The 70,374-nt window shown below is 44.6% G+C and overlaps 4 protein-coding genes across 13 annotated transcripts; all 4 read left to right on the top strand.

The window, feature by feature from the left end:
- Positions 1–481: 481 nt before the first annotated feature.
- On the top strand, positions 482–2,099 carry EBP (EBP cholestenol delta-isomerase; the record flags this gene model as incomplete). The annotated part of the gene is given in 5 exon segments (XM_049871487.1): positions 482–560; positions 563–778; positions 1,420–1,456; positions 1,586–1,716; positions 1,876–2,099. Coding segments are annotated over 5 exon segments (687 nt in total), but the record flags the coding sequence as incomplete, so codon positions are not given.
- An 8,135-nt stretch (positions 2,100–10,234) lies between these two features.
- Positions 10,235–25,278, top strand: TBC1D25 (TBC1 domain family member 25). Of its 2 annotated transcripts, XM_049872648.1 has the most exons (6): positions 10,235–10,704; positions 12,326–12,435; positions 15,467–15,621; positions 22,881–23,008; positions 23,168–23,356; positions 23,652–25,274. In XM_049872648.1, the coding sequence occupies exons 1-6, from the start codon at positions 10,585–10,587 to the stop codon at positions 25,011–25,013; spliced, it is 2,064 nt and encodes a 687-aa protein (XP_049728605.1). In that variant the 5' UTR covers positions 10,235–10,584; the 3' UTR covers positions 25,014–25,274. The 2 variants fall into 2 exon arrangements, with proteins under 2 accessions (XP_049728605.1, XP_049728606.1); XM_049872649.1 differs by lacking the exons at positions 10,235–10,704; positions 12,326–12,435 and adding an exon at positions 12,448–12,509 and having other exon boundaries at positions 23,652–25,278.
- A 9,426-nt stretch (positions 25,279–34,704) lies between these two features.
- On the top strand, positions 34,705–38,842 carry RBM3 (RNA binding motif protein 3). Of its 5 annotated transcripts, none has more exons than XM_049872723.1 (7): positions 34,705–34,815; positions 35,483–35,602; positions 35,870–35,976; positions 36,622–36,727; positions 36,818–36,905; positions 37,798–37,876; positions 38,240–38,842. In XM_049872723.1, the coding sequence occupies exons 2-6, from the start codon at positions 35,500–35,502 to the stop codon at positions 37,853–37,855; spliced, it is 462 nt and encodes a 153-aa protein (XP_049728680.1). In that variant the 5' UTR covers positions 34,705–34,815; positions 35,483–35,499; the 3' UTR covers positions 37,856–37,876; positions 38,240–38,842. The 5 variants fall into 5 exon arrangements, 4 of the variants coding, with proteins under 4 accessions (XP_049728680.1, XP_049728679.1, XP_049728677.1 ...); XM_049872722.1 differs by having other exon boundaries at positions 37,798–37,880; XM_049872720.1 differs by having other exon boundaries at positions 37,795–37,880.
- A 9,328-nt stretch (positions 38,843–48,170) lies between these two features.
- Positions 48,171–55,750, top strand: WDR13 (WD repeat domain 13). Of its 5 annotated transcripts, none has more exons than XM_049872465.1 (10): positions 48,171–48,375; positions 48,684–48,769; positions 49,513–49,753; positions 50,370–50,479; positions 50,599–50,729; positions 51,347–51,654; positions 52,542–52,722; positions 52,824–52,965; positions 54,954–55,072; positions 55,209–55,470. In XM_049872465.1, exons 2-10 carry the CDS (start codon positions 48,729–48,731, stop codon positions 55,232–55,234), a joined length of 1,299 nt encoding a protein of 432 aa, XP_049728422.1. In that variant the 5' UTR covers positions 48,171–48,375; positions 48,684–48,728; the 3' UTR covers positions 55,235–55,470. The 5 variants fall into 5 exon arrangements, with proteins under 5 accessions (XP_049728422.1, XP_049728421.1, XP_049728419.1 ...); XM_049872464.1 differs by having other exon boundaries at positions 55,206–55,470; XM_049872462.1 differs by lacking the exon at positions 55,209–55,470 and adding an exon at positions 55,477–55,750 and having other exon boundaries at positions 48,172–48,375.
- Positions 55,751–70,374: the final 14,624 nt, after the last annotated feature.

The raw sequence follows: 70,374 nt of genomic DNA, 5'->3' as shown, positions 1-70,374 counted from the left end.
TCTCCACCATTAGAATTTGACCCCTGAGGGTGGGGACAGCACCTGGCTCCTGTATCTGCCCATCAGACCATGACCCTGAGGGTGGGACCAGGCCTGGTTCCTGTGAGTCTTCCACCATTCACCCTTGAGTGCTGGGATGAGGCCTCCTTGCTGTGTCTCCTTCACTAGACTATCATCACCTAAGGGCAGGAACCAGGTTTGGTTCCTTTATCTGCCTCACCAATATATGGCTCCCTGAGGAAAGGAACCTTATATTTTAGTTATGTTCTTAAAGTAGCACATAAGCATATTATTTTTAATACAGTCTTATAGTCTGTCTTTTAACTGGTAAATTTAGTCCATTTACATTTATTGTGATTAATGAACTATTTGGATTTGATTTTCCTATCTCATTCTGGGTTTTATATTTGTCCAGGTTTTTCTGTTGCCTTTTTCTTCTCTGTACTTAACTGCACACAGCCATCAGCTGATAAAGACATGACCACCAACGTCAGCCCCCTTGCACCTGTACTGGCCTCAGCACCTAAGGCTGGACAACTTTGTGCCTAATGACTGCCCCACCAGCATCTCTTGGCTGGCCTATTCTCCATCTCTGAGATCTTAGTTGTGACTACATGGCTGTTGTCAGGTCGAGCTGTAGTCATCCCACTGGGGAATTGGAGATGACTCTTCCTGTGCTGGTTTGTAGTGTGTGGGTTCATTTACATGGTGATCAAGGGGTGGTTCACCCTCTACCATGAGGACCTCCTTGGAGACCAAGGCTTCTTATCCCAACTCTATTTGTCCTAAGTTCTTTCATTGGCTGGGCGGGGCGAGGTGGTGGAGTTTTCTGGACAGGGATCGGCTTGGACATTTACACACCCACCAACACTTTTTCCACTAATTTATTTTATTGGACCAATTGTTTGTACCAGGCATTCACAGCAACAATTACTGTCCTATGTAAGGCTTACTCACATTATCTTGTTTTACATATACAGGTAGTCCCTGACTTACAATGGGTTCTGTTCCTATGACCCTGTCGTAAATCAGTTCTGACATAAGTTAAGTAACTCATTTTTTTTAGTTTTCCTTATTGCCTTTTATTATCACTATCTTTATAAATTATAAAATTGAACTTCTGCAAGTGAACCTCTGCGAATGATAACATCAGCAACTTACGTGCTACAACATTGTATGTAAAAAATAATCAAGAAACAGACAATGTTAAATGTAGTTTGTCGTAACTCGAGTACGTCATAAGTCGGGGACAACCTGTATTAACTTGTAGAACCCAAACATCTACTCCATTTCACAGATGAGGAAATTGAGGCATGTAAAGGCTACGAAGCCTGCCTTCTTATAGGGGCTCCCAGCTCTCACAAATGTGAGCTCCTTTTCCTGCCTTTATTCTTAATGTGTCACTCTTGTTTTCTTCAGGGAAAGAATATGCCAAAGGGGACAGCTGATACATTCTGTAAAGTGTTTGGTTTTGTCAAGGGAGACCAGTATTGGCTTGGGGTGGCAGTGAGTCAGGGAGCTTTAATGGGCCACCCTGTGGGCAGAGTGCACTGATCATAGGCCTCCCAGATCCTTTCTCCTGCAGGGGTGACCACCTCACAATATGCCTGGAGACCATCACAGCTTCGATGTGGGGACCACTCAGCCTGTGGGTGGTGATTGCCTTTTTACGCCAGCAACCCTTCTGCTTTGTCCTACACCTTGTGGTGTCTGTGGGTGAGGAAAAGAGGTTGATGGGGCACCCACAAACATGAATTCAGGAATCCTGAAGTCTGACACATTGAATGATGACTTGGGAAAATATCTTGGAATAGGTAGCTTGGAATAGCTTCCTCTTCCTCACGGGGATTCTCCTTCCCCTCCTAATTCACACAGCCCAGATCTTCGGGGATGTACTCTGTTTCCTGACAGAACACCATGACGGGTTCAAGCACAGGTAGCTGGGTCACCCACTCTACTTCTGGTTTTACTTTGTCTTCATGAATGCCATGTCACTGGTGCTGTCCGGAGTCCTTGTGCTTGATTCTGTGAAGTATCTCATTTATGCCCAGAGCACATTGGATGTCAAGACCTCAAAAGTCAAGAGCAAGCAGAACTAGTGAGCGGTGGGCTCACTTTGAACGCTGGATGATGAGGAACTCATCACTTGACAGAATAGTCAAATCCTGCTCCTACAGTTTGGAGGGACAAAGTTAACTAATCTGTCAAACTCAGGTTGATGGGTGGACACAAAAAGAGCCAGAGAGAGGAGAGAAAAGGGGGGCTATGTGGAGCTACTGCCAGGAGTCGCTGGGACAAAGCCACAAGAAGACCTGGGAGGTTCATGACAGTGGAAATTTTCAAAACCAGGAAATAAAAGACCTTTTTTTTTTTCTAAATTGTGCTTTAGGTGAAAGTTTACAGAGCAAATTAGTTTCTCATTAATAACGGTTAATACACAAATTGTTTTGTGACATTTGTTGCCCACCCCATGATGTGTCCACACTCTCCCCTTTTCCACCCCAGGTTCCCTGTTTCCATTTGTCCAGTTTTCCTGTCCCTTTCTGGCTTCTCATCTTTGCTTCTGAGCTACTGTGCACATTAGTCTCATATACATAATTGAACTACGAAGCACATTTCTCATGTGTGTTATTCTTTGCCCTACAGACCTGTATAATCTTGGGCTAAAGGGTGAACCTCAAGAGTGACTTCATTACTGAGCTATAAGGGTGTCCAGGGGCTATACTCTCAGGGTTTCTCCAGCCTCTGTCAGACCAGCAAGCCTGGTCATTTTTTTGTGTGCGTGACTTTGAATTTTCTTCTACATTTTTTTCCTGCTCTTTCCAGGATCCTCTATTGTGATCCCTGCCAGAGCAGTCGGTGGTCATAACTATACATCATCCAGTTGTTCTGGACTCAGTCTGGTGGAAGTTGTGGTCTCTTAGTCCTTGGGACTAACCTTTTGTTTGTGTCTTTGGTTTTCTTCCTTTTTGCTCCAGCCGGGATGGGACCAGTAAATGTATCTTAGATGGCCACTCTAAGGTTTTTAAGATCCCAGACGCTACTCACCAAAGTAGGAAGTAGAACATTTTCTTTATAGACTAGGTTATGCCAATTGAGCTAGATGTCCCCTGAGACCATGGTCTCCAGCCCTCAGCCCAGTAGCTTGATCCTTCAGGGCATTTGGATGTGTCTGTGAAGCTTCTATCACTTTGTCCTGGTCAAGTTGTTCTGATTCCCCAGTATTGTGTACTGTCTTACCCTTCACCAGAGTTACCACTTATCTAGTATCTAGTTAGTATTTTTCCCTCCCTACCCCTCTCCTCCCTTGTAACCATCAAAGATTGTTTCTTTCTGTGTGGAAACATTTTCATAATAATGTTTTCATACAGTGTTTGCCCTTTTGTGATTAACTTATTTCACTCAGCATGATGCCCTCCAGATTCATCCATGTTTGTGAGGTGTTTCACAGATTCATCATTGTTTTTTATCCTTGTGTAGTATGTACTGTAGTTTATCCAGTCATCTGTTGATGGACACTTAGGTTGTTTCCATCTTTTTGCTATTGTAAATAATGCTGCAATGAACATAGGTGTGCACAGGTCTATTTGTGTGATGGCTCTTATTTCTCTGGGGTATATACCTAGGATTGAGATTGCTGGATCATATGGTATTTCTATTTCTAGCTTTTTAAGAAAGTACCATATCATTTTCCAAAAATGGTTGTACCATTTTGCATTCCCACCAGCAGTGCGTAAGAGTTCGAATCTCCCCACAATCTCTCCAACATTTGTTATTTTCTGTTTTTTGATTCGTGCCAGTAATGTCAGGGTGAGATGGTATCTCACTGTAGCTTTGATTTGCATTTCTCTAACGGCTGGTGATCACAAGCATTTCCTCATGTGTCTGTTAGCAGCCTGAATGTCTTTTCTCGTGAAGTGTGGAAATAAAAGATCTTGACTGTAACACTGAGAAATCTTTAATAACACACCCAGAGTTGCCCATGACCCCACAACCCCTCCATCACTTACTCCACAGTCCATCATTCTTTCAGCCCATTGTCATCCCATAGACTTCTCATCTGTGACCTCAACAAAACCCTTTCACTCACCATGTAAAACCCCTATCACAGATTCATATCACTGCACAGATCCACCATCACTCACCCACAAACCCCCATCACTCACCCCACAGACTTGCCATCATTCACCTCACAGACACCTGGCACTGACACTATAGACTTCTGATTACTCACCCCACTCACTTCCAAATAGTCACCTCACAGACCTTCCGGAGCTCACATTATAGATCCCAAATTACCCTCCACAGACACCCATTGCTACCCGAAATACCTACATCGTTCACCCCACAGATTCCCATCATTCACAGTACAGACTCCCCCATCAGTCACCCCACAGACCACTTATCACTCACTGCATAGACCCCCCCACTTACCTTATAGATCCCTATTCACTAAACTTAAGACTCCTCATAACACCCTGCAGACCCCAACACTCACTTCACTCACTCCATTACTCACTCCATAGACCTTCATAACTCACTTCCACAGACCCATTAACCTACATATGTTCCCATTACTTTTCAAAACCCCCATTATTTACCCCACAAACCCCTCCCATCACTTACCCCACAGACCCCATTACTCAATCCACAAACCCCTCATTAGTCCCTGACAGAACCCACATCAGTCACCCCACAAAACCCATCACTCACTCAACAGATACCATAATTCACCCCATAGACTCCCCATCACTCACCTCACAGACTGTATCACTTATTCTGTATAATTCCCATTTTGTTGTCGTTAGGTGCCTTTGAGTCAGTTTTGACTCATAGCGACCCTATGTACAACAGAATGGAACACCGCCAGGTCCTGCACCATCCTCACAATCATTATGCTTGAGCCCATTGTAGCCACTGTGTCAATCCATGTTGTCGAGGGTCTTCTTTTTCACTGACCCTCTACCAAGCATGTTGTCCTTCTCCAGGGACTAGACCCTCCTAATTACATGTCCAAAGTATGTGACACAAAGTCTCACCATCCTCGCTTCCAAGGAACACTCTGGCTGTATTTCCTACAAGACAGACTTGTTCATTCTTCTGGCGGTCCATGTTATATTTAATATTCTTTGCCAGCACCATAATTCAAAGGCATCAATTCTTCTTTGGTCTTCCTTATTCATTTTCCAGCTATCACATGCATATGGGGTGATTGAAAATATCATGGCTTGGATCAGGTGCACCTTAGTCCTCAAAGTGACATCTTTGCTTTCTAACACTTTAAAGAGGCCTTTTGCAGCAGATTTGTCCAATGCAATACGTCATTTGATTTCCTGACTGCTGCTTCCATGGGCACTGATTGTGGATCCAAGTAAAATGAAATCCTTGACAACGTCAGACTTTTCTCTGTTTATCATGATGTTGTTTATTGGTCCAGTTGTGAGGATTTTTGTTTTATGTTGAGGTGTAATCTTCAACAATAACTGCTTCAAGTCCTCTTGGCTTTCAGCAAGCAAGGTTGTATCATTTGCATATCGCAGGTTATTAATGAGTCTTCCATCAATCCTCATGCTGTGTTTTTCTTCATATAGCGCAGTTTTTTCGGAGAAGCTGGGCTATAACCCTCATATATACCCCCATAGATCCCATCCATCAACCTGATAGGCCATATCGCCCACCCCATAGATCCCCTCATCACTCACCCCACAGATTCCCATTGCTCATACCTCAAACCCCCCTTCATTCAGACTGCTATCACTCTCTATACATCCCCTCATAAATCATCTTGCAGAGCACTCAACTTGTACCCTACGATCCCAGTACTTACCCCACAGACACCTCATTATTCACCCACACACCCCTATCGCTCACCCTATAGACTTACTCATTACTTATCAAGCAGACCCTATTACTCAACCCACAGATCCCTGTCACTCACCCCACAGACACCCCCTCGTTAAGCAAACAGGCCTCAGATCTATGCAAAAACACCACATCACTCACCCTACAGACCCTCTGTCATTCACCCTAGGGAACCCCCATCACTGATCCCATAGCCCTCCGTAACACACCCCATCACTCACCTCATAAACCTCCATCACTTACCACAAAGACACCGTCACTTATCCGTCAATCCTGGTCACTTACCCATCAACCTTCTATCACTGACCTGACCGAACCCCCTATAAATCATGCCACAGACCCCTCATCATTCATCCCACATAGACCCCATCTCACCTCATAGACCCCTCATCACCCCACAGATCCATCACACATTCCACAGACTCCTTATCACTCCAGAGACTCCCTTCTCTCTCCTCATCAACTCCCTAAACTCTTACCTCACAGTCCTTCATCATTCACTCCATAGACCCCATTGTTCAACCCACTGACCCCCATCACATCCTACAACCCGATCACTTGCCCGCAGACTTTTCAACACTCACCCCACTGAAATGCCATCATTCACTCTATGTCACTAACCCCACAGACCACCATAACTCAACACAGAAACCCCTCAACACTCAACCCAGGAGCCCACATCATTCACCCTAGAGATCCCAACCACTTACCCTACACACCCTACATCATGCACCTCACAGACCCTCATCATTTACCCCACAGATGCCCCATCACTCAAACCACACAACCCCCATCACTCACTCCACACACCTCTTATTACTCACCCCACAGCCCACAGATTACTCACCCGACAGATTCCCCCTAACTTACCCCACACACCCGATCATTCACCACATAGACCCCATCACACAACATACAGACCCCCTATCATTCACTCCACAGACGCCAATCACTCAGCATATTGGTGCCAGACAGCTTATGCCAAGACACCCCATCACCAGTCCCACGGACAACTCTCATCGCTCACCCTAAAGACTGCCCATCACTCAACCCACAGGCCTCCCTTCATTCACCCTTCAGTTCCCCCATCACTTATCCTGCAACCCCCTAACACTCACCCATCTAAGCCCTGTCACTCATCTCGCAAACCCCATCACTTACCTCACAGACTTCTCTATCAGTATACTCACAGATCCTTATCATTCACCCCACAGATATCCCATCACTCACCCTATAGACCCCCCATCATTCACCCTACAGATCCCCATCGCGCCCCCCTTCAGACCACAGCACTTACCTCACAGACTGTCTAAAAAGGGCGTGGGGGCGGTGTCTGACCTCTAACTTCACAAGGGGGAAGGAGAATCAAGAATCAAGATCAGCAAGAGGCTGATTCCTATGAGGCGGAGGTCCTCCTCTCTCTGCCGTCCTTACCAATTCAGACACCAATTGTCCCTCCCATGGCACTCTCTACTTCTCTGCTGGATTTGATAATTCATTGCAATGGTCACACGAAACTCACAGACAATACTTAACAATTGTGGGGTTTATTTGGGCAATAACAAGTTCTGGAATGCTTAGAATAATACAGTTCTTCCATCAGGACAGCTTCTTCCCAGCTGTGTTCTCAGGCACACCTCTGTCTAGCCCTTCAGCCTCTGCCCTGCTTGGCCAAATGTTACAAAGCTGTTTTAGTATGCCAATTGGTGCCCAAAGGCACCCCATTCCACTAGTAAGCCTTGGCCCAGAGGCACTCAGCTCTAGCTCCGTGGGTCAGCAAACCTAACTCCGCCAAGTGCCCGGGAGGCACCCTACTCCTCCAGGAAGCCTCCTGCCCAAAGGCACTCAGCTTTCTCGCTCCCTGGGCCGGGAAGCCCACCACGAGGTCTCCTGCCAGTGTCTCCTGCCACAGCTTCCCATCGTCTTCAGTGTTACAGCTGTCCCTCTCGGTCTCCTGGTTCTAAGAGCCTCTCAGTGCAGGGATCCTAGGTCCAAAGGATGTGCTCCACTCTTGGCTGTTGTTCTTTGGTGGTGGTTAGATCCTCTCCTTCCCACCTCTGGGATGGCTCATTTCAAGCCCAGCAGGATCGCAAAAACTGACCAATCCCCTCAGTGGGCCACAATTACCCTATTTGCACAGTCCCATCCAGTCACTTGGGTGGGAGTTACAAGACCATGGCCAGAAAGGGCAAACAAAAGCGATCCATTGCACTGCAGGCCCCATCACTCACCCCATACTCTTATCGTTCACCTTTTGGACCCTCAGTCATAAAACAGTTGGGTACTTGAGGAACTTTGAGGAGCTGACAAAGAAGGAATAAGAAAACTGGAGATACCAGTAGACTGACTCCAGCTGACCTGTGTAGAGCATAGCTTCAGTTCAAATCCTGGCTCCCCTTCTCCCCTTGGGTTTACAGTGTAGCTTTTGAGAAGTGCTCACTGTGAGGCCAAGGCTCTGCATGATCTCACCCCAATTATTTTTTCACCCCATATCCCATCAATCACCCCATCATTTATTCTGCTTGAGGAGTGCTGGCCTCCTTGCTCTTCCTCAGATACACCAAGCACAGCCCCACCTTCCATCCACTGCATGAGCTACTCTCTGTGACACTAACTACCACTTTGATCTTGAGCATGTTCCGTAAACTCCCTGGCCTTCACTGCTCTCCTCTGTAAAATGCTAATAATAATAGTATTATATAAAAACTCTTAGGGTTTTAGTGCGGATTATATGTAGGTTGTCTGGCATGTTGTTGTTGTGTGTTGTTGAGTCGATTCCAACCCATAACGACCCTATAGGACAGAGTAGAACTGCCCCATAGGGTTTCCTAGGCTGAAATCTTCACAGGAGCAGATCACCAGATCTTTTCCCCCTCGGAGCAGCTGGTGGGTCCGAAGCCGGTGGGTTTGAACTGGGAAGCTTTTGTTAGCAGCAGATCACTTAACCATTGCATCCCCAGGGCTCCCTGTTTGTTGACTGGAAGAATGAATAAACAAATGAAAAAGAAAGTTCTCCCAGGACTATGGCAATGACCTCCTTTTTGATCTCCTTGCTTTCAGTACCTTTCCATCCAAGGCTCTCTCTGCAACCAAGACAGGGGTATCTTACCACATCACACCCTTGTCTAAAACCTGTGCCCCAATGCCTTTAAGTCAAATTTCAAGCTCCAGGATAATGGTTTGCTAATCCCACCCTATAATCTACATGAGAAGCAGACTCTCAAACTCCTTGTTTCCACCGGAAAATCAGCAGTGCCATAGGTGTTTTTTGCTCCATGCACATGGGAATAGAGAGAAGTGCCAATAACCCTCTTCTGGATTTCAAAGAAAGTTCCCCATTAGTTATACCTTCCAGAAAATAGAGATGTCTATCTAAATATTAATACCAAGGCAAAAAATTATTTTAAAAGATACCAAAATAGAATTTCTGACTTTTCTAAAAAGTTAACTTTAAGGGTAGCATCCACACAGCACTGCAACAGTAACTGAATTCCAGGCATCTTACAAGACTCCTTTGTTAGAAATAACATTTGTAAGGGTAGTGGATATTTTGTCCCAACCCAAAGCACGTGGATGTTGTGTAACGAAGTGACAAGAGGGCCTTTTTGCAACACATGAAGTTTCTCAAAGGAGACTAAGATATGTTCATCCATTCAACCGATATTTAGTGGAGGCACACCATTTAGTAACAGGCCGGCCTCAATATGTTGTGAGGATTAAATAACATGAAGGCAAACTTTAAAAAGCTGGGATCTTCAGATAACATAAACATGCCTGTTTTGGTAACTTATTTAATGAATATTCTGAACATGTGTACAGAAACTGCAAAACATCATAAATATGCAGGTCCATGAATTTTCACTATTGGAAAATAGTACACTATTTTAAAGAATTTTATTGAGGTAGAATATGTCTAACAAAAGTTTTGCCACTTTAACTCTTCTGAAGTGTACAATTCAATGACGTTAATTAAATTCACTGTGTTGTGCAACCATCACCATTATCCATTTTTAAAAGCTTTTTATCACCCCACACAGAAACTCAGTACCCCTTAAGCAATACCTTGCCGTTGCCCCCTCCCTCCAGCCCCTGGTAGCCACGAATAAACCTTTGTTTGTGAGCATTTGCCTATTCTAGTATTTCATACAGATGGAATTATACAGTATTTTTCCTTTTGGTACACTGTTTTTTTTAAACACTCTGGAAAAAGGATTTTTTTCAGTACATCGGACTCATTTGAAGCGAGGACCACGGTTATTTGAAATAGGTGACATCATGTGTCAGCAGAGGCGTGAGGCGACTTGGGGCGGGGTCTGGGGCTTTGAGGTCATAGCGCAGCAGCTTCCTTTGCGCGTCCGCTTCTCTCACTTGAAATACAGGTAGTCACTGTAACACATAACTAGGTGAACCGTAAGTAAACTGCCAAAACAACCAAACCGCAGGAGAAGGGGAGTCGAGCCCTCGCTAGGCGCTTTCACACTAGCTGACGGGAGGCAAAATGCCCGGCTTTGGGGGCGGGGCCTTGACAAGAGCACTCTAGGCGCATGCGCAGGCTTTCGCCCCTTGCCAGGTGGGAGGGGCGGTGCGGGCAGGGTCGTGTGGTGCGTTCTGCGCTTGCGCCTCGGCGGAAGGTGGGGTCGCGGGCTACAGCGCGCTGGGGTGCGCACAGTGAAAGGGCTAGGGGTCGACGGTCAACTGTCACCGTGAGCGGGTGACGGAGGGATGGCAACGGTCTCAGGGTCTCCGGACTTGGCCGGCCCCGGCGCGCCTCCGCCCGGCGGGGGAGCACAGGCGGTGGCGGCTGAGGAAGAGGAGCGGGAGGTTGTGCGGGTCCGAGTCAAGGTGAGGCCGGTGGCGGGTCTGCCTGCCCGCCCCCGTATCCCAGGGGAGGGGAAGGCGCTGGCTGTCTTAGAATGGAGGGCGGGGCCCGAGATTTGGGGCGTTACCAGAGGGGCGAGGTTTGAGGGCAGAGTGGTGGTGGGGGGAAGCTGAACCTGGGACTGTGGGGGCAGGGTCTGAGGGCAGAGTGGTGGTCGGGGGGGAAGCTGAACCTGGGACTGTGGGGGCAGGGTCTGAGGGCATCGGGCCTTAGGGACACATCCTGGGATGCAAGACTGAAAATGGAGGGATGGGGGCCTATGGAATGGATGGGTGAAGATAATGGGTAGAGGGAAGGGGTATTGAGTTGGAGGATGGGCTGTAGTAGTTGAGGGGTGGGGCCCTGAGGAATTGAGGGGGAGGCTCTGAAGTCAGTCAACAAATAACGTGTTGAGAGTCTCCACCCTTGGTGACCTGACATGGTTGTGGGGGAGACAGACAGCTAAATAAGTGAGAAGGTTCAGACACTGATGAATGCCATGAGGAAATCATGAAAAAGGTGATGAACCTGGGAGTTACTTTAGCCGAGGTTGTACAGGGAAAGCCCCAGAGGAGGTATTGAAGAAGCAGGGACTGGAATGAAAAGGAGTCATGCACGTGCGTATGGGGGGCGGGGGGAGGGAAGAGTGTTCTAGGCAGAGGGAACAGCAAGGGCAAAGACCGGGAGGTGGGGATGAGCTTGTCGTGTTCCCTAGGTTCCCATATTGCTGGAGCTGAGAGAGTGAAGAAGAGTGGTAGGAGGTCAGTTAGAGAGGTAAGGGGCAGGGGAAGATGGCAAAGGGTCTTTGGTGTATACCCATTGCCATGCAGTCAATTCCGACTCCTACCGACCCTATAGGGCAGAGTAGAACTGCCCCATAGGGTTTTTTTCCAAGGCTGTAAATCTTTATGGCAGCGGACTGCTGCTGAGCAGCTGGTGTGTTCCGACCGACCTTTTGGTTAGCAGCCGAGCCCTTAACCACTGCGCCACCAGGGCTTCTCTTTGGTGTGTAGTCTGAGTAAAAGGGCTGTTGCAGTAGACCGGGCAAGCAGTGATGCTGGCTTGGAACAGGGTGGTGTCGGTGGCGGTAACGAGAAAAGGGTAGATTCTGGAGAGAAGTACAGATCATTTCACTATAAATGAGGAAGTGCTATGGTAAAGGTTTGGGGGTTCAGAAAAGAGATGATACCTGAGCTGTGAGTAAGCCAGGTGAAGAAAGTGGGAAGGACATTCCAGGCAGGGGGATTTGCATAAGCAAAAGCCTGGAGCAGTGATGTGTTCAAGGTTGCTTCCAGAAGTTTAATAGGGCCAGACTGGACATGGTGATATCCCCACCTCCGCCCGCCAGACTGTTCTTCTCTGAGCAGCCAGAAGGATCTTGTTAAATCCTAAGTCAGGCCAAGTCCCTCCTCCGCTCAAAACCCTTCTGTGGGTCCCCCCTCACTCAGGGCAAAAACCAAAGTCCCCAGCATGACCCAAAACGCCCTCCTCCATCTGGCCCCTGCCACCTCTCTGACCTTGTCTTCTACCACTCTGTGCCTCACTCATTACACTTCAGCGTGATGATGTGGCCCCTGATGGCCTGCCCTGTCTTCTCTCCCCCAGAAGTGTGAGAGCTTCTTGCCGCCTGAGTTCCGTTCCTTCGCTGTCGACCCCCAGATCACGTCTCTGGATGTGTTACAGCACATCCTCATCCGAGCTTTTGACTTGAATGGGTGAGTGAGGGGATGCCGGGGACTGGGCAGTGGGCTACCCACTGCAACAGGGGTTATTTCACTATTTTCTTGTGGTTGAGTTTTTTTTTTAATTCCGTTTATTAGATAAGAATTCTAATTCTTCCATTTAAAAAATATAAGACATATAGAATGGCTAAAGCTTTTCTGAGCAGCATATTGTGCTGTTCCAACATTGAGTTGGTATCATTCAAGTAAAAAACAAACATAGCATTTAAAAATACATTGTTTTACTCTAAAAGCAATGTACATATTGACAGGAAAAACTCAAACATCGTTGGAGAGAGATGCTGATGAGGAGTGAGCTACTTGTATCAGGTGGACACTTGAGACTATGTTGGCATCTCCTGTCTATAGGGGAGATGGGAGGGTAGAGGGGGTTAGAAACTGACAAAATGCTCACAAAAGGAGAGACTGGAAGGAGGGAGCGGGTTGACTCATTAGGGGGAGAGTAAATGGGAGTATGTTTTTTTGGTAAGGTGTATATAAGTTTATATGTGAGAGACTGACTTGATTTGTAAACTTTCACTTAAAGCACAATAAAAATTATTAAAAAAAAACTGTATGTGTGTGTGTACACACACGTGTGCTTGTACACGTGCCGATAAGGAGCAGTTTTAGCCTGATAATGGGAGGAAGGATTATACTGATTATGGACACGAAACTTGAGTCTCTTAATATCGATTCGAAAGCTACTCTAAAAAAAAAAAAAAACTCAAAACATCGCATAAATGTAAGGCATAGTCCCTGTACTCTCATCCTCCAAAAACTGCCTCCTCTAATAGTTCAGGTTTTTTTTTTTTATTGTGGTAAACATTATAATAAAAAATTTCCATTTTAACCATTTTCAAGTATACAATCCACCAGTGACATTAATTGCATTCACCATGTTGGGCAACCATTACCATTATCCATTTCCAAAAATTTTTCATCATACCAGGAGAAACTTAGCACCCCTTTCAGCAATAACTCCCCATCCGCACCCCCCCAGCCCCTGGTAACCACTAGTAGACTTTCTATGTGTTTCCCTAGTCTCTATATTTCATGTAAGTGGGATCGTGTAATATTTGTCCTTTTGTGTCTGACTTATTTTACTCAGGAAACCCTGGTGGCGTAATGGTTAAGAGCTATGTCTGCTAACCAGAAGCTGGGCAGTTCAAATCCACCAGATGCTCCTTGGAAATCCTATGGAGCAGTTCTACTCTGTCCTGTAGGCTTGCTATGAGTTAGAATCGAGTCAACGGCAATGGGTTTTTTTATTTTACTCAACATAATGTTTTCAGGGTTCATCCATGTCGTAGCCTGTATCAGGACTTCATTTCTTCATATGGCTGAATGGTATTCTTTTGTTTGTATATACCACATTTTGTTTATTTATTCATCTGTTGATGGACATTTGGGTGGTTTCCACCTTTTGGCTATTTTAAATAATGCTGCAATGAGCGTTGGCGGCTGTTTGGTAGGGCTTTTGTTTGTTTTATTATTACAAATAATCCCAAGGTGAATAGCCATGTATGCATATCTTGGAGTATTTGTGGAATAGTCATAGCATGAAGGAGCCATGGTGGCACAACAGTTAAGCACTCGGCTGCTAACTGAAAGTTTGATGGTTTGAACCTGCCCAGCTGCTCTGTGGGAGAAAGACCTGGTAGTCTGCTTCTGCAAAGATTACAGCCAGGAAAGCCATATGGCTCAGTTCTGCTCTGTCACATGGGGTTGCTATGAGTCAGAATAGACTTGATAGCCCTCAGTATCAACAATCATAGGATAAATTCTTAGTGATATTGCTGGTTAGGGGTGTGTACTTTTAAAAATTTTGACAGATGTTTCCACAGTGCTCTCCAGACAAGTTTTACCAGTGTTTTCATCACTGTAGCTTTGTATTTTAATATCTTCCTCTTTTTTCCTTTAAATTTTTTTTATTTAAAATATGTGTAACAAAACTTTTGCCGTTTTAAGAATGTGTTCCTCTTTTTTAAATTTTATTGTGTGTTCTTGTGTACTTACTGTTCTTTTCATTTAATAGAATTAGCTTAAGTCACTAAAATCCTGATGGGAAATTGATTGGAGTTGCATTTTTTAAAGAACCTAATGTTTAATGTTTTAATTACTCAGTAAAATTGGTTTATAATCTCATTTTACAATCTCACCAGCAAACACTGGTTGTTATAAAACATTTTAACATTTGCCAGCCTGATAGATGAAAAGTCGTGTGTCTTGGGAACAGGTATGATGGTTATTTTGTTGTGGTGGTTCTTTTAGAGAAGTACAGGCACATGGTAACAAATTCAAAAAGTATAAAAGTGATAGGTATTTAGGATGTTTCCATGGTTTTAATGATTACTGCACAGCTTTTTTTTTTATCTTTGCAGGTTAAATGCATATATCAGAAGAATAAATTCTTAGCTTATTTCACTTTTTTGTATAAACATCTTTTGAACAAATGCTGCATTTATTTATTGTGGTAAAAATATACACAACAAAACATATGCCATCTCTACAATTTCTACATGTACAATTCAGTGACATTCATTACATTCTTCAAGCTGTGTAACCATTTTCACTATCCTTTCTCAAGTCACTCTACCACCATTAATTTAAATTCAGCGCCCCCTAAGGAATACTCCCACGTTCCCTCTCCCTCCCCATAAACATTTTTGTTGTGAAAACTAATAAACATACAAACTGCTTTATTTTTTAATATAGTAAGAAGGCGGCTTTCTTCCAATTTCTATCCCCCAACTACCCTGTTACCCTCCCCAGAGGGGACCAACATTTTGCCAGTTTCTGTGTACCCTCCCGGTGTAAGCAGGTGTGTGTCTGTTTCTGCGTTTGTGTAATAAAATGGGTATAAATGACCAGGTCTCAGGCTGCCCACAGTTCTTACCACAGTACCCAGCATATAGGAGGAAGCTGTTTTCAACACCTTCAACACCCCGTCCTCATTTTGGAAACTGTTCCAGAGGCCTCCAGGGTACTAGAGTCACTGAGACTTCTCCACGTCTCTGTCCAGGAAAAAGAACTTTGGCATCAGCTACCTGGGCCGAGATCGGCTAGGACAGGAAGCTTACCTCTCACTTCTATCTGACTGGGACCTCAGCACGGCCTTTGCCACCGCCTGCAAACCATACCTGCAGTTACGTGTAGACATCCGGCCCACCGAGGACAGTGAGTACCCAGCACCCTGGGGGCACTGCTCTGGGACCTTTTCCACATAGCATGGGGGTTATGACTCCATCCTTCCCAATACACTCCCTCTCTGTGATCTGGGCAGACTGGCCACTGGGCCTCAATTTCTTCACCTGTTAACATACAGATAATGATATCTTCGGGCTGTTGTGAGGATTAAACAGTGAATTTCATGTAAAATGCCTGAAAAGGTACATGGCCACATAGTGAATGCTCAAAACAATGTTAACTCTAATAATAATGATTATTTTATTATGTTGCATTATGGTATCATAGCATATAATCTAGTAACATAATTGTATATTGTAATAATATAGCTGTAGTATATGTTTTAGTTATAATAATATCTAAATATAATAATACTTATAATAATGACTGTTTATTAATTTCCTCATTCTGCAGTCATCATTTGTGCTCTTGCTCACTCGTTTGTTCCCTTTGTCTGTCAGCCACTTCTCTTTTCATATTTGTTTTTTCTCACTTTTGTCTGTGCCTGATCTCTGAGAGCACACAGATAAATTAAGACATGGTCCCAAGAACTTGATAATGGACTGTATGTTAGATAGTAATATTGTATCAGCTTTAAATTTCCTGGGTGTGGTAATGATATCATGATTATTGAAGGAAAATGTCTTTTTTCTTGGGAAAAACAGTGCATATTTCAGAGTAAAGTGTCATGATGTCTGCAGATGATTTGGCAAAAAACTAATAAGGATATATAGAGAGCGTGCGATGGAGCAAATGTGGCAAAAATGATGCCAGTTGAAGGAGCTAGATGAAGGAATGTGTGGTGTTCAATGTATTCTTGTAACTTTACTGTAGGTTTGCAATTTTCTTAAATAAAAAGTTGTGGAGTTGGAAATTATGGTTTCCAGCCTTGGGGAACTCACATGGCCATTTGGGATTAAAGGCATGATTTCTTTAATAAGAATCAGCACAAAGCTGTTTCCTATGAGGTGGAGGTTAAAGATGTCTCAAATGTCCAACTTCTTCAAGCTGCTGTACCACTCCATCTCTCACACTAACTACTCCCCCTCCCCTCAGTACTCTACCTCCCCTTCTTTGAGTTCGGTAATTCGCTGCAACATCTCACAGAACTCACAAAATCTAATTACAGTTAAGTGGTTTATTAGGGAAGTAACAGGCTACAACTCGGGATCAGGATCAACTTGGAAGTAACAGGAACAACTCAGGGGACAGGGGACAGTTCCTCAATCAGGACAGCTTCCAGCCAAGACCTCTCTCAACTCCTACTACCACTGGGCACTTTGCTCGGGCCTGCTTCCGCCTGGCTCTGCCATTGCTCTGCCACTTCTTGTAGCTGCAGTGTTACAAATCTGTCTCCTGGGTCTAGGAGATTCTCAGCACAGGGACCCTTGGTCCAAAGGACATGTTTTGCTCCTGGCCCTCCTTCTTGGTGGTAATGAGGTCCCCCTCAGCCCCTGTGGGATTGGTTCTTTTAAGCCTAGCAGGATGGCAAAACTGACCGATCCTCTGAGTAGGCCACAGCCACCTAGTGTGCATAGTAATTGACCAGTCCCTGCAGGGATTTCACATGCCTTATTTACATAGTAGACTAACCAATCCCCTAGCGTGATTGTGGCCTAGCAAATCATCTTAGCAGAACTACAAACCCAGGGCCAGAAAGGCCATATATAGAGAAACCCATTGTCCTGCATGGATGATTGAGGCATTTTCATTGAGGTCATAATAACATATAAATAGCCATCCTGCTCACATAATATTTATCCATTGAATTGTCAAAATAATTCTACAGGGTAGGGACAATTGTTGTCCCCGTGTTATAGATGAGGAAACCGAGGCTCAGAGGGAAAGGGGCTTGTTCAAGTCATGTAGGCAGTAAGTGGTGGAGTAGGATTTGAACCCAGGAGGTCTGGTTTCAGAGTCCTTTCCCTTTGGCTCTGTCAAAGTTGACAGTCTTGAGAGAGAGATGGAGAGATCAGCAGAAAGAGAGAAATAAGAGTCAGAAAGTGACGGAGAAGAAAGTTAGCTAACCGGAGACAGAGGAACCTCTGCCACTAAGTAGCTTAGGTCAGTCACATAACCAATTCCCCAAGCCTTGGTTTCCTTACCTGTAAAATAGACCCAGTAGCAGTATTCAAGTCAGTAAAGAAATCAAATTTGTGTGACTAGTAAACATGTGAAGAAAATCCCAGCTGCACAAGAACTGAGAGGGATGTAAATTAAAGCAAATAGTGACAGACAGAGGCAGACATCCATCAGTTTGGTAAAAAATAAGTTTAATAAAACTTTTTTTTTAATTGGAGAATGATCATTTCAATTATTGATAAACCAGTTCTTTTTCTACTGTTTTCAGAAGTCTTATTTTTACTAAACTCCTGCATATGTGTGGGTCTGTTTCTGAATTCCTGATTCTCTTACACTGATCTGTTTGTTAAGTTGTAAGCCAGTTCCATGTTGTTTTCATCCCTGTAACTTTATGTTTTAATGTCTTCCTCTTTTAAAAATTTTCTTGAGTATTCTTGTGCACTCACTGTTCTTTTCGTTTAATGGAATTAGCTTATTCCATTGAAATCCTGATGAGAATTTGATTGGAGTTACATTTTTTAAAAAACTAATTTTTAATTCTTCAGTAAATAATTCTCCTTATTAAAAATGAAAACATTTCAAGTAATGCTGAAGTCTCCTGGGACCACTACAGCTTTTCTTGATCCCTTAGTATTTTGCCCTGAGGAAACCACTTTGATTGGTTTCATGTGTAACCTTACTAAAACCCATTGCTGTCCTGTCGATTCGGACTCATAGCGACCCTATAGGACAGAACAGAACTGCTCCAGAGGGTTTCCAAGGAGCGGCTGGTGGATTCAAACTGCTGACTTTTTGGTTAGCAGCTAACCTTTTAGTTAGCAGCTGAGCTCTTAAGCACTGTGCCACCAGGGCTCTGTGTAACCTTACAGGTTCTTTATTTATTTACACATACCCACACACATATACTCAAAAATTTATCCACATATAGAGATATATGAGTATGTTAGTATTTGTGTGTATATATATATATATATGTATATATAAACCACCAAAATCAAACCCAGTGCCATCGAGTCGATTCCGACTCATAGCGACCCCATAGGACAGGGTAGAACGGCCCCATAGAGTTTCCAAGGAGCACCTGACGGATTTGAACTTCTGACCCTTGGGTTAGCAGCCGTAGCACTTAACCACTATGCCACCAGGGTTTCCATCTGTGTGTGTGTGTGTGTGTGTGTGTGTGTGTGTGTATATATAAATGGTATGGATTTAACATAAATGGTATCAATAGATGGAAGCTGTTATAAATATTATTAATGTCATTGTGATTGTTTTCATGTCTGAAAGCAACAGGTATATCATGGCCACTTGGATGGCCCATTCCTCTTTCTCTGAAGAAGATAGTTTCTGTCACCTCTACAGTGTGAACATCACCAAGTCTAGACCTTTGATTGATGTGTACATTTGTGATACAAAGTCTTTTTCTGTTATATACTTTACAAATATTTTTCCCAGTTATCTTGGTTTTTATTTGTTTTTTTTTTTTTTTGGTTTATGGTATCTTTTTTGTTTTGTCATATAAAAATTTAAAATTTGTATGCAGCCTTATACATGTGTCACTATTCTTTTATGATTTCTGATTTTCTCATCTTACCTTGGAACATCTTTTCCATTCATAAGCTTATACAAATATTTTCCTAAATTTTTTCCTATTATACTTATTTTTTTACATATAATACTCTGTCAACATTGCGATAAGTAGCTACACTGATTTGAAATGCCATTTTTGTCATATGTTGTGTTTCCATATATGCATGGATTTCTGGGCTTTCTATTGCGTTTAACTGATTGGATCTATTTGTCTATTGCTGTGCTAATACATTATTTTTAACACAGTGGTTTTGTAATAAAATTTAATAAATCAAGCCCTTGCAATCCTCCCACTATTCTTTTTTTCTTGGCTATTCTTGAACATGAATTTTTCCTTATGAACCTTATAATTATTTTATCCAGTTCTAGGAAAAACCCCATTAGACTTCTGATTGTCATTGCATTGGATTTATATATTAATTTTGGGTTTGGAAAGTTTGACAATTTTATGATAAGTAAATGTAGTGTGTTTGGCATATGTTATGTAATACCATGAGCTGGGGCAATACCCCATAATGAATCATTTGGATGTTTCTTCAGGGAAATACGTGCATATTCATACTAAGTGGGTTACGTAAGGACCCAGTATGTAGCCCCATGTCAGTTCAGATCAGGTTTTGCCATTAGATGAGTTTGTGCTTGTAGAAGTCCTTTGTCCTTTATTAACGGATTCTTTTTTTTTTTTTTCATCAGTACATATTGTCTCTCTTTTCCTGTTCAATGCTTTTGGCCTTGTGTGGTGCTTTTTCTGACATTCACAAATGCTCTTGCTTTCTGTTTGTGTGTGTGTCTGCCTTTTACTTTTAGTTTTCAACCTTTCTTTGTCACCTAGTTTTAGGTGTGTATCTCACAAAAACCCTATAGCAGAATTTATGCCTTTTTACACAATTGACAGTGAAACCTTTAGACTACTTTTTCTCTTCCAGCCTCTCTCACCCTTCCCTGGCCTCTGAAATGAAAGCTTTGAAATACTTCTAATTTTTATTCTTCCTCTGATCCCTGACCTTATTTAACCCTATTTAGACAGCTTTAATTTGTTTTCTTTTCAAATTCCAGGCTATCATTTTCCATTATATAGCAAGTCATTTATATTTCAGCAATTCTAACGTAACACTTTATATTGCAAACTCCAAGTCACAGTATCTTTTGTCGTTTGCCCTTTGTCCTTTTATATATTAAAAACTTGTGGTCCACTACCTTTTACCCTCCCTTTTGTAGTCATTTGCTCAAAGAACTGTTTTGAGTGTTTTCTTCCAATAGTGTGCGTGGGTTTTGGCTCTGAAACCCTGCATGGCCAAAAAGGTCTTTCTTTGGCTTTGATAGATACATACCGTCTTGGCTGAATGTGGGACTCTTGGATCTCAAGCCTTTTTCTTAGTGCTTCATAGGTGCTGTGAGCCACTTCTTGCTTTCAGAGTTGTGGAACAGAAGTCCATCATCAGTCAGACCTTCTTTCCATTTAAGTGGGCTGTTCTTTATCTCTGGGAGCTGGCAAGAGTTTTTCTTCCTTCTTAGAATTCCAGCATTTCACCAGCATATGAATGGGGTGGAGGAGGTTGTTATATGGGTTTGTTTTTTAATTAATCCTATCTAAGACTTGCAAACGGTTAACTCTGCTGCTAACTGAAAGGTTGGAAGTTCAAGTCCACCCAGAGGCTCCTTGGAAGAAAGACCTGGTAATCTGCTTTTAAAACATCAGCCGCTGAAACCTGTATGGAGCACAGTTCTACTCTAATATGGGTTGCCATGAGTCAGGGTTGACTCGACAGCAGTTGGTGGTGTGCTGGAAGACTTGGTGAGCCATTTCTTCATTTCAGGGAAATTTTCCTCTATTACTTGTTTAATTATATAACATACCCATCTGATCCCTTTTCTCCCACTGCATTTCCTAGTGTTTACAAATTAGGTCTCCTGAATTTATCTTCTAGCTCTCTCTCCTTTTCCATTCACATCATCAAGCTTTAGCTGTGTTCTTTGAAGTAGTTCTTCTATTTGGTCTTATACACCATTAGTTTGATTTTCAGTAGTATGACCTTCCTCATTTTACCTGTTAAATATTTTAATGATTTGATTAATGTTGTAGAAAGACCACCCTGGTAGCTGTTGGGAGAGATTGAGAGAGACAGAGAGGAAGCAGGGACTGGTTAGGAGGCAGTTTTTCAGGTAAGAGATGATGGTGGCTCAGACAGGGTGACAAGGTGGAGATGAGAGAAGTGAAATTGAAGTATTTTTTGCATGCAGAAGCCACAAGGTTTAGTGATGGTTTGGACCTGGGAGTTGAGGGAGTGGGGGGCATCAAGGATGTCTCTCAGTTTTCTGGCTTAAGCAGCTGAACAGATAGAGATGCTTTTCAGTCAGCTGAGTTGCAGAGAAAGGGGTCATGTCTGAGGGTGAATCTTAGGCCCCTCTTCTGGACACGTTAGGTTTTGCCGTGCCCTAGTGTGGCCTAGGGTTTGTTCCCCTCAGCTCTGTGGGAGAGAGTGCAGTGGACTTCTTGGGAATGCTAGTTAGGGATGACATTTGCCTATAAATGACAGTGTCTTAAACAAATAAAGGTTTTATATATATATATATATATATATAATGGAGTTTGAAAGTTGGCCACTGGGTATTGCCGGTGTTGGCTTTAGCAGTTCAGTGGCATCAAGGCCGACATTTCTTAAGATTTTCTTGAGCTTTCCTTCATGGTCACAAAGTAGCCACTGCTGCTTCAGCTGCCACATCACATTTGAGGCAGGAGGAAAGAATGTGAGGGGGAGTAAGATGAGAGAGAAGGAACAGACTTACACTGATGTTTCAAGGGCCAGACTGGATAAAGTCAAGAATAGCATTGTGTCCTTTGCATAATGTATATGTCATACCAGTTCCACAAATACTTTCTCTAGAGTAAGGTAAGCGAGGTTCAGATGCCAGCATTTCCTAGCTATAGGGCCTTTGGCTATTTAATAATTGTGCCAAACCTTTTTAGCATCATCTGTAAAATGGGAATGATAATGGTAGTGTATACCCTTTATGGAAGTGGTCTGTCATGAATATAAGATTAAGAGTTTGAGCTCTTAAGCCAGACAGCCCGGAGTTCAAATTTAGGTTATTTCACTCTGTATCTGTGAGGCCTTGGATAAGTACCTTAACCTAACTGTGCCTGCTTCCTCGTATAAAGAGTAGTGATAATAACAGTGCCTACTTCATAAGATTGATATGAATATTAAATGAGTTAATATTTGCAAAGGGCTCAGAATAGTTTCTGGCACTTAGTACTATGGAAGGGTTAGCGATTATTATTTCTTATGTTAAGGTTAAGCACTTAGCACAGTGCCTGACACATAGTAAATGCTCAATAAAGATTACTTTATATAATTACAATATTACATTTTCGAAGCTGCCCAGCCATTTTGTGAAATGGTTACCAGAAAAGAATCACTAATGGTTTTACTTTTTACATGTTTTGGGTGACATGGGAAGAGGGCATGGGAGTCATTCATTGCCCTGTAGGTGGCCTGGTTTTGGTAGAAGGAGAGGAACCTGGCTTTGAGGTCTGGGGTTCTCATCTCCCATATCACTTCATTTTGTATGCCCAGGCCCACTGCTGGAAGACTGGGACATAATCAGTCCCAAGGATGTCATTGGCTCCGACGTGCTGCTGGTTGAGAAACGGTCATCGCTGACAACAGCTGCCCTACCCTTCACACAGTCCATCCTCTCTCAGGTGGTTTCAGGGACCCCTGGGGCCCAGCTGTGGTTGGAGGGCAGGGCCTACGTGGCAGACCTCAGGAATCCCCAGTACCCTGGATTCTAGCATGCTGGTGGGCATTTGCTCCTAGCCTACCCAGCTCACCAGCGGCCTCCCGCCCTTCTTCCTTCACAGGTGGGCCGCACCTTATCTAAGGTCCAACAGGTGCTAAGCTGGTCTTATGGGGAAGATGTCAAGCCTTTCAAGCCACCCCTGAGCGATGCTGAGTTTCACATGTATCTGAACCATGAGGGTCAGCTCTCTCGCCCTGAGGAATTGCGCCTGCGGATCTATCATGGTGGTGTTGAGCCCTCCCTGCGAAAGGTGAGTCTCCTCAGTTGCTCATTGGATCCATCCCTCCCCCTCATTCACTCTCTACTTAGTTATTAAAAGCTCCTAAGACACACACACACAGTCTACCACATTGCTGGGGGGTGGGATGGGGGTGCTCCAGGGTAGGCAGCTCTCCTCCAGGAGAGGGTGGGGGGTCAGAGGTAGACAGGGAGACTTTTCAGGAGCACAGAGGCCCATGGTTGGTGGGTGGGTGGTGATGAATATCCACTGGAATATGGTGGCTCATCTGTAGAACCTTAGCCTCATCCCTTTCATCCCTGGCCAGGTGGTGTGGCGGTACCTCCTGAATGTATACCCAGATGGGCTGACAGGCCGCGAGCGGATGGACTACATGAAACGCAAGAGCCGCGAGTATGAGCAGCTCAAGAGCGAGTGGGCACAGCGGGCAAGCCCTGAGGATCTGGAATTCATCCGCAGCACAGTCCTCAAGGATGTGCTGCGTACCGACCGGGCCCATCCCTACTACGCGGGGCCTGAGGATGGCCCACACCTGCGGGCGCTGCACGACCTGCTTACCACCTATGCCGTCACCCACCCCCAGGTATCCTACTGCCAGGGCATGAGTGACCTTGCCTCACCCATTCTCGCCGTCATGGACCACGAGGGCCATGCTTTTGTTTGTTTTTGTGGCATCATGAAGCGCCTGGCTGCAAACTTCCATCCTGACGGCCGTGCCATGGCCACCAAGTTCACCCACCTCAAGCTGCTGCTGCGACATGCTGACCCTGAATTCTACCAGTACCTGCAAGAAGCTGGTGCTGATGACCTCTTCTTCTGTTACCGCTGGCTGCTGCTCGAGCTCAAGCGTGAGTTCGCCTTTGATGATGCCCTCCGCATGCTTGAGGTCACCTGGAGTTCACTGCCCCCAGATCCTCCTGAACATGAGGTTGAGCTCGTTGGACCCCCCAGTCAAGTGGCAGACGCTGGCTTTGGTGGCCACAGGGGGCGACCTGTGCGACAGAGGCACATGCTGAGGCCTGCTGGTGGAGGACGTGGTGCCTTTGAAGATGCTGTTGATCACTTGGCCACAACCAGCCAGGGGCCTGGTAGTGGAGGGCGTCTCCTGAGACAAGCCAGCCTGGATGACCTCCAGCAACTCAGGGGTAACACAGGCACTAGAAGGGACCCTCTGGTCCAGCTGCCACGCCCAGCTGCCCTCATCAGCTCAAAGTCCCTCTCTGAGCCCTCGCTGAACTCCCCAGACCCACTGCTCTCCTCTTCTTCCCGTCCTGACTCCCCATCCTCCTCATCTCCACCATCTACTCAGGAGGCCTCTCCTGCTGGTGATGTGACTGCGGGATCCCCCTTGATGCAAGAGGTGGGCTCTCCACAGGACCCTGGGAAGTCCCTGCCACCCCAGCCACCACTAGGCCTACCCCCACCCCAAGAATTTGGTCGGGGGAACCCATTTATGCTCTTCCTCTGCCTTGCTATCCTGTTGGAGCACCGTGACCACATCATGCGCAATGGGCTGGATTACAACGAGCTGGCCATGCACTTTGACCGCCTTGTGCGAAAACACCATCTGGGGCGTGTCCTACGCAGGGCTAAGGCTCTCTTTGCTGACTACCTGCAGTCAGAGGTGTGGGACTCGGAGGAAGGGGCTGAGGCCACAGCCCCATCTTGATCAGGCTCTGCCTGGCTGACCATCAGCCCCACCAGATCACCGTTCTCTGCCATGAGGGCCTCACGTGAGACCCCACCTCCCTGCCTGCCAGCCCTCCTAGACCTGTTGGAGCGTGGAGCCCTCTCCCTGGGTCTGAGTGTGTGGGGCTCTGCTTCAGCACTGCCCCATGGAGGCCACAGCCTCTTGTTTTGTTTTGTTTTGTCTTGTTTTTAACAACTGTACTTTGCACACATGAAAGTCACTGTGGTTTGTGTATTTCTCTGTCCCCTCCCTGGTTTTGCTGTAGATGGAGTGCCCATGGGGTATATACCTGATGGAGCTGAAATACTTCTACTTGGTGGAGGGTGGCTCCTGCTTTTCCAGTGGTAGGAGAGAGTGGATGCTGAGAATCGGTTCTAGAAGGTGAGCTCAGGTTGGGGACTGCTTGAGGAAGGCCTGAATGTTATTTTGGTAATACCTGTCTGCCTGTGAGGGCCTGTATTATGGCTGTGAATGTATATTTTCAGGATGGACCTCCTTAACTTAAATATTCTGAATATAGAGATGAACGAAAGAGTTCCTAGCTGAAAAAAAAAGCAAGATTCATTACAAAGACTGGGAGCTATGGACTACATAGAAATGTTGGATCAGCTACCCACCCCTGGCATTCCATATGTCACCATTTCTAGAATCTAGACCCTTCCCTGTGAGTCTTACACACTAATGCTGGCAACCCTGGGCAGGGGAATAAGGCTCCTATTTTGTCAGTGACTTTTGGGCCAACTTGAGGGACTATGGCCTTGCTCTACCTTGGGCTTTGACCATAGTCTAAACCCTAAGCTGAGTTTCCAGCTCCTGGGTACCTATCTTAACTGTTTCAGCAATAGAAACCATTTATTTGTCTTCTCCATCCCACTGATACAAACAAATCAAGCACTGATAAAACTCAGGCCCTGAAAGAAGTCACCTTACTTATTTGAGGAATAATGATGAAAAGATGGTCCTTTTTCCCCACCTTACCTTCTCAGAAAGCAGGATTCTCCTTCAGGCCAATTGTTGTCCTCCACAAAGGATGTGGCAGATGATGTGTGAGGTGAGGTAATTGGGGTCCTTCAGGTCATGGCCTAGCCATGCCAAGCTCTGGGCAATGCTAACAGAGATGAGGGGGTCATCAAAGGCAGCCATCCTCTAACCTCTTTTCCCCAAGAATGTCATTATAAAGCTGGGATGACCCTTAAAAAGCTCACATGACTCCCCAGTATTTGAGGGGAAGCTGATCATTCTTCAAATGAGGGCATAGTCACTCGAAGAGCAGGATAAGACCATTCTGTGTCTAGGGTACTCAAACACTGTGAGTCTTACAAGTGTATTCTGTGGATAAGGGCTCAGACCCCCTGGGGGACCATCCAACGTATGAGGGTGTCTGGCCCTCGTGAGGACCTAAAATGTTCCTTTTGTCAGTAATAGGCTGACATTCTCTAGAGTCAAACAAGTGCATTCTGTGATTAATGAGCTCAGATATTTGAAGAGCCAGACAGGTCAATTCTGTGTATGGGAGTTTGCTACCTTTGAGGGCCAGAAGAGTCCTTTCTGTGAATAGGAGGATCCCATACCCTGAAGGCCAGAAACCTTTTTTATTCCTCTAGGATATTTGGGGTTTCTGGTTCCTGCCAAGATGGTAAACCAGCAGAAACTGCTGTCTCCCTTGCCTGAAACCAATCTTGGGGAAACTACAGAGGGAAACATTGATTCCAGAAACTGAAGCACAACTGTGAGAGACCTGTGAGGAAATGGAAGGCTGTCTTTAACTGGTGTGTGTTTTGAGGGGTGGATGGCTAGAGGCAGCAAATAGAGGATTGGTTAGGGAAAAGAGATTTAAGTTCTGGATCTAACCTTGCCCCAGTATTGCCTTGGGAAGGTCCTTCTCTGCCCCCCTCACTTCAGAAATCATCCAAACCATCAGTACAGGTGTCTATAGGGCTAGTCTCACAGCATCCAGACCCTCTCCTAGGGGGAAGAAATGACCACCAGAGACAGTCACTCCTCCATCTCTCTCCCTCCAGACACTAGGGCTGGTAGGTTACACCTAGGGAGACTGCCTCCTCCTAAAGTTGCTTCCCTCTGAGGGTTTAAAGATGAAGCCTTTGTCAGAGGAATTGTCAGGCAGTGTGATAGCAGATGGGAGTAATAACCATGGTTTTGTTGTGCCTGGGACTATCCACCTTCTGGCTCATCTCCCTTCACATCCCTTCACCCCTTAAACTCCAGGTAATTGACCAGCTAGAGTCTGGCCTTCAGCTTTTCCTCAGTACATTTTACCAGCCAGAATAGCTGATAACTTCAGGGAAATACTAGCTCACAGCCAAAATAACTAGACACCTGGGCAGTATAACTGCCCCCAGAGAAAAATAAACTGGATGTATTAGTTATTACTGTATAACAAATTACCCCAAAACTTAACAGCTTAAGACGACAAATATTTATTTTCTCAGTTTCTGAAGGTCAGGAATCCAGGAATGGCTTAGCTAGGTGGTTTTGACTCAGGGTCTCTCATGAGGTTTTTGGTGAGATTGCTTGCCAGGACTGTAGTCAGATGAAGGCTTGGCTTGGCTAACAGACCCACTTCCAACGTGGCCCACTCATATGGCAGTTGGAAGGAGGCTTCAGTTCCTCACCACCTGAGCTTTTTCATAGGGCTGCTCTTAGTATGTGATGTGAGCAAGCAAGCGAGAGCCTGTGGCCAAGACAGAAGCCACAATGTCTATTCTGACTTAATCTCAGGAATGGTACACCACTTCTGCTGTATTCTAGTGGTCATATAGACCAACCCTGGTACAGCATGGGAGGGAACTATACAGGGTGTGAACACCAGGGGACAGGGATCACTGGGAGCCATATTGGTGACTGGCTACCACACTGGGTAACATGATATCTGAAGCAGAAGTATTGGGGCCGACAGATGAAGAATTTTAAACAAGTATGTTGTTGTTAGGTGCTGTTGAGTTGGCTATGACTCATACCGACCTTAGGTATAATAGAACAAAATGTTGCCATCCTCAACATTGCTATGTTTGAGCCCATTATTGTAGCCACTGTATCAATCCATCTAATTGAGGGTCTCCCTCTTTTCTACTGACCTCTACTTTACCAAGCATGATAAAATATAAGAATTTAAAATAAGACATAAATTAGAATATAAAACAGGCAGGAATGAAATTATAAAAAGGACCCAAAGGAAATATTAGGTATGAATATGATAGTGGAAACAAAAAGTATTCTGTAAATGGAGAATATGAAATGAGAAGTCAGAACTAAATCCTAATATAAGAGTAATTAACAAAACGTAAATGGATTAAACTATTTAAAACACAGAGACTTTCCGTGGATTAAAAACACAAATCCAAGAGTATACACACATACACATACAAAGATTCAGAAATGTTGAAAATGAACAGACGAAAAAAGATATAGCAGACTAATAAAAGCCCAAAGAAAGCTGGGATAGCCATCCTAATAGCTACCAAAATAGAATTTAAGACTAAGATCACAAAGGACAAAGGACATATATACTCAATGACAAAGAAGATATGTCTACCATAAACATACATATTCCTAAGAAGCCCTGAACAACAGTTAAACTTTTATATCTATATGTATATAAAAAAAAATACATATACATATGTATATCACATCTATCTGTATATATGTGTGATATGTAAAATCACACATCTCTCTCTGTAACCCTCCACTTAACAAATGGAGAAAACATCTTTTTGTGCCTGCACTTAACAATTAAGGAACCCTTTTTTTTTTTTTATGGTGCAGACAGTTAAGCGCTTGTCTGCTAACTGAAAGGCTGGCAGTTTGAACCTACTCAGTGGCTGGCTCCAGGGGAGAAAGACCTGGCAATCTGCTTCTGTAAAGATTACAGCTAAAAAAAACCCTATGGGGCAGTTCTGTCACGTGGGGTTGCTCTGGGTCGAAATCAACTCAACGGCACCTAGCAACAACAACTTAACAATTACAAAAGCAGACTATGTTAGGGCACAAAGAAGGCCTCAGTAAATTCGAAAGGATTAATAGTAAACATGTTCACTCACTATAATGCAATAAAATTAGAAATTAATAACAAAAAAGCTAAAAAAAACCCATTTTGGAAACTAACATTACTAAGTAACTCTTGGACAAAGGAAGAAATCATAAAGGAACTTTAAAAATATTTAGAACTAAAGAATTAAAACATTACCCATCAAAATTTATTGGACACAAAAATCAGAAGAAAATGCATAGCTTTAAATTTATCAGGAAAGAAGAAAGGTAGAAAAAAATGATCTAAGCATTCAACTCAAGAACTTTGGGAAAGAACAGGGAACAAGCCCAAAAGATTGAGGCATGGAGGAAGTAATAAATGTAAGGAAGGAAATAAATGAAAGAGAATAAAAAAGTAATTATAAAGATTAACAAAATCAAAATCTGGTTCTTTGAAAACATTAATAAGCTATACTGATTTTTAAAAGAGTGCAAACTATAGAGAACAACAAAAAAGAAAATTACAGACACAAAAAGAGGCTAAACTGTGAGCTAATACATTTGGAAACCTAGTTGATGTGCATGTTTCTGGTAAAATAAAAGTGTGCTCAGACTGATGCAAAAAGAAATAGAAAATCTGAACATACCAATAAGTTTTAAGAAAAATTGAAATGATAGTCAAAGATACCCCATATCCCTGTAACAAAAAGCTTCAGACCCAGACTCAGATGGTTTCGAAGATGTAGTTCTATCAAACTTTCAATAAACCGTTAATTTCTATCTATACAAATTTTTCCAGAAAATAGAGAAAAAAGCAAAAGCAGCCCAGCCCACTTTATGAGGCTAGTGTAATCTTGATTATAAAACCAGATGAGGAAAATAAAAGACAATAAAATTATAAACCCATTTCACTTATGAATATAGATGCAAAAATTCCAATAAAATATTAGCTACCTAAATCCAACAGTGTATTTTTAAGAATCACAAATATGGTTTATTCCAGTAATGCAAAGATGATCCAACATCAGAAAATTCATGAATGTAATTTACCATGTTAATAAGCTAAAGGAGGAAAACAATGATTTCAAAGTAGAAAAAATATTTGCTAAGTTTTATCTGTTTAAAAAAAAACAGCAAAAATATTACAGCAAATCTTAAAAGCATTTTACCTTTAAAATCAGGAAAGAGACAAGATTGCTTACTCTCAATAGTACTGTTTCATATAATAATGGAGGAACCAGCCAATGCTGGAAAGAAATGAGGTGTAAATTTGATAAAACTTGTTTAGAAGTGATATGATCCATTACCTTAAAGAACCAACAAAAAAAACTATTAGGAATAATAACATAGTTCAGCAAGGTTGCCAGATACAAGATCAATCTATAAAAATCAAAAGCATTTCTATACGCCAGCAATACCAACAAGAAGGTATATAAGGATGAATTTAGTCAACACAAAAGACCTCTATTAAGAAAAAATTTAAATTCTAATAGCATAAACAGAAGATGATCTGAATAAAAGAGACATTTCATGCTCTGCTGGGAAGATTTCGGTAATATATTATCTGTTGTGTGACAAATTACTCCAAAAATTACTGCCTTAAAACAACAAACACTATCTCACACAGTTTCTGAGGGTCAAGATATTGGGAGTGGCTTAGCTGGGTGGTTTTGCCTCAGTCTCTCATGAAGTTCCAAGTCAGGATGTGGATTGAGGCTGGAGGATCCCCTTCAAAGAAGGCCGACTCAGGAGGCTATTGGCAGGTGGCCTCAGTTCCTTACCACTGAGGCCCCTCCATAGCGCTGGTCATGACATGGCAGCTAACTTCCCAGAAAGTGAGCAATCTGTGTGAAAGAGAGAACAGGAAGCCAAAGTGCATTTTATGTTTTTATGTATGACCCAGTGGGAAGTGACGCACTATCAGTTCTGCCTGATTCTATTATGTTAGTAAGTCCAGCCCACACTCAAGGGGAAACTGATTAGGTTTCAACTCTTGAAGGGAACAGTATCCAAGAATCTGTGGACATACCTTCAAACAACCACAGGTAATACTATTAAGGTGTTATTTCTCCTCAAATCCATAAATTCAATGCAATCCCAATAAAACTTCCATTACCTTTTTAAGAATTGCAGTAAACCTTACATTATAATTTAGAATAATAAAGGATCATGGATAGCTATGACAACCTTCAAAAAGAAAAGCTGATGGGGACTTGCCCCACCAGAGACTAAGACATACTAAAATCCAAACCCACTGCCTTCGAGTCGATTTTGATTCATAGCGACCCTATATGACACAGTAGAATTGCCCCCATGGGGTTTCCAAGGCTGTAATCTTTATGGAAGCCGATTGCCACGTCTTTCTCCCACAGAGCAGCTGAGGGGTTTGAACTGCTGACCTTTTGGTTAGCAGGTGAGCACTTAACCACTGTGCCACCAGGGCTCCAAGACATACTAAAGACCCTAGTAATTAAAGGGGAAAAAAACTGATATTGGCCCAGGAGTTGACAGGTAGACCAATGAATAGGACCAAAAAAAAAGCTCAGATACAGAGCCACATATCGGCAGAACTTAGTATATGATAGAGGTGGTACCACAAAAAAAAAAAAAAAAAAGGATGGGACAGACTGCTTAGCAGATGGTTATGGGAAATCTAGCTCACGACACGGAGAAAAATAAAACCAGCTGCCTATCTTATACCATGGTGGCCCAGTGCTTAGGAGCTTGGCTGCTAACCAAAAGGTCAGATATCTGAATTCACCAGCCGCTTCCTGGAAACGCTTTGGGGCAGTTCTACCCTGTCTTATAGGGTCACTGTGAGTTGGAATCGACTCGATGGCAATCGGTTTGATCTCATACTACATACAAAGATGGACTCTACATGGATTAAAGATCTAAGTGTGAGAGCAAAAACTATAAAGATAATAGAACAAAATGTAGAACATCCATGTGACAAGGGAGAAGAGAATTTCCATAAAGGCACAGACCATAAGGGAAATTTTTTTTTTATTATATCAAAATTAAGGATCCTTATTCAACCAAGGACACTACTTATAAAATTAATAAATACCAGAGTGGAAGAAGCTATTTGCAATTTCTAACACCCAAGGAATTAATATTTAGACATCTGAGGAACCCCTGAAAAACAAGAGAGATATGAGAATTTGCCCAGTAGTTATATGGGCAAAAAAATATAAATAGGCAATTTACATAAGGAAACCCAAAGTCAAACAAGCACATGAAGAGGTGCTCAAAATCATTTTCAATCAGAGAAATGTAATTTTAAAATGAAATATGCTACATCTACTAAAAAAAAAAAACTGGGAAATTTCAGAAAGCTGGATAATGCTAAATGTTAGCAAGGATGGGAGAATGTAGGCACCTTCATACTTCGCTGGTAGGAATATAGACAGTACACCCATTCCAGATAACAATCTGGCACTGCTTACAAAAATTAAGTATGTTCATCCCCTATGATCCAGCAATTCTTCTCTGAGTATACATCCTAAAGAATTTTTCACATTGGCTTGTAAGGGAGCATTTACAAGGCATTATATATATATTTATTGTTGGGGAGCTCTGGTGGCACGGTGATTAAGAACTAGGCTGCTAACCAAAAGGTCGGCAGTTCCAATCCAGCAGCTGCTCCTTGGAAACCCTATGAGGTAGTTCTACTCTGTCCTATAGGGTCACTATGAGTCAGAATCAACTCAACGGCAATGGGGTGGGGGTATTTATTGTTGGAGGCAACCCAAGTCTACTTTTTTGGCAACTTGAAGGGGTAAAATGATGTAGTAGATAGGTGCACATCACAGAGCTTATTATAACCATTAGAAACAATGTACAAATCAGATGTACACGTGGCAACAGGGATCTTAAAAACGGTGGTTGAACAAAAGAATAAAACCATTTAAGCACATAGACACAAAAATGCAAAATTTATATGAAATCATGCAAAAAGACAAAATAAAATGGTTAATTATGGGAGGAAGGGAATGGAAGTTGGGCGTGGGAATAAAAATAAATGAGAGGGGCTTGTATGGAACAATGACGGTGGAGTATGGTCAGAGTTCAGACACTCTGAGAGGCAAACAAGTATATTTTTGTATGGGGGGGGTTCATATTCTCTGAAGGAGACCAATATGTATGTATGTTTGTATGTGTATATATATATATATATATATATATATATATATATATATATATATATATATATATATGTAAAATAAACCTGTTGCCATCGAGTTGATTCCAACTCATAGCAACCCTATAGGACAGAGTAGAACCACCCTGTAAGAGTTTCCAAGGAGCGCGTGGTGGAGTTGAACTGCCAACCTTTTGGTTAGCAGCCATAGCACTCAACCACTGCAGCACCAGGATTTCGCAGTATGAAATACATTCAAGTCCACTCTGGCGATAGGAGGCCTGAATATGGTGAAAGCCAGACAAATCGATTTTGTGGATGTACTCTGTGTGCTGTACTCTGAAGGTTAACACATCTAGTCTGTGTTTTGGGGGCTGATAAGTCCATTCTACGGATAAGGAATTTAGAGCCTCTGAGATCAAACGAGTCCATTGTTCCTTGATGGGGATCTCAAAAATGAAAAGTCTGTCAAATGGATTCATTGTAAAGGTAATTCAGGCACTGAAGTCTGGACAAGACCAAACTGCGGGCAGCGGGCTCATGCAACTTTGGCTTCCATAAATCCTTTGTGTATTGTTAAAGTTCTTTTTGTGGATCGAGGACTCATCTACCCAGAGTGACAGCAAAAACTGTTCAGTGGATTGGGATATACACCCTCTGAAGACTGAGCATCCTGTTTGGTAGAAGGTATCTCAGGGAGTACTGGAAATCATAGGCTGGCTTCAGGGGGCTGTCAGATGAACATGAGGGCTGAAGTCAAAGATGAGAAAGAATGACCCTAGGGAAAACGGTCCCATGACACGTGGTTAGATGTTGGACACAGAGTTGAAAACGTAGAGGGCAGTGGAAAGTCTGATGTCAGGGACTGAAGGGTAATGACTTCAGGGAACAAAATCCGTTGATGTCGATTCCGACTCCTAGCAACCCTATAGGACAGCGCAGAACTGCCCCATAGGGTTTCCAAGGCTGTAATCTTTACGAAAGCAGACTGCCCCATCTTTGGAACCACAGGTTTTTTGGTTAGCAGCCCAGCAGTTAAACACTGTGCAACCAGGGCTCCTTACTTCAGGGGACCAAAACAAAACAAACCCGTTGCCGTCGATTCTGACTCATGAATTCAGGGGACAGTGGGGGATAAAACGCCGGGTACTTGAGAAGAGGCTAGAGGACTAGAAGGCGAAGAGGAAAGACATCAGTGGACATCAAAGGACGTTAATTAAGCCGTCAGGGACCAAGCGGAAAACAACTGTGATGGTGAGGAGGATGTCAGAACAAACTGGGGGATGACATAAAGGACGCTGAGGATGTCAGGGACGGAAAGGGGTGTGAGATCAGAGCCGTGAGAGAGAAAAAGTTCGTGCGCGGGACGGACGACGACGTCGGGATTCACCAGTCACACACAAGCCGCCTCCATTCCCGGAAGTGCGCAGAGCGCATCGCTCCCTTTGCTCTGCCTTCCCGTCCTCTCTCCTCGCCTCCTCCCAACCTCGCTCGTCTCAGCCAATGAACGCACACGCCAGCGCGCGCGGGGGACGTTCCCTGACGTGTCCGCTACGTACGCTTTATCAAGCGTCTTCCCGCGCGGCAGCTTCCCCTTTTCTGTACTCCTCGGCGTTAGCTGTTCCGGCTGTTCTGTTTTTTATTTTCCAGGTAAGCAGTGTATACCCTGCAGAGCATCAGCTCCTTGCCTTATTCAGTCGCGCCTGGCAAGAGCAGGGGTGCGCGGGAGGAGAGTAGAGGCCTCTGACTTGGGTTTCTCTGGGCCGGTGGGTCCCATAATCTCAGGTGAAACATTTCGGTTGGTGGGAGGCTGGCGCACGGTATCCGATGGGAGGAATGCCAGGAGTGGCTGGCGGCATCGGTGGCGGCGGCAGCGACCACGCGACAGCCGAGAACAGCTCCTTCCCATTCACGTGACCGCCGCCATCTTGTTCCGCGCGCATAGAGGGACCGCAAGAGGTTTCTGGGCCTGCGTGGCCTCAAAATGACGGACGTGGTGGCTGGGGAAGTTACGGACATGCGCGATGGCGGCCCTCAAATGGCGACCTCGCTCTGTGAGCCTGCTGATTCCTGTCTTCTCGGCCCTCCGTCTCTCCTTAGCCACCCAGCCACTGCTTTCGAGTTGATTTCGACTCGTAGCGATCGTGTAGGACAGAGTAGAACTGCTCCATAGGATTTCCAAGGCTGTAATCTCTAAGGAAGCAGACTGCCACATCCTTCTCCAGGGGGAACGGCTGGTGGGTTCAAACCACCAGCCTCTTGGCTACCAGCTGAGTGCTTAATCACTGCACCACCAGGTCTCATGTTTATCCCACAGGACCCAAATTCACTGCCATGTCCTCTGAAGAAGGGAAGCTCTTCGTGGGAGGGCTCAATTTCAACACCGATGAGCAGGCGTTGGAAGACCACTTCAGCAGTTTCGGTCCTATCTCTGAGGGTGAGACAGTGATCAGGCCCACGATAAGGGGTGGGTGGGAGGAAGTCTGGGGCCCTTGAACGTCAAGAAACAGAAAGGTCGGCGCTCCGGACCCTTCACGTTATACGTGTGTTCCTAGGCTTAAGGAATAGGTTTTTTATGCTGAGGAGAACCCAGTTAATTTCTCTTCAGGATGGGTGGGAGGGGTTCCTGTTTCAGACCACCCCTTGCTCTCTCCTTTCTGGTGCTGACTGATCTACATTTTCCTGTCTCTCTTCCTTTCTCCAGTGGTTGTCGTCAAGGACCGGGAGACTCAGCGATCCCGGGGTTTTGGCTTTATCACCTTTACCAATCCAGAGCATGCCTCAGATGCCATGCGAGCCATGAATGGAGAGGTGAGGCCTCCTACCCACAGAGGGGCCCTGCCCCCATCTGCCACCTTCTCCATTCTTCTGTTTTTCCCTCTGTGTCTGCTAGGGGCAGCGCGGCCACCAGGCCCTGCAGTGCCCACTCACGGGAGCGTGACTACCTTCTGTTCTAGGGGGTGGAGGGCAGCGGCAGACAGAGCCAGGCTGCTTGGGAGGCGACGACTGGTCCTGCATGAGGCCGAGAAGCCACCTGTGGATGGTTGACCCGCCCTGGGCTTAGGTAGTAGAGTCTGCAGACCTGTGGGCCTGGCCCGGAGAGGACCTCGTGAGTCTTCTGGGATGGACTCTGAAGCCTCAAACCAAGAGGTGTCTTTCTAGCCCTAATAGTTGGGCAGCTTAGAGGAGTGGGGAGGAGAACTCAACCTGAGTTCAGTCAAGATGTAAGTAGTAGCAGGGGAAACACGGTGGATTCAGGTCATTTTGTGGGCTTTTGTAGCTCCTGATAAAGCCATTCTGGTCAAAGGAGCTTGTGCTGGAACGGGGCACCCAGAACTTGGTGCCCAACAGGAATTTCTGGGCTCCTTTGCCCATCTGCCCATGCCCACTCTTCCTGTACATACCATTACCCTGAATGACTGCCAACCCATCCTTATGTCTCCCTCCCATACCTAGTCCCTGGATGGCCGTCAGATCAGGGTGGATCACGCAGGCAAGTCAGCCCGGGGAACCAGAGGAGGTGCCTTTGGTGCCCATGGGCGTGGCCGCAGCTACTCCAGAGGTAAGTACATTGGTAAGTTTGATCATGGAGCAAGGGGGAAGTGACCTTTGTCTGGAGAACTGCCATATCAATGTTTCTTACTTGCTGCAGGTGGTGGGGACCAGGGCTATGGGAGCAGCAGATATGACAGTCGACCTGGAGGATATGGATATGGAAGGTCCAGAGACTATAGTGGCAGGTGGGTAGTCAAGGGGTTGGGGTACTCTAGTGCTACTTCCCCTCCTTAGGAGCTCAGGTATGTTTTAATCCAAGCAGTAGTCAGCTGTGCTACTTGGGCAAGTCCTTTGTCCCTCGAACGGGCGTAACAGTACCAGCCACATGGGGTTGTTGTGAATACTGAATTTTAATGCTGGTAAAGTGAATTGAACAGAGTCTGGCACATAGTACTTAATACTAAGAATGTTGTTAATAGTATACTTTTGAATTATAATAAGTTTGTAAGTATGACAGATCATATCATGCCTTGGTGTTATTGCTTTTTGTTAATGTATGTGATACTATAAACAAGTACGTAATTTAGTGTCTTTAGATTGTATATAACGTTAAAGTGATTTTGTTAATTACATGAGTCATGTATAATGTAGATAATACGTATTCACTTACTGTGTTAGATATAACTATTGGGTTGATACATAATCATGACAATATTACATATAAACTGCTGTATAATTACATATTTATATCCTTAAGACTTTTTTATGTATGTTACAGGTTATGTTATAGTATATATTACAAAGAAGTATATGATACGTAACCCAAAAAACCAAACCCACTGCTTTCAAGTCAATTCTGACTCAGTGTCCCTAGAGGACAGAGTAGAACTGCCCCATTGGTTTTCTAAGGCTGTAGTCTTTACGGAAGCAGACTGTCTGTCGTACCTTTCTCCCCTGGAGCAGCAGGTGGGGTTGAAGCGCTGACCTTTCAGTTAGCAGCCGAGCACTTTAACCACCGTGTCACTAGCTCTCCTTCTTATGGTACATAGAGATTATTAATACATGGTTGTTTTTAATGTTGTCAGGTGTATATAAATACGTTCCTACAGGGCAATTGTGTATATTTTTTCCTAGAAGCCAGGGTGGTTATGACCGCTACCCTGGAGGGAATTACAGAGACAATTACGACAACTGAGATGAGGCGTGCACATATAATGTAGGTGAGAGTTGTGTGTTCTTAGCATGAGCAGACAGACCTGTTCACCCCACCCTGTGGTGTTCTCTCATTTTTTTCCCTCCCCAGGCTGCTCAGCATTTCCACTGCCCTCACATATTTCACCCAGCCAGCCCACCTAACCACATTCCTAGGCCTCCAGCCTCCCTTGCTCTCTGAAGTGCATGTCAGTCTGGCGGGGATGGGGGCGGGTCTGAAAATGATGTAGTCTTCCTGGGCATGGAGGAGGTGAAGGGAGGTCCCTGCTATCCAGCCTTCAGCATCCTTATCAACCCTGGGAGGTAAGCCTGTTATCAACCTGCCCCTTCCTGACACTACAATTTTCTCCTTTCTCACTGTTCTCAGATACACAAGGAATAAAAATTCTTCTGATCCAGGATCGTCCTTCCAAATGGCTGTATTTATAAAAGATTTTTGGAGCTGCACTGAAACATCTTTGTTTTAGTACATCAACTTCTATTTTTGAATTGAGCTCCCAGAGTAGCCTGTTAAAGACCTTTTAGTAAATTCCATATGTTTTTTAAACTTTTTTTCTCCCATTTAAAGACAAATTCTGTGACATTTGTAGAGTCTCGGGGTATTTTCCAATTTACCAGTTTTTTAGTTTGGGTGCTAAGGATTACTCTGGCAAAAAAAACATTGGCCAGACAGTTCCCCCCCATTAATATCTAGGAACATTTAAAAATTTTGTACACAATGTTTCTTTATCATGGTTAGAAAACAATTTCTGAATGTACCTACAAGGAATCTGCATCAAGAATGTGATTATTTAGTCGTTTTTTATTCTACATTATGAGACCACCACCCTGATTATATAGAAGAGCTGAAAAATGTTTGTGAATGTCATTTCTCTTTTAATACTGGAAGAAAAAATATTCTGTTGTGTTTCTTGTAGTATTTAGGATGTCCTTCATGGAGCCAATTAAAAAGATGAAATCTGGAAATTGATATTGATAGTGTTGTTTCTTTAATCTAGTCTGCAAATTAAAAAGAGGAAGGTCAGGAGGAGGGAGAAAGGGGGTGGGCAGGGAATGCCTGAAGGGGGAGGGTCTTTGAGTTTCAAAGTTTGGCCAAGTTTAGGATCAGTTTGGGTGCACATTGAGTCCTGAGGGTATGGTGAACCTCTTGCCATCAAGTCCATTCTGATTCATAGCGACTGTCTAGGACAGTAGAGCTGTCCCACAGGGTTTCCAAGGAGTAGCTGGTGGATTTGAGCTGCCAGCCTTTTGGTTAGACAAGCTCTTAACCACTGGCCACTGGGGCTCTGAGGTATGGTGAGTACAGGTGAAATCCCCTTACGGCTGGGATTGCGTTTCTTAAAATGGTCCCATTTTCTTGTGTCTGCTTGGGAATCAGAATGTTTGGGTTTGAATATTCCTAGCTTCTCTTGAGTATCAGGTGAGTATCCTCAGGGTTGTTTTAATGATGGAATGTAAGCACTTAATCCCATGGTGTAAACTAATCCCTGCCGTACATGGAGAGGGGTTCCAGTTCTTTCTCCAGAAGTGACAAGAGTGGGAGAGGCTTATTAACTAATCTTTTATGAGAAACATGGGAAAAACCTGGTTCGAAAATGGTTTTAAGAGTCTAGACTCTGAGTTCAAATCCAGGCTCTGCTGTTTACTAGCTGTTTGACCCTGACTTCTGCTTGTCTCAGGCTCCTAATAGGCTTCATAACCCGTTACAGTTTCTGTTGAGGGTTAAGTAATAGGCGTATTTATACCCATTGCAAACAGATGGCAAAGTTCTCAGTTACAGGGATTCGATCTCAGTGTAAGGTGGGGGTGAGGGCCCTTTTTTTTTTGTCTGTGTTTGTAACTAGGTGGTTTTAGTTCTTCAGTTCTAATTCTCACTTTAGTTGGTTGTGGTGGCTGAGTTGGAGTCCTGTGGGCTCGATCTCTCCATTGGTTCCAGTTTGCAACAGAAGAATCAGTGGTATCTGTGATTTCCACAGACACCACTAGATTAAAAAAAACTCCAGTACATTATCCTGAGCCACCTTATTCCATTACTGAGGTGTGGGTCCCTGTGTTGTGAGTCTCAGCCTTTGAGGACTGCCTCCTGGGTCTCCCATTTAGCTGGGGCAGGCCCCAAGCACCTCCCCCACAAAAAAAAGTTATGAATTTGCTTTGGCAGGTGGATAGAGATTGGAACTTCTCAGATTTCCTGCCTCACCCACTGAGCCAGGCCCAGGTTATGGGGCATTATGGCTACTCCCACCAGGTGGGTACTTGGTCTGAAGAGGCATTCTTTGCTGGGCCTTCCGTAAGCTAAGGCCATGAGAATTGGCAGGAGGACCACCATTATACTGCCTTGTAGGTGGGCGGGGGCTGTGTATGTAGACAGGGATTCTGCTCTCCAGGAAAGAAAAATGTAACTATCAATCACTGCCACTGTGGCCTGAGGCAGGATCCCGTAGTCAACCACAGTATTACTGCAACAAAATGGATCTAAGTGGGATTAGTAAAGACTATAAGTAATCTTACTACCAGTTGCCAGTGAGTCTGTTCTGACTTATGGTGACCCAGTGAGTAGAACTCCACTCTAGGGATTTAAAGGCTGACTTTTTAGAAGCAGGTCACCAGGCCTCTGGGTGGATTTCAGCTGCCAACCTATCACTAGCAAGGCTTCTAAGTAACCCCATAGACCTGTACTAACAACTGTGCTCTGCTTTCCTGATTTCAGGAAGTCTTTGTGGTGGTAGTCCACCCCATGGAACCCAGTCTTCTATTTGGTCTAAAGAAAAAAAGGTCAGGGAGGGGTCACAGTTGGTTTTCCACAGTGCCCACAATCCCTGATCGATAAAATTCAAGGGTTTAGCTATCCTTCATTTTATTTTTGTTGTTGACAGTGCGTACAGCAGAACATACAACAATTATTACATGGATAATTCTGTGGCATTGGTTACATTTTTCAAGGTGTGCAGCAATTCTCACCCTTCTTTTCAGAGTTCTTCCCCCATTAGTATAAACTCACTGCTCCTAGGTTTTGTTTCCTATCTAAACTTGAAGTTGCTATTGTCAGTTTGATCCTATATGGATCTTAAAAGAGCACAGTTTCAAAGCAGATATTCTTTAATAGTTATGCTAAACTATTGTTTGGTTTTAAGGTTTCAGGGGATATTGACTTATGGTTTAAAGATTATCTCAAGGCAGTAGTTTCAGAGGTTCATCCAGCCTCCATGGCTCCAGAAAGTCAAATCCATGAGGTTCTGAAATTCTGTTTTGCACTTTACCCGTTTTGATTAAGATTTTTCTATAGAATCTTAACAAAGTGTTCAGTAATGGTAGGTAGGCACCATCCGGTTCTGTTCTCATGGCAAAGGAGGCCACCAGCTATCACCTTTTAAAGTGCTCGTTATTTGGTAGTACAAATGGTAAGGGCTCAGCTATTAACCACAAGGTTTGTGGTTTGAACCCACCCAGTGGTGCCTCAGAAGAAAGTCCTGGTGATCTGCTTCGAAAAGATCACAGCCATTGGAAATCCTACAGATAAGTTTTTACTGTTTTTTGTTTTACCCACCAAGAGTCAGAATTGACTCAATGGCAACTGGTTTTGTTTTCCTTGAGGCCAGAAACCACTGAACATCAAAGGTACGTTGTGTCCCAAGGCCTGTGCAGACCAAACTCCTGGCCTGCAAATACTTTGTATTTTCAAGCTCTGGATCTTGTGTCTTATACCTAAAAGTTTAATATAAACACCATGCCCCACCCTCCCAGCCCATTTCCAGGTCCAGAATAAATTCCAGATTGTGCTTTCAACTTTAAATTCCAAGCCAGTGCTCCCACCCTGTGTGGACAGAAATGAGTGTTTTCACACACTGCTTCCTAGCTTAATACCTTCTTTCTCTCCGTTACATTGTCTGTAAAACTGAAGTAATAGTACCCACCTCACAGAGGGGCTAGGGGTATTAAATGACTTATCCCAAACCAAATTCATTGCCATCAAGTCTATTCCGACTCATAGGGACCCTATAGGACAGAGTAGAACTGCCCCATAGGGTTTCCAAGGGGTGCCCAGTGGATTTGAACTGCTGATTTTTTGGTTAGCAGCTGCAGCTCTTAACTACTATGCCACCAGGGTTTCCTATTATCCCAGTAGCTGGCTCCAAACCAGCAAAATGATCATGGAGCCTGTAGTGTGCTTATAATCATTGAATCTGGGTATATGAAGATTCATTATACTATTTTTTTGTAGATTTTCATAATAAAAAGTTAGAGAAAACTTAGGGATGTGGTTTGTTTTGTTTGATCACAGCGTTGGGGTGGGAGATGGGTTGCTATCAGGTATTTTCTGTTGGCCTGCCCTGCACCCCCAGAGACAGCTAGAGCAGTGTCTGGTACTTAGAATGTAGTCAGTAAACGTTAACTCGTTCTTACGTGTGCTGTATATAACATTTCTCTCAAGATTTACATATTGGCGGGGCCTGATGACAAACTAATAATTGCATAATGTGATGATAGGTAATGGAAGTATGAGACCACAGGAGGCTTGTGAGCTGTTGCTACAAGGTTACTTCCCAATCTCCATTCGAGGAGGCTGTCATATGAGACAGTGTCTCATCACCTCCCAGGGTTAGGGATGAGGCTTTTGGTACCACCCCGCTTTGGGGTATAAAACCGCTTACCTGCTTTATTGTGAAACTGGCCCCTTAACAACAGCCCACTGTAGTCGACTCGATTCTGAGTCAGCGAGTCCATAGGACACAGTAGAACTGCCCCATAGGGTTTCCAAGGCTAATTTTTACAGATGCCAACTTTGTCCTGCAGAGCACCTGGGAAGTGTGAACCACCGACCTTTTGGTTAGCAGCCAGGCACTTTAACCGATGTGCCACCAGGGCTCTTCCTTAGCAGTAATGTGTCCTATCCATGTTGCAGTTATTTGGCCCCTTTTGTTTCAGTGTTGCCTTGTACAAGGGACATGAACTGGAATGTATGACTAGTCTTGGTATTGCTAAGAAGAAATGTTCAAATCTAGCAAGGACATGTTTCTTTATTGGCTGAATCTCAGCCTTAACTTGAGTTGACAACTGGTGGAAGAGAATTACAGGCAGAAGAAAAGGCAAAGTACAAAGTCCCTGAGGTGGTGCCTAGCATTCTTGAACTGTGAGAAGGAGACCATTGAGGCTGGAGCAGTGTGAAGGAGAGTGAGATCAGAGAGACGATGGAGGCTACATGGTATAGGGCCTTTGGGCCATAGTGAGGACTTTTATCTTTTCATCTGAGTGAGGTAGGGCCATGGCAGGGCTCTGAGCAGAGGAGGGGCGTGGCCTGATTGAGGATTTAACGGAATCCCTCTGCCTGCTGAGGATAGACTTAGGGGAGGGGTGAGGGCAGAAGCAGTGAGGAGGCCACTGCAGTAGTCCAGGCCAGCAAGAGGAGCTCACAGAGTAACATAGTTGGAAAGATCGTCAAATTTAAATAGTATAGTGGCTAAGAGCAAGGATTCTGGAGCCCTTGGCCTGGGTTTGAATCGAGCTCCATCACTGACTGCACGACCTTGGGCAGGTAACTTTATCTCATTGCCTCCGTTTCCTCCTCTGTGATAATGGAGGAAATGTCAACTTCATAGGGTTAGTTTGAGGATTAAATGAGGTTCTGTGTTCATGTAAGGAAATTGTTGGTATTATTACTGTAGGATGAGTACATGTGTTAGCTATGTGAAGGCACAGAGCATTCCAGAAAACAGGAACAGTTACAGTTTTCAAAGGTTGTGAAAGAGCCATTGTGGCTAGAGCATAACCTGATTTGAGTAAGAAAGTTAAGAGATGAGGTTGGAGAAGGATGATGGGCATGCAGGGGCAGCTGTGGGTGAGGCCTAGGAGCGTTTTCCTCACAGCAGTTGGAAGCCATTGTGGATTTCAGAGTGGATGTACCAGTCCAGGAGATCAAAAGAGAGACAGGAGCAGAAATAGACTGAGGAGTTAATGCAATTAGCCAGAGAATGCAGAGTGAGGAATAGGATGGTGTGCTATTGTCCAGTCAACACTATTGGCTGGAAGAAAGGATGGTGACGTCCAGTGTCCAGGATAGGGAACTTAGTCAAGTTTGACTTCCCTGCCTAAGTCCAAATACTAGGTCTGTTATTTTCTGCATATGTAGCTATGGCAGGTTACTGAATCCCTCTGAGCCTTTACATTCCTCATCTTCAAAATGGGACTAAATGCCACCTCCTTCAGGGTTGTTGTGACAGTTAACCCTTTCGTGAACCACTTATTTTCTGGTTTGAATTTTTTGTTGATACCATGTGTTTTCATTAGTGGAAGCATGCTGAATCATTCAGTGTGTCTGAATTTTTGGTAGGTAGTATGGATTTCTTTTCTTGCCCCCTCCCACAAGCCTACCCTAAGTGTGTAGTGGTACATACGAAGTACCACTAATTATACCCCAGAGTTCACCGGCGTCTGTTGGTGCATATGTGCAACAAATAAATTTTTACTTTTCCTACCAAAAATTCAGACACCTTATACAATAGTCGTTAAAAACAGTAGTTTTGAGCACACACCCGTTTCTTTGGATTCAAATAGTCATAAAGGCCACTGCCTTGTGGCAGCATGCACTGTCAGTGGTGCAGCAGCTTCCCCATAAACCTTCAGAGGCAGAAAAAGTACTTGGTCCCTGGAGGTACCCATGAGCACAAAAGGGTTAAATAGGAAGATCAGTTTATTGGAAAAGGAGGGTGAGAATGGTTGCACAACTTGAATGTAATCGATGCTACTGAATTGTACGTGTAGAAATTGTTCTGCTGTGTATATTCTCAACAAAATATTAAAAATAAAATCAGTGTAGTAAGAGCTCAGTAAATGTAGGCTGTCACCACAACCAGGTGAGATTTATAGGAAAGCAAGAGTGGCTTAATCTTGTGAATGGATTTTTCCCGTCTGAATCACTGAGCAGCCTCACTAGCCACTGAATCCTCTAGTTAGAACAGCAATTTAGTTGCCTTCCTGTTGGCTGTTCTCACCACACCTAGATCTTGGCATATCTGGCTCTCTTCATTCTGGTTTCAGTTTAAATTTCTCATTCATTAGTCCCATCTCCCCTTCCTCCATAACACTAACCAATCTACTATTTTTTTTTTTTTTTATAGAAAATACCGACTTCTGAATGTCAGGTCCATGATTGCAGGGACCATTTCGTCTGAGTTATTGCTGGTTCCTGGCACATAAAAATCAAAATAACCAAACCTGTTGCTGTCTAATCAATTCTGACTCAGCAGCCCTATAGGACAGAGTAGAACTGCTCTGTAGGGTTTCCAAAGAGCACCTGGTGGATTCAAACTGCCAACCTTTTGGTTAGCAGCTGAACTCCTAACCACTATGCCACCAGGGTTTTCTGGCACATAGTAGACCATAAAAAAAACAAACCTAAAGGCTAAATATTTGTTGGGAGGCTGGCTGGCCATTTCAGCTTGCTGGGGACTGCTGAAGGGGTCTGTTGAGGCAGGTATCATTTCTGTCTGTGTTAGAAATGAAAAAAGGGACACAGCTAGTGTAGCCCAGTGCTCTCCGTTACATTTCTAAACTCAAGGCCAAACAGGCAGGGGTGCGTGAAGGGGCCAGAAAAAACATGGTCCTTCCAGTTTCCCCACCATTTGAGTCATTCTTAAAATGAGGTGTTACCTTCAAACAGCTCTGGCTTACCTGTCTTTTCTGTCCCAAACTTCTTGTTCATTTAACTGGACCTTCAGCCCTCACTTTGATGGTAAAATAACCCTGGATCATGTTGGAATTAATGGGACTTGTGGTCCTCCATGGGTTTGAGTTTTTTTCTAGATGTCATGATTGTAACCAAGGTTACTCACAACCTCCAGGAGCTGCTTCCCCCAGGCTTGAGACACTCCACTCCCCTCACCCATTTACCTATTGATGCAGGTAAACTCTGTCCACACTCCCAAGAAACTGAAAGTGCCTTCATCAGCTTGTTCAAAACCCATTTCAATCCAATGAAACCGTGTCAATGTGGGGAAAAAAATGCAAGAGGTGACAATGGCCATTCTAGTTCACACAGAATGTGACTACCTCTGGCAGGTGGATCTGTTATTGGGGAAAGTTTTTAAGACAATAATGGTTAATACCTGGTGGATATTTTCTGTGTTCCAGATGCTTAACCTTAAGCTTTACAAGTATTTAGTCCATAACTGTTATGTGCCAGCTTTCTTCAGATGAAGAGACTGAATCACAGAGGTATTACATGACTTGCCCAAGACCACATAGTTGGCAGAGCCTATGCCAGTGGCCAAGTTATGCTGCCTTTTGAAACATAATTGTACTGCCTCACAAAAAAATAGCAAACTGTTCGTTGAGGCTTTTTTACGTGGCAGGTAGGAAACAATTCATGCAACAGCCCTGTCATTAGGTGGTTCTGTCTAGTATCTCATAGCCTTATAGGAATGAGGTTTTAAAAATAACGTTTTGAAATTTTAATATATGAATATTTTAATTTAAAAAGCCAGCAGTGATACAGTAAATCTTCCTGGCATCCCTAACTCATGATTTCCTCCGACCACGTTTCTTTGGAAGAATGGTGGGATGAAGGGGCAAGAATATTGGAGGTGAATGGGAAAGGCATCACAACATCCTTTATGATGACAGAAGAACCTGGAAATAAACCCAGTGCTTGCCACAAATAAGGTATTGGTTCAATAAAATGTGGCCATTGAACTCCCTGGGCTTCAGCTGTCCTCATCAATAAAATGGAGATGATAATATAACCCACAACATTCAGTTATTAGGGTTGAATGAATTAGTATGTAAATCAACTTGGACAGTCCCAGCACATTGTACATACTGAGTAAATGTTAGTGGTTCTTGTTAAGGTTAGAGATTTTTGCAGTGAAATACAATTTATTCTTTAGCGATTATGTTACAGAAAGATAATATGAAAAGACCTCAAAAGCTTAGTTACATGAACAGGGGAGGTACTAAATCAACACAAAAACTGGTCTGTTTTTATGACACAGAGGGTAATACATTTTTGGATGTGTCCCTAGTTTTAAGTGGCTTTAAAACATTTGGAAACCCTGGTGGTGTAGTGGTTAAGTGCTACAGCTGCTAACCAAGAGGTCAGCAGTTCAAATCCACCAGGCGCTCCTTGGAAACTCTATGGGGCAGTTCTACTCTGTCCTGTAGGGTCTCTATGAGTCGGAATTGACTTGACAGCAGTGGGTTTGATTTGGTTTTAAAACATTCAGGTGATTGTATCATTTAAAAATGTGAAGAATAACTTTTCAAAATTGTGGCAGTTGTTAAGATCCAATAGGCAGTTACTAAACCTTGTATTTAAAACTTGTAAATTCTGTTTATCCTGATTGAGATGAACAATTTCAGATGCATTTTCCTGTTGGAGTTGAAATAAAAATGATTATGATAGCCTCCACGTGGATCCAAATCTAAAAGTTTGTTTTGTCTAATTGTCTTCTTGCCTTTGGAGACTCAAGCCCCAACCAACCCTCCTGGGAGCATCCAAGTCCCCCAACCCCAGTCACACACAGAATGGACTCATCCCACTGGTGTCCGGAGGCGCATCAGTCACACTTAGAAATGGGAGGACTTTGTAGGGGCTTCTGCATGCGTGATCCTTGACAGAGTTGGCCTGTCAGACCATTTGAAAGAATTAAAAGGAATTTAATGAACAGGGAATGTTATGTGCTGTCTGGTCAGTTCCGACTCAGCGAGCCTATGTATAATAGAATGAAACACTGCCCAGTCCAGTACCATCCTCACAATCTGCTGTGTTTGAGCCCCCAGGGTTGCAGCCACTTACCAAAAGGAAAAAAAAAATCCAAGCCCATTGCCGTTGAGTCAGTTCCAACTCACAGTGACCCTATAGGCGAGGGTAGAACTGTCCCATGGGGTTTCCAAAGAGCAGCTGGTGGATTTGAACTGCCAAGCTTCTGGTTAGCAGCTGTAGCTCTTAACCACTGCGCCACTAGGGAAGTTCTCTTTAATAAAACATTTTCCTATGCTTGGTGTCTGCTTTTTTTTTTTTTTAACGGGTGTCTGTCTGGTCAACATGTGCTGCAAAAAAACAGCCGCCCAAACCACACTAAATAAAGTTGTATTTTGGGGGGGAGGGGTTTGGTGCCGAAACCCGGGAATGAACCAGTTGTATTTCTTTTTGAAAGTCATGTTTCTGATCTTATTTCTATGAGCGATTCGCAGATTCGTCCCACCCCCTGTGGCTCTTGGGCATTAGTCCTTGTGTATACAAAAGGTGCCCTTAGCAATTGGCGGTGGTATATGATCTAGGGGCGGAGCCCCGGTCTCCGTGCGGAAGTTACTGTTCCTTAGTGAGCCTGCGCGACTCTCCCAGTGTCTTCCCCCGGGAGGATTCCAATCGATTCGTTCTTGCCTTGGCAGCCTTTCCTGCCAGCGGACGGCCATATTACCTGGAGTCTGGGAGAGTGAGAAGAGAAGGGACGGGCGACATCGGTTTCAGGGCCGCCCCGGGGGCCTCAAGAGCCGGAGGCAGCCCCTGAGGTGGTCCTTGATTCCGGGCCCTGCTCTTGGACCCGCGAAGGAAAGGCGGGGGTCGGCGAGGGCAAAATAAGAGGGAATGCCAAGAAAGATTGCTAGGTGGGGGAGGGGCCAGACTCGCTGCTGAGGGTGAAGGGGCGCCGCCCAGGCAGGGCTGCGGTGGTGACCATGGTAACCCCCTGTGCGCTTGTAGTGGGTGGGGTTTCGTGACGTCCCTGCGTCTATGGCAACGGTCGCCTGGCGGAAGGGGCGGGACTAGATCTTTTGTCTTGAGACCGGGGAAGCTGACATTCCAGGCTTTTGTCCTGTAGGCTCCCGCGGGCGGACACGCCGGAGAAGGTACCGGAGGCCGGGGAATGGCCGCGGTGTGGCAGCAGGTCTTAGCAGTGGACGCGAGGTAAGGACGGGTTGGACCCCATGGGAACGGAAGGTATGAGGTGCATGCGCAAGGGCGATGAGTGAGGCTAGGCGGAGAACGTGTCTTATGCGGCTGCATAGGCATGGCGGAGGTGAGTGTGTGCAGCAGCGGGGTGTGGGAGCATGCCTTTGTGAGATGGCCGGACCAGAGATGGCCGTAAAGAGCATGCTGGGAAAATACTGTCAGAAGTGAGCATGCGCAGAGAGGCCGTGTTACTAGAGCCTTTGGAAGGGCGATGGAGCTCAGGCTGGTGACATCCTGTCCCTCGTCATTGCATCCCAGAGTTCTCTTACCATCATCGCTTCCCCAGTCTACTGCATCACTCCCCAGACTAACCCTATCACCACCTGACACTGACCCCCATTGTCGCTCCACGTGAACTCCCATCACCGTAGCAGTTTGACTTCTATGTTAGACTGATTCCTGTTACTGTCTGAACTGACTCAGTCACCCCACACCGACCTCAGCAAAGCTGCAGACTCACTCCATTTTCCCTACAGCGACCTCATCACCATGCCACACTGATACCATTATTAATGCAGAATCACCTCTATCATAGCATCAGCGGGACCCCCATCACTACTCTAGCTTGATACTGATCACTGGTGCCTTCGGACCCAAATCACTGCCACACACCTCATTTTCCTTCTCTGTCCCCTGAGCTGATTGATTCCCCTTTATCCTGTGCCTGCTGCTGCCCGCTCTACCTCCTGCCTTGGCAGGTACAACGCGTACCGCACGCCAACCTTTCCACAGTTCCGGACACAATACATCCGGCGGCGCAGCCAGCTGCTGCGGGAGAATGCCAAGGCTGGGCACCCCCCAGCACTGCGTCGACAGTACCTGAGGCTGCGTGGGCAGTTGCTGGGCCAGCGTTACGGACCCCTCTCCGAGCCAGGCAGTGCTCGTGCCTATAGCAACAGCATCATACGCAGCAGCCGCACAACCCTTGACCGCATGGAGGTGAGCTTCTTGCCACACCTATGTACATTCACTCAACATACTTGTCAAGCGTTGTTTTAAGCTCTCAGCATCAGCAGAGAACAAAACGAGAATATACAAGCTAAGCCAGTAAATAGACAATAAACAGATTGATAAACAAGAAAAATAGGTCAACAAACGTAGCAAACCAGGTAAACAAGTCAGTAAACACCATGTCTGGTAGCGAGAAGTGCTAAGAAAGAAAAATAAACTAAGGGGATAAAAAAGAACTGTTATGGATGGGAGGGGCAGAAGGGAGCTATTTTTTATGGCAATTATCAGAGAAGACCTCTCTGAGGATGTGACAATTGAACTGAAACTTGAATGAAGTGGGGGACTGAGCCGAGTGGTTTTCTTGGGAAAGAGTTTAGTTTTTTGTTCGAAGAGCATTTATTGAGCATGTACAGAGTGGGGCATGGGTGGAAGCAGGATTGCTAGTGAAGAGGCCACTGCAGTAGCCTAGGAAAGCATTGATGGTGGTAGCTGTGGACATGGTAAGAAGAGATCTGGCTCTGAGTATGTTTTGAAGGCATTGGACCTCATAGGGTCTTGAGGGCTGTTTTCAGGATGCATCCACCCTGACTTCCTCTGTTCGTAGGACTTTGAAGATGATCCCCGAGCTCTGGGGGCCCGTGGGCACCGCCGTTCTGTCAGCCGTGGCTCTTACCAGCTGCAGGCACAGATGAATCGTGCTGTCTATGAGGACAGGTATGCACCAGAAGCGATGAGAAGCGAGGGGTTCATGAGGAGGAGAGGGGCCATTGGGCAGTGGCAGGCCAAACACTTGTACCTACCTCCTGTCACCCTCTACTCCTGTTGGGGCCCAGGCCTCCTGGCAGTGTGGTGCCCACGTCAGCAGCAGAGGCAAGTCGAGCCATGGCTGGGGACACATCGCTGAGCGAGAACTACGCCTTTGCTGGCATGTACCATGTTTTTGACCAGCACGTGGACGAGGCAGGTAAGCCAGTGGGTGGCGGGTCCTATCACCAAATTTTTAACCAAACTGATAGCCACCCATTGCATCCGTTTCTGTAAAGTAAAGCCTTTGGCACATCTCAGAAGAAGGAATTATGATCTATAAAGCCTTTTGCAAACTGAAAAGCTCTCTGCAAAGTGATTTGCAAAATCTTGGGTCCTCTGTATACTGTAAAGGGCCTCAAAAGCTTAACAGAGTTCTTTGAAAAGGGCTTCCTGGGTTTATGAGTTGCTTGGAAGAGTTCAAAGCCTTTGCTGAAGGTAAATCCTCTTGTAAAGGGCAGAGTGGATTACAGAGTGTTAAGGGTTTTGCAGACTGTCAACACCTTTGTAAATGTACTGTGCTTGCTAAAATGTAGGAGCTTTTTCATATTGTAGAAAACTTTTGCAATTCATAAAGTACCTGCTGTGATACAGGGAGCTTTTGACACAGGGTCTTGTAGGGTTACAACTCCCTTTACCCATCAAGGAAAGCCCTCTGCTGAGGCCATTGTGCCTTGTGCACTGCGGCCCAGCCACGGCACACACATTGGGACCTTTTATAAACTAAAGCACTCAGTGAGTGTGCTGACTCCCACAAATGACTCCTTGGCATTGCAGTCCCAAGGGTGCGCTTCGCCAATGATGACCGGCACCGCCTAGCCTGCTGCTCACTTGATGGCAGTATCTCACTGTGCCAGCTGGTGCCTGCCCCACCCACTGTACTCCGTGTGCTGCGGGGCCACACCCGTGGTGTCTCCGACTTTGCTTGGTCCCTCTCCAATGACATCCTCGTGTCCACCTCGCTTGATGCCACCATGCGTATTTGGGCCTCTGAGGATGGCCGCTGCATCCGTGAGATCCCTGACCCTGATGGCGCTGAACTGCTCTGCTGCACCTTCCAGCCTGTCAACAACAACCTCACTGTGGTCAGACTCCAAGGGGGACCAGTCACCAAGGGCGGGAATTCTGGACTAGGAAGGTGGGGTCTTGGGCTGTCCACAGGAATCAGTATAAGGGATACCACCTGGGGGCAGAATTGTGGGTCTAAGATCTCTTTAGTCCTATTGGTAACAGTCCTACTGTGGTCAGACTTAGAAACCAGTCAGAGCACAGGGGGCCACGATTATTGGTCTGGGATGGCCTAAGTGTGGTAGACTCCAGGGTGGGGGGAACAGTCAGCAGGTAGCTAATGAGTCTGGGGCACATACCATCTGCAGCAGTCCTACTGTTTTTCAACTGCAGGGGGCACTGGATGGGGAGCAAGACTGAGTCTGGTCTATTGGCAGCAGCCCCACTGTGGTCAGACTCAAGGACAAATTGTTCAGAGAGCAAGGAATGGAAATTAAAAATCTAACATGGCCTCGAGGGAATAAAGTACGGGGGAACTAACGAAGAGTGAGCTTACAGTTTGGGACCCTTTTAATTTCAGCAGCCCTGCTATAGTCAATGCTCCAGGAAGCAGGGGAATGCTATCCAGATAATAGGTCTGGGACAGCCCTGTGGTGTTCAGACCACAGGGGGAATTGGCCAAGGGACAGCATTATAAGTCTGAGACCTCTTTAGTTTCATAAGCAGTTGTTCTACTCTGGTCAGATTGTAAGAGGGGCTGGTTGGGGAGGGGGATTACGGACCTCAGTCACCTTCTAGTCTATCCACTGCAGCCCCACTGTGATTAGATTCCAGTAGGGACCAGTGACCAATGGGATTATAGGCCGCTGATCTTTTTAGTCCCATTAGCAGCAGCCCCACTGTGGTCAGATTCAAGGAGGGGCTGGCTGGGAGCAGGATGATGGTGTGTGGGTCCCACCCACAGGTGGGGAATGCCAAACACAACGTTCATGTGATGAACATCTCCACGGGCAAGAAAGTGAAGGGTGGCTCCAGCAAGCTGACAGGCCGTGTCCTTGCTCTGTCCTTCGATGCTCCTGGCCGGCTGCTCTGGGCTGGCGATGACCGCGGCAGTGTTTTCTCCTTCCTCTTCGACATGGCCACAGGTAGGCAGGCAACAGGCCTGCATCCAGTTGCTCACCCCCCTGTCCTCTCAGTGCATAGTTCTCACACTTACCTTCGTCCCTTCTTCCCTTCATTGCTGCAGGGAAACTGACCAAAGCCAAGCGTCTGGTGGTGCACGAGGGTAGTCCTGTGACCAGCATCTCTGCCCGTTCTTGGGTCAGCCGTGAAGCTCGGGACCCCTCCCTTCTCATCAATGCTTGTCTCAACAAGCTGCTGCTCTACAGGTGGGTCTACCCTGTCAGAGCTCACTAGGGATGGAGATCCTACTGGGACAGAAGCCTATTGCCTCCATCCGATTATTCTCACTGAGGATTGAGGTCTGGTCTCTTAATAATAATACAGATAATAAAGTAATAGTACTTTATTGTTGTAGTTCTTAGTTACTATTGAGTCAGTTCTAACCCGTGGCGATGCTGGATGTGCAGAGCAGAATTGCTTCATAGGCCTTTCAAGACTGTGACCTTTCAGAAGCAGATTGCCAGGCCTGTCTTCTGAGGCACCTCTGGGTGGATTGAGCACTTAACCATTTGCACCACCTAGAGACTTACAATAATAACAATAACATCAATAAGAGTACCAATGATAGTAATAACAGTAGTTAACACGTATATAGCAATTGCTGTGACCAGGCCCTGTTTGAAGCACATGCTACTTCATTTAATCCTCCCAGCAATCCTGTGAAGTAGATTCTGTTATCTGTTACCTTCATTTTACAGATGAGTAAACTGAGGTATAAAAGAGACTCGTTCTTAGAGCATTGGCTCCGTGTTCTCAATCAGACCAGTGTACCTGGAGGATAGAGGCCTGTTTTCTTTCCTTTATTTTGGGGGTTTAATTTATTTTTTATTTGGTTTAATATCTCCACTCACATCTGTCATGTTACCCCAATGCAGTTTTCAGCGTAGACTGCACATTGGAATGACCTGAAGAACTTAAAGAAAATACTGCCCTGGCCCCACTCCAGGCCAATGATATCAGAAGCTCTGGGGGTGAGACTGGGCATTGGTATAATTAAAAGTTCCCAAAGTGTTTCTAATGTCCAGCCAGACCTAAAAACCACTTCCCAGCTGGATGATTCTTACTTTAATATTTTATTTTTGTTCTTCTCTTTAAAGAATGTTTTATTGAGATACCTAAAAACCAGTACCAGTTGCCATCGAATTGATTCCAACTGATGGCAACCCCCTGTGTGTCAGAGTAGAACTGTGCTCCATAGGGTTTTCAGTGGTTGATCTTTTAGATGTAGATCACCAGGCTTTTCTTCCAAGGCACTTCTGGGTAGACTGGAACTTCCAACCTTAGGTTAGCAGTTAAGTATGTTAACTGCATCACCCAGGGATTCTGTTGATTCTAATTTATAATTTAACTATACTCTTACAAGTTTTTTGCCTAGTCCCCCATCCTCTCCTTTCTTTCCAACTTCCTCCTGCCACATCAGCCCTCCCCCTGGCACAGTAAAGCATGTAAGCAACTTGTGTCTTCTCGTATTTTGTTCTCTATCATATGATCCTAGGCATACACATATTTACACACATTATTGCTTTACGGAAACAGGTTCCTTCTGTGTCCTTTTCCACATCTCGCTTTTGTTATCAGATGACACCTTGTGGAATCCCCCGGGTCATCTGCAGTAACTTTAGTTCATTCTTTTTAATAGCTGTGTAGTATTCCACATGTCCCTGGGTGGTGCAAATGTTTAAGTGCTTAACTGCTAGCTGAAAGGGTGGTGGTTCGAATCCACCCAGAAGCGCCTTGGGAAGACAGGCCTGGTGATTTGCTTCCAAAAGGTTCATAGCCTTGAAAACTCTATCGAGCAGTTCTACCCTGAATACATGGGGGTTATATGAATCAGCATCTACCCAACAGCAACTAACAACAGTATTGCACAGTGTAGCTGTACCACAGTTTGCTCAGCCATTTCTTTCTCTGTGCCCATCTTCACACCAGGATCTTTTAGAGACCCTTAGAAAGAAAAACTAGTGAGTTAAAATGCAGAGGCTTCTCATTTGTGTCCGTAGACACCTTGTCTGAACTGTCAGTAACTCACATCAGCCATACTTTACAGGTTTATGCAGTTGTCGCCACACTAGATTCTGTGAATCTTGAAAATAACTCAGATGCAAGGTGGGCACACAGACTAGTCCACCATGGGTCCCCCTTCTGGGGCTGAGTCTGAGGCCACCCCTGACCCACTCTCTCATCTTATGCTCAGGGTGGTGGACAACGAAGGGACCCTACAGCTGAAGAGGAGCTTCCCCATTGAGCAGAGCTCACACCCCGTGCGCAGCATCTTCTGCCCCCTCATGTCCTTCCGCCAGGGGGCCTGTGTGGGTGAGTCCCACAGGGTTAGGGTGTTTGGGTGGCTGTGGAGGGGCAGGGACCAGGGCTGGTACTGATCTGGCCTCAGACATCAGGGCACCCTGATGCCCTGACATTCTGGGTCTCTCAACCCCTCGTGCCCCAGCAGCCTCATGCAGAGACTCACATCTCTAAACAACTCAGAGAACTCACGATTTGAACACAACCACCCGCCCCTGCCGCCACCTACAGCTCAGACACGTCACAACCTGAGAGACAGATCCCCAAAGAGCACAGACCCCTCACATTCTGGACACCTCCAAACCTCCAAACCACTCTGGGACCTCACACTTTAGACTAAATCTCCCGACACCTCAGAGACTTCACACCTGGGCAACCTCAATCGTTCTGATGCCCTCTCCCTCTCATCTGGGCAGTGACGGGCAGTGAGGACATGTGTGTGCACTTCTTTGATGTGGAGCGGGCAGCCAAGGCTGCCGTCAACAAGCTGCAGGGCCACAGTGCACCTGTGCTTGATGTCAGCTTCAACTGCGATGAGAGCCTGCTAGCTTCCAGTGATGCCAGCGGTATGGTCATCGTCTGGAGGCGCGAGCAGAAATAGGGTCCTTTTGGCCCTGCCACTGTCCACTTTCCCACCCCCCTCTTACCCCAGCCTGGCATTTGTAAATAAAGTTTCTGTGGTTGTGCTGATGGCTGGCTCCCAGGTGTTTTGGTGGGGGGATGGTAGGAGTGGGCAGCTCTAGGACCCAAGATGGAATGGGGTTCATTTACTCATTCAGTTATTTATTTAGCAAGCATTTATTCAATGTCTACTGTGTCGTAGGCAGTAATTTAAGTGTTTTACACAGCCGTGTGTTCAGCAAACATTGAATATCTACTGTGGGTTTTGGGTACTGTGTACCAGAAACTGTTCTAGGCACCGGGGATATAGCCATGACCTAAAACTGACTGAAATCCCTGCCCTCATGGGGCTTACATTTTAGTGGAGGCAGATAGACAATAAACAAATAGATAATAGGTCAACTAAGATGTTGTGAAGAGAAATAAAACAGACAGGAGATAGATTTGCGGGGGTAGGAGGTTGGGCTCTTTTTGGGTGACGTGATCAGGGAAGGCCTTCCTGACAGGGTGAAGTTTAAACAAAGATCTGAATGAAGGAGGGAGCCATAGTCTGTGGTGAGAAGAACATTCTAGACAGAAAAGCCAAGGCACTGAGGCTGGGATGTGCCAGAGTGAACATTGTATAGGGCAGTGTGGCTGGACCAGAGTGTGGTAGTAGATGAGGTCAGAGAGGCCAGATCATGTAGGGCTTCATGGGTCATGACTGGTGAGGACTTTGGCTTTGTCTCTGAGTGAGGGATGAGTCACTGGAGGGTTTTTTGAGCAGAGGGATGGGAATTCACTTGGGTTGTAACAGGGTCCCTCTGGTTGCTGTGAAGAGAACAGGCTAGGGGGTGAGGTTGGAAGCAGGAGCATAGTCAGGACACCACTGAGTTGTACTAGGGAGGTGGCTGTGGAGGAGTTGGGGTGGGGACTGTTGGGTTGTACCACAGAGGTTTCATCATACTAGGCTGCAGGACTACTGTTTTCTCATGGAAGCCTCTTTCTGAGCTTCTGTCTCTCTGCATCAGGTTGTCTTCCACAAGCAGTGAGCAGAGGTTTGGAGTACGTGGAATGCCAAGCTGATGCAGAAATAACTGTAGGTAGGGGCTCCTGCTGTAGGGTGGAGATGATGGGGAATCTCCATCCCCAGAGAAACCCTCAGACCATCCCATCTCCTCCCATGCTTAGCCCAGGGCCAAAATTCAAGCCCTGGAATGGCTCAGAGACCAAAAAATGATATTCAGTATTTGAGAGGAGAATGTCATTAACAGCTGCCCTGAGTGAGGAGAGCTTGGGAGTATAGACAGGGAGGTAAATAACCCAAATCGTTTATCGATGACTTGTTCTGTGATCCCAAAACCAAGTTGCCAGAAGTGTCAACGAGGCTCTTGCCCCACCCACTCCCTTCACTCCAGCTCCATATGCTGTCACATCTAGACACATCAGTGGGAATTGTGGCTAACATCTTGAGACCTCAAGGGTCAGTCCACAGAGTCACAGAGACCCCCAACCCAGTCCAACATTGTTGAGCCACTGAACTAAAAACAGTAGTCTTGTGGAGGGAGGAAAATAATCTGTTGGCTTGATCCACTGTTACTTGGTGGTTTGATTACTTGCAGCCAAAAGCATTTCTAACTGGTACTTCTTAGACCTTAAGGTAAACAGTGACTAGATTCAGATAGCAGTGAGCTGAATTTTTTATGTGGTTAAGATGATATACGTATGTATTTGGAAATCCCCAAGACCACTGCCAGGTTCAATGATTTTGCTAGAAGACTCATAAGACTCAGCATATAATTGTATTCACAGCTATGATTAATTACAGTGAAAGAATACAGAGCAAAATCAGCAAAGGGAAGAGGCACACGGGTAGAGTCTGGGGGAACCAGCTACAAGCTTCCAAGGGTCCTCTCCCAGTTGAGTTGCACAGGATGCACTTAATTCCCCTAGCAACGAGTCGTTACAACATACGTGAAATGTCTACAGGGACACTCATTAGAGACTCAATGCCCAGAGTTTTTATTGGGGAGTGGTCACATAGGCATCCCTTGCCTGGCACATACCCAAATTCCAGAGCCCCAGAAAGAAAGCAGGCGTTCATTATAAACCACGTTGTTTGAATGAACGGTTTAGTAAATGGCGGGAACCCTCCTAAAATTCAATTTCCCAGATAACAGACGAGGGCCATCTCAGCAAGCAGGCCTTTCCAAGGATTGCAGTTAAGGCCTGCTATGTTAAAACTCTTTTCTGCACAGCATGCAGCACCAAATACATGCTTGATTTTAGCCAAGATCGATGGATGGGCAAGGTGATTTGGGGAAACTTCATTTTTCTATAACACTTCCTTCTTCCTACTCTTCATATTCTTTATTGAGTTTACATTCAAGATGATTGATCATGGATGTTGGACATGATTCGGGGGGTTTCCTTGTGAAATTCTGAGGTAGCAGAGTTGGCATTCTACTTTAAATTCATCTTCATGAGACTTTTCTTGACTCATGATCTAAGGGGAAATAAATAACGAAGTAAAAATTATTTTATTGATCAAACTTGAGCCTCTGTTAACTTGTCAGTCAATGCCACTGTAGTCTTGCCTCAAATCTAGGCTTCTATTCACTATTCAGTGATCATTGAAGTTTGTTTGACTTTGAACCTGTTTATTTGTTAACTACATCACCATCAAGAGTCTCTCGGGTTTGAGCTTGAAGCTGAAGCTGGGCCTTTGTTAATTATCATCCCATCAGCGTAACACTGGTCAAATCTCAAACCAGGACTTCTGCATAATGTTCTACCAGTAATTTTTTTCTCTGACCTTGAACTTGGGCTTCTGGTAATTATTTTGTGATCAGTGCCCTTTTGCTCCATTCCAACCTCAAGGACCCTCAAACTGACCTTCATTCTGGGCCTCTGTTATCTCACAATCAATGAATGCCCTATGGTGTCAATTCCGATCTGCACCTCTATTAACAATTGCACCATTAATGCCTGTGTGGTCCAAACTGAAGCACAGGCTACTGTTAACTATTCTACCATCATTCTCTTTGTTCTGTCCTCAAATCAGGGCACCTCTTAATGTTTCCTCCACCAATGCCTATCTATTGTAACCTCAAGCCTTGGCACTTTTAACTCTACAACCATCAGTATCCGTCTGGTCTGCCTTAAAAATGGGGGCCTCCATTAACTATTCCACTATCACTGCACCTCTGGTGTGACTTTGAACCCAGGCCTCCACTTACTACTATTCTGTATTAAAGGCCTCTCTGGTGTCAGATTAAACTCAGACCTCTGTTAATCCTTCATCCAAGAATGCCACAGTGGTCATACCTGGGCTTCTTTTTAACTATCAAACCTTCGATTCCCTGATTTGACTTTGAACTCAGGCCATTTTAACACTTAAACCATCTGTGCTCCTTTCACCTCTTCTCAAACCTGGTCCATTATTAAGCACTACAGCATCGGTGTCCTGGTGTCTTCTCAAACCAAGCCTCTTTTATGGCTGTTTTGCCTTCACTGTCATCCTGGAAACCCTGGTGGCGTAGTGGTTAAGCGCTACAGCTGCTAACCAAAAGGTCAGCAGTTCAAATCCACCAGGTGCTCCTTGGAAACCCTGTGGGGCAGTTCTACCCTGTCCTATAGGGTTGCTATGAGTCAGAATTGACTGGATGGCAATGGGTAGTATGTAGGGTCATCCTGGTCCCTAATCAAAGTTCTTCCACCATCCTTGTTCTCTGATCTGTCTGACTCTTAACAAAGACTTGTTTACTCTTCCATATTCAAAGATCTACTGGTCTAGTTATCTAACACACACGTTTGTTAACTATTCCAAAAATTTCTCCACTCCAGGCTTGTCCTCAAACCCAGTTCTTTGTTAAATATGCCACCAACTCCCTCTGTTTTGACCTCAAGCCTGATCCTCTGATAACTGTTCTGTGACCGGTGAGTGCCCTTATGGGTCTGTCCTTGAACTTGTGGAGTTATTTCTTGAAACATCAGTGTCCCTAGAGTATGAACTCAAATCCTAGCTTCTGTTAACTACTCCAGAATCTGTTCCCCCCTTGACTGACCTCAAACCCAGATATATATTCAATTTTCCCCATCCCTGCTTCTCTGGTCTGACCCTAAACCAGGATCCCTGTTAACTACTACACTACAACGAGTGTCTCTCTAGTTTGAGTTCAAACATTGGCCAACGATTCCAGCATCAACATCTCTCTGTCTAGATATTCAAACAGACCAATTGTTAACTAATTTGATCTGAAATCTGGGTTTCTTCATTCCATAACCAATGATTTTCTGGACTCTTACTGAACCCTGTGTATTAACTCTTCTGCTATCAATGCCCTTCTCATCTGACTTTGAACCATTGTCTCTCAATTCTTTCACTATCAGTTCCCCTCTGGTGATGTTGCCTTCCATTCTGATAAGGCTCCTACTATTAATGCCCCTCTGGCCTGACCTTAAGCAAGGCCTTTGGTGAGTGATTTCACCATCAATACCCTCATCCGAGTCTGGGACCCTCCTGTTTTAGAGTACTGACCCTGGCATTTATTAACTAACCCACCATCAGTGCTCTATTTTCTGACCTTAACCTGGACCAGGTTAAGGCTTTCAACATCGATGCCGTTTTGGTAAAACTTCAAACCTGGGCTTATGGTAAATATTCCACAGCCAGTGGCTTGGCCCTCTGATCTGAATTCAGATATAGGAGATGAAAACTACTGAACTTACTAGGAATTCAAAGTGGTCACTACTGGGGTAATACAGATTGCAGTCAGTATATAATGGGGGTGAGAGACCACGGTGTGAACAAAACTGTTCACAGAAATAGTGTGGATTCTAGTGGAGTCACAGACTGGGACATGGACATGCCTATGATCCATACTTCACTTAGCTCACTCTGTGACCCCAGAAGAGTCCATACCCCAGTACATATGTCTACACCCTAGTCTGTGTGACTCACAATGTCCAAATTTAGTCTTTGTGACCCTAAAAGTATCCACACTGTTGTAGGGTGAAAAAAAATCACAAAGTTTAGTAAAGCAAAAAGAAAGTTTTATTTGGCATATATTCAAAAAGGCAAAAGTTGAGAAGCAAACAAGCATGGTGCCAGAGCCATGTCTGCCTGAATCCAAGGAAATATTACAGAATAAGCAAGAATGGGAAAATGGACAAGCATGCTGCCACAGCCATGTCTGCCTGATTCCAAAGGAAGTTAGAGAGTCGTCAGTATATATTAACATTACAAAATAGGCAAAACCATTGAAAGCTTCGCTTTTTCACAGATTGGCTAGAGACTGTGATCCTACATTTTGAGTCATCTTTCTTAACAATCACTGGTACAGATTTCCATAACCGACAGTCAGGAAGGTCTTCACTGGTCCAACAAGTTTCTATTCACTAAGCGCTAATAGAAAAAGATAAGAGTGGAAAGTCTTTTGTGTTCTGTTTTATGTGAAAGGTTCCCTAAAGATATTTTCCAAGATTATTTTAACTGTTGTCTTTATACCTCTGGGCCCAGTTGATGTGTCTTTGTGAGTCATATTCTCTATGCTCAAGGGCAGGGAATAATGATTCCAATACTATTTCCTAAATCAACTCTAGTCTGTGTGACACCAGGAGGGTCTACACTCCAGTCTGTCTGACACCAGCATTTCCAAACCCCAGTCTGCATGACCTCAGGTGGGTCCACACCCCAGCCTGTTACCCGAAGTGTGCCCACATCCCGGTATGTGTGATTCTTGGAGTGTCCAGACCCGTGTTTGTGTGAGCCCAGGAGCATTCATACACTATTCACCAAAGAGAAAAGGAATGAATAGATATTTTTTCATTTCTCCTGTTGATAATTAGGTAAATGTAGGTTCGACTATGTTTTTTTTTAAACTTAAAGGTAACCACAACTTGAATTAAAAACCAAAACTCGTTGCTTTCGTGTCGATTCCAACTCATAGCAACCCTATAGGTCAGAGTGGAACTGCCCCATAGAGCTTCCAAGGAGCGCCTGGTGGATTTCAACTGCTGACCTTTTGGTTACCAGCTGTAGCACTTAACCAGGAGATAGAATTTCCAAACCACTTGAAAAAGAATGGGAAATGATTTCATAGCAAAAGGTAGAACACTAAGGAAACATCAAGGAAGCATAAAGAAATACCAAAAACACAAAACAAGAGGAAAGAAGTAATTTCAATCCTGACAATAAATATTAATGGATTAAATTTCACACATGAAATGACAGAGGCCCTCAGACTGAGTAAAAATGCAAAATTCAACTAAATGATCTCTAAATCAAAACATTTCAGAGAGTTTTAAATGACAAGAACAGTAAAGATAAAAAAACAGCAGCTGCAATGCAAATTCAAGATAAAATGCGTATTCAGTTTGAAGAAGGCCTGGAATGGAAACTAAGTGATGTTATCCCAGGTCCCAAGATAAGGAAGTGGCAGAGCCCTTGTCTCAGATTGAATGCCTTTCTTCCCTTTAACCTCTTATTCACAAAGAGAATGGAATCAATTCCAAACACAAATTCCTGAGGGACAGGGTCTGTTTCCTGTTTCAGGAGCTGCAGACTGATTTCCCAGACTCAGAAAAATGCAATCTGTCTGCCATTCTCTTGGGCTTTTGGATTTTATATCCCCTCAGTTTTTCAGAACTGGGCAGAAATGTGTTCTGAAAAAAGCCAGCCCTGTGTTTTCTTGCTCTGTCTCACCTGCTTAATCTGAGGGCCAGTGAAGTCCCCACGGTCACTTCAAGCATCTTTTACTGCTCCAACTTTCTCAGGTCAGTTTTATTGACTCCTTCAACTGGTCAGATATTTACCTTCCACTGATAAACAGGGTAGGAATTCATATGATTCTCACAAATTGCTGTAATTCCTGAGGGATCAAATGTTAAAAGTTGACATTTTATTGGATTCAGGGCCTTTGCTGGATAGCAAGTGTCACAGGTGGGGTTCTCCAGAAGTAGAAACTGAGATGGAGTTTGGGGTACAAGATGTTGTTTAGGGATCAATTCCTGTGGAGGGAAGGGGGAGGAAGCAGGATTGGGCAGAGGGAAAAGATGAACTTGGAAGCAGGACCCATAAAGCCTTGGCCAACCCAGCAGGAAGCTTTCAAGGAAGTATGGCCTGTCAGGGTACCCTTGTTTGGAGAAATGGCTGGCCCTTTATGCCTAGACCTTGCTCAGTCATTGGAGATGGGCTGTCCCAGAAGAGTGTGACCTCAGGCGAGGCAGCTCTGTGCAGATGAGGTGAGCCCAGAAGGAGCTGACAGCTGGAGGCTGCCTGCTGACCACACTCCCCACAGCTGGGCAGCGAGTTCATCCTTGAAGGAGGTCTAGGTGATGCATTTCCCTGTCTACCACTGCCAGGAAAGGCATGGGGAGAGAGGCTGTGAAAAGAAATGGACGTCCGTTGAGTAAGTAGTTGGAGAATGTGTTAGTTATCTAGTGCTACTGTAACAGAAATACTACAAGTGGATGGCTTTAACAAAGAGAAATTTATTCTCTCACCAGAGGCTAGAAGGCTATAATTCAGGGTGCAAGTTCCAGGGGAAGGCTTTCTCTGTCAGCTCTGGGGGAAGGTCCTTGTCATCAATCTTCCCCTGGTTGAGGAGCTTCTCAGTGCAGGGACCTCGGGCCCAAAGGACATGCTGTTCTCCTGGCTCTTGTTTCTTGGTGGTATGAGGTCCCCCTGTCTCTCTGCTCACTTCTCTCTTTTATATCCCAAAAGAGATTGACTCAAGATACAACCTAATCTGGTAGACTGAGTTCTGCCTCATTAATATAACTGCTGCTAATCCCGCCTCATTAACATCATAGAAGTAGGATTTACAACACACAGGAAAATCACATCAGATGACAAAATGGTGGACAACCACACAATACTGGGAATCATGGCCTAGCCAAGTTGACACACATTTTTGGGGGACACAATTCAATCCATAATAGGAACCTAGGTAAAACCTGGCTTCCCATTAACTACTCAATGACATGGTCCTGGGCCAGTCACTTTGCCACTCTGTGCCTCATTTTCCTCATGACTCAGATGAGGGTTGGGAAGTGAATTCATTTATTCTCCTGACATATATTGGCTGAGTGTCTGCAGTGTGCAAGGCACTGTGCCAGGATTAACAGTGAACAAAACAGACAAAACCTCTGCCCCCAGGGAGCTGACATTCCCAAGAACCCTACAATCCATCCAGTGACAGACTCAGAGCAGAGGTCTCCCCTGGCCTTGTAGTGATTTGACACACTGTATCACCAGGGCCCCAATGAATATTCAGATTGACGATGGCTTGGAATGGAAGCTAAGGAAATAATCAGCTGGATCCATGGTAACAGGAAGGCGGGAGTCACTGTGGGCTCTTGAGCAGGAGTGCAAAGAAGTATGTATCTTTAGACAGTCTATTCCAGCAGCAGTCAGCCAAAGTGCAGGAAAGAGAAATTTTACTGCAGATCACCCTGCTCTTCATGTGGATCAAATAAGGGAAAATGGACAGCCACAGCCGGGCCATACTGCCGGGCTGCACCTGTGTCTTAGTTCTGGTTCTGGTTTGTGGCTGATAAATTATTCCTCACTGCTGGCCCAATGGTTGGGAATTTGGTATTATGATGGGACAATTTAGGGATCTCTGTAAATGAATTAGTGGATGTTGGGTGAGAGATGGCAAAGTCTCTGGTTTGTCTGTGCTTCTTGGATCTCTTGACCCATGGTTGATGTTGTAGAATTGAAGCTAGAAGCCATCTCTGTGTCCGTGTGTCTACATGTCTGTAATTCAGCAAGGCCTTTACGTCTTGTGTGTGTGTGACATTTTTCTATCTCCAGAGGGTATCAATACATAATTTTGTGAAGTCACTTAACTGCAAGGAGCTCTGTTCTGATTGGTTTATAGATATAAATAAGCACTTATACAAATCAAACATTCCTAAAATTCCAGGAAAATTGAGCTTCAAATATTTTAAATGGACAAAATTAAAAAAAAAAACTTAGAGAAACTAATGCAGAACCTTTTTAAGAATCCAGGTTCACATAATTAAGGTAAATCTCTGGCAAATGAGGCTAGTTTAATAATTTTGGTTTAATTAAAATAATTATGCTTTCTCTGATTTATCAGTGTGAAGTATAATACAAGTGTGCATTTTATTCTACATGTCTTTTTTCCCCCTAAATTTATGCAGTTTTACTGACCAAATAAGCCACTATTAAAAAAAAAAACATTTCTGTGGAGTTGATTCCAACTCATGGTAACCCACAGTTCTACTCTGACACACATGGGGTCATCATGAGTTGGAATCAACTGGATGGCAATTGGTTTGTTTTTTATTGTGATTGTAGTAGTAGATGTTGGCGTTTATAGTACAAGGGGGACATGAAGAAAGGTGAAGCTGGAGAAGCAGGTTAAAGGAAGGAGTTTGTATTTTGTTTGGTGTGCACTTGGGGAGACATTGAAGGGTTTTAAGTGATAACTCTGGTGATAGAGGACAGACACTTCATATCTCAGAAGCGGCTGAAACATGAACTTTTAAAAAAAATTTATTGTGCTTTAAGTGAAAGTTTACAAATCAGGTCAGTCTCTCATACAGAAATTTATATATACCTTGCTGTATACGCCTGGTTGCTCTCCCCCTAATGAGACAACACACTCCTTCCCTCCACTGTTTTTGTGTCCATTCAGCGAAACATGAACTTCTTACATGTGCAATTAATTATGAAACGGTTAAGGGCAAGTTGTGAAATTCTGTGTTTCCCAGAATTCTGTAAATAAAACATAACTCCAAATACATAAAAAATGCAGAACCACATTAATTTAAGTCTGTCTTTATAGAAAAAGAAAAGCTAAGCATAGGCTGAGTTGCTATTTCCTTAATAATAACTAGGTGCCATGAATTTGGAACATGAATCAGAGTTGTATGAAACTAGGACATCTAACATTGTATTAAGTCACATTTCACACAAGCTGAATGTATACAAATTATGTGATTGGGGTATGTTCTAAGAGTGTGTTCAGAGAAGCTCTGAAATAAGGGCACTGTGTTTATAAAAGTTATAATTCCAGTAGTCAGATTTGATTTTACTTTTGATTATGGCAGACTGCAAACATACACAAAAGTGTAGAAAACAGTAGAGTGAACATTATGTACCCATCACTCGACCATCAATTCATGGCCAATCTTATTTCATCTGTACCCCAGATTGTTTTGAAACAAATCTCTGACATCATATTACTTCAGTCATTGGGATCATCTTCAAGTTGCCTTCGGAATCCTTTTTCTTTCTTTCGTTACAAAAAGGTATTTCTTTCTGAGGATCCATGTTTGTTCTATAAGCCCATATGACTTGTGGTTTTATCACAATTTCCTCTTGATGGCAGTGTTGCACCAGAAATGTCCAAAAACTCACCCCCCCCCCCCCGCCCCCACCACCATTCTCTCCTTCCGCCCTTCATGTCTGAAAAAAATGCCACTGAGCCCTGAAGTTTCCTGGGAAACAGGTTGCCTGCCGCGCAGTGGTTAGGCAATTGGCTGCTAACCAAAAGCTTTAAAGTTCGAATCCACCAGCCGCTCCTTGGTGTTACCGCAAATTGTGGGTTCGAGCCGCTTGCCTCAAAGCTAATACTGAGACAGGAGGAGGTAAGCAGTAAGAGGGCTTTATTGAATACTGGTATTCAAGAGACCCGGAGACAGAGGGGGTTAAATTCTTCTCAAATTCTGTCTGCCCTGAAGGGTTGATGGGAGGGTTTTATATGGGAAAGGTCAGGGTTACCTAATGTTTTGAGCACGTAGTCCACAGATGGTCTTATACATCACAAAACAACTACAAAAACTCTTTATTAAACTAAAGATAAACATGTCAGGCATCTGGACTCTAATCAGCATATTTGTAACAGGCGGAAAAACTCTCCTAAGAATCTCTCGGCTAATGGAGCTGTTTCGCCAAGTCCACTGTGGCTGAGATAGGGAGCAAGAGAGAAAGCCTTCCTGTCGGTTTGTAGGCTGAAGGCCATTTCTCAAGAGAACAAAGAAAGAAGAAAAGAGACCAAGGCCACAGGAGCTGAGAGAGCTCCACACCCCTTTGGAAGAGACCGGTGTAGCTGGTGAAAAAAAAATGTTTAGAGATTACTTAGAGCATCATTATGGCGTTAGTCATGTCAAGCTCTCAATCACCTATTTTGAATAGGGGAAAACATGTTGTAAGGTATTAGGGTGTTTGTTATGTTTAAGAGTGGAAGAGGCTGCTCAGCTATATTTTGAACAGAGCCTGCACCATTTTCTAAGGACTAAACTATATGGGGCAGTTCTACTCTGTCTTATAGGGTCACTACGAGTCGGAATCGACTCGACGGCACTGCGTTGTGGGGTTTTTTTAGAGATTAATCACAGTTTATACAGCTATACTAAAACAAATGAGAAAATATATTTTCTCTATTAAAACACTAAAAAAAAAATGCATTTTCGCTACTTTATTGGAAGCCCTATGGGGCAATTCTACTCTGTCCTATGGGTCACTACGAGTCGGAAATCTATTCAACTGCAATGGGTAAGGAACTCTGGTAGAGTAGTGGTTAAGCGCCTGGCTGCTAACGCAGAGGTTGGTGGTTCAAATGCAGCAGTCACTCTGTGGGAGAAAGATGTGGCAGCCTGCTCCCGTAAAGATTACAGCCTTGGAAACCCTACGGGGCAGTTCTATTCTGTCCTATAGGGTCTCCACGGCAACAGTAGAGCCGGGTTTGCAGGAAACCTGCTCACTGCTGCTGCAGTTCTTTCCTCTTTGAATCTGAAATCCATCTGACACCTAAACTGCAAAGTTTCGTCAGACATCTTTTCTAAAAATTCCATTTCTACTGCACCTAGGCTTTGTAAGTCAGCTCTAGTTCACCCCACATTAGATTCCCTGCATTCTCCCATGTTGTCAAGTTGTCAGTTGAGGAGGCAAGTCTCAGGGATGCAGGCCTCTAAGGGAACCAGGACTGTTGGACGCCAAAGGCATGGTAGACAGCATCTCTTGCTACCGAGCCATGAGGTCTGTCATGGATTAAATTGTGTCCCCCAAAAATATGTGTCAACTTTGTTAGGCTATGATTCCCAGTATTGTGTGGTTGTCCTCCATTTTGTGATTTTCCTATGTGTTATAAATCATAATCTCTGCCTGTGGTTAAAGAGGATTAGGGTGGAACGTAACATCCTTGCTCAGGTTACATCCCTGATCGAATGTAAAGGGAGTTTTCCTGGGGTGTGGCCTGTACCACCTTTTATCTTACAAGAGATGAAAAGAATGGGAAGCAAGCAGAGTTGGGGACCTCATACCAACAAGAAAGCAGCACCAGGAGCAGAGCACGTCCTTTGGACATGGGGTCCCTGAGCCTGAGAAGCTCTTCGACCAGGGGAAGATTGATGACAAGGACCTTCCTCCAGAGTCGACAGGGAAAGCCTTCCTCTGGAGCTGACCCCCTGAATTTGGACTTGAGAGTCTACTAGACTGAGAGAATAAATTTCTCTTTGTTAAAGCCATCTACTTGTGTTATTTCTGTTATAGCAGTACTAGATAACCAAGACAAGGTCCTTGGCCTCACGCCCCTTCCAGGCTCACGGGGTGTCCTCCTACATTTGCGGACCCAGATACTAAGCTGTTGTTGTTGTTAGGTACTGTTGAGTTGGTTCTGACTCATAGCGACCCTATAGGACACAGTAGAACTTCCCCATAGGAGTTCCAAGGAGTGATTGGTGAATTTGAACTGCCGACCTTTTGGTTAGCAGCCGAGCTCTTAACCACTACACCACCAGGGCTCCAGATACTAAGCTAGTGGTTCTCAAAGTGTGGTCCCTGGACCACATATCACATCACAAGAGTGATCTCCCAGCATCAGCATCAGCATCACGGGGAACTTGTTAGAAATCCAAATTCTCAGACCCCACTCACTGAATCAGAAACTCTGGGGATAAGTCCCAGAAATCTGTGTTTTCACAGGCCGCTTTTTTTTTTTTTTTTAGGTTGTATCTTTTTTGTGTGTGTTTGTGCTTTAGGTAAAGTTTACAGAGCAAATTAGTTTCTCATTAATTAATACACATTGTTCTGTGACATTGGTTGCCAACCCCACGATGTGTCAACACTCTCCCTTCTCAACCTTGGGTTCCCCATTTCCATTCTTTCAGTTTTCCTGTCCCTTTCTGCCTTCTTGTCCTTGCCCCTGTGCTGATGTGCCCATTTAGTCTCGTATACATGGTTGAACTACATGAAATAGTGTTTGCTTTACAGGCCTATCTAATCTTTGGCTGAAGGGTGAACCTCAGGAATGACTTCAGTACTGAGTTAAAAGGGTGTCTGGGGTTCATACTCTTGGGGTTTCTCCAGTCTCTGTCAGACCAGTAAGTCTGGTCTTTTTTGTGAGTTAGAATTTTGTTCTACATTTTTCTCCAGCTCTGTCTGGGACCCTCTATTGTGATCCCTGTCAGAGCAGTCAGTGGTGGTAGCTGGGCACAATCTAGTTGTACTAGACTCAATCTGGTGGAGGCTGTGGTAGTTGTGGTCCACTAGTCCTTTGGACTAATCTTTCCCTTGTGGTTTGTGGTTTTCTTCATTCTCCCTTGCTCCAGACAAGGTAGGACCAGTAGCTTTTTACAATTCTCTTTTTAGCGCTGCATTTTTGAGATTTCACTGCCATCTGTCTAGATATAAATTTTGTTTTATGTATAGCTCAGCACTGGAAATCTGGAGAAAGCACTATGCCAAGGGAACTACAAATGCCACAACTAGTGGGGCGGATGTTTGAAGGAGGGGTTCAAGAGATTCAAAGAAGTGGGCATGCTGGAGTGGGCATGCTGTGTGAAGTGGAAAACCTACTAGATGACTGTGTTCCATGGGAGGGCCCAGGGAACACTTGTTTACCAAAGCAATTAGGAGTGCCCTGAGGAGGGCCCAGCATCACCAAGAGGATCAATGGGAGAAGTCGTTGCAGAGCTGGTTTGGGAGCTGCTGAGGGGAGCCGGTAGATGGGCCATGGAGTCAGCCTGGGATGCTCCACTCATCCTACAGGCTGGCCAATATGAAGCACACTAGGTGGGTTCAACATCCACAGAAACTTTTACTCTTATTCTTTCTCAAAAATAAGCATTTCTTTATCACAAAATCAACAGCACACAAAAACTCAAAGGGAAATAAATGGAAGAAAAGACAAGGTATCAATATCTTTAATACATAAAAAGTTCTTACACCCCCCCCCAAAAAAAAAAACCAGTCAAATTTTAAAAATAGGCAAAGGATGACAAATTGCATATTACAGAAAACCCACAAGTGGCCAAAACACATATGAAAGCATATTTAACACCTGACTGATAATCAAAGAAGTGCTATTTGTCTGTAAGGTCTTCCTTGAGCCTCCCCAACCAGACGGACAAGCCACTTCTTGCTCCAAGCTCTCGCAGCACTCTGTGGGTATCAGACTGATTTCTGAGGGTATGTTTACACCTACATCTCCCTGAGCTTTTATTCAGGACAAGAATCATATCTTTGATTTTTAAATATTATTGTACAGTAAAATTGACTTTTTTTCTTCTAGCGTACAGTTCTATGAATTTTAGCACATATAGATTTGTGTAAGCACCACCACACTCAGGATACTGAGCAGTTCCATCACCCCAAATAACTCCTACGCACCATCCCTTTATAGCTATACCCCTTCCCTCCACCTCTACCTGCCAACAATCAATGATCTGTCTTCCAT

The sequence above is a fragment of the Elephas maximus genome, chromosome X, assembly GCF_024166365.1.
Source record: "Elephas maximus indicus isolate mEleMax1 chromosome X, mEleMax1 primary haplotype, whole genome shotgun sequence".
NCBI lineage: Eukaryota > Metazoa > Chordata > Mammalia > Proboscidea > Elephantidae > Elephas > Elephas maximus.
This window is presented reverse-complemented; position numbering and strand designations above follow the sequence as displayed.

Excerpts from the sequence above, each read along its gene's own strand:
- TBC1D25 (XM_049872648.1), top strand. The coding sequence starts at position 10,585 with ATGGCAACGGTCTCAGGGTCTCCGGACTTGGCCGGCCCCGGCGCGCCT. Across the intron at positions 10,705-12,325 it reads TTGTGCGGGTCCGAGTCAAG|AAGTGTGAGAGCTTCTTGCC; the intron begins GTGAGGCCGGTG and ends TCTCTCCCCCAG. Across the intron at positions 12,436-15,466 it reads CGAGCTTTTGACTTGAATGG|GAAAAAGAACTTTGGCATCA; the intron begins GTGAGTGAGGGG and ends GTCTCTGTCCAG.
- WDR13 (XM_049872462.1), top strand. The coding sequence starts at position 48,729 with ATGGCCGCGGTGTGGCAGCAGGTCTTAGCAGTGGACGCGAG. Across the intron at positions 50,480-50,598 it reads CGTGCTGTCTATGAGGACAG|GCCTCCTGGCAGTGTGGTGC; the intron begins GTATGCACCAGA and ends GTTGGGGCCCAG. Across the intron at positions 55,073-55,476 it reads CCGCCAGGGGGCCTGTGTGG|TGACGGGCAGTGAGGACATG; the intron begins GTGAGTCCCACA and ends TCATCTGGGCAG.
- RBM3 (XM_049872720.1), top strand. The coding sequence starts at position 35,500 with ATGTCCTCTGAAGAAGGGAAGCTCTTCGTGGGAGGGCTCAATTTCAAC. Across the intron at positions 35,603-35,869 it reads TTTCGGTCCTATCTCTGAGG|TGGTTGTCGTCAAGGACCGG; the intron begins GTGAGACAGTGA and ends TCCTTTCTCCAG. Across the intron at positions 36,906-37,794 it reads TCCAGAGACTATAGTGGCAG|AAGCCAGGGTGGTTATGACC; the intron begins GTGGGTAGTCAA and ends ATTTTTTCCTAG.